This window comes from Oncorhynchus clarkii, chromosome 30 (assembly GCF_045791955.1).
Source record: "Oncorhynchus clarkii lewisi isolate Uvic-CL-2024 chromosome 30, UVic_Ocla_1.0, whole genome shotgun sequence".
Taxonomy (NCBI): domain Eukaryota; kingdom Metazoa; phylum Chordata; class Actinopteri; order Salmoniformes; family Salmonidae; genus Oncorhynchus; species Oncorhynchus clarkii.
Window position 1 is genome coordinate 35,550,347 of NC_092176.1, and position 72,089 is coordinate 35,622,435.

Below are 72,089 nucleotides of genomic sequence, written 5' to 3' on the forward strand. Positions count from 1 at the left end.
AGGGCCATTCCCCCCAGAAATGTCTGGGAACTTACACGTGCCTTGGTGGAAGAGTGGGGTAACATCTCACAGCAAGAACTGGCAAATCTGGTGCAGTCCATGAGGAGGAGATGCACTGCAGTACTTAATGCAGCTTGGTGGCCACACCAGATACTGACTGTTACTTCTGATTTTGTTCAGGGACACATTATTCTATTTCCGTTAGTCACATGTCTATGAAACTTGTTAATGTTATGTCTCAATTGTTGAATTATGTTCATACAAATATTTACACATGTTAAGTTTGCTGAAAATAAACGCAGTTGACAGTGAGAGGATGTTTCTTTTTTTGCTGAGTTTGGTTTTCCATTAAATGGTCAAAAAGGAATAAGAAAATAATAATCTCGCTCAGGCGGAGCAGGGAAGGGGACCAGAGCAGTGCATTTACCACATATCACGTTTAGGTAAGACCCAGATGCAGACACTGTAGAAGTAGCAATAGTTTATTACAACCACAGGGGCAGGCAAACGACAGGTCAAGGCAGGCAGGGGTCAGTAATCCAGAAAGGGTGTAAATGGTCCAGAAGGGCAGGCAGTCTCAGGGAAGGCAGGGGTCAGTAATCCAGAACGGTGGGGTAAGGTACAAAACGGCAGGCTGTCTCAGGGTCAGGGCAGGCAGAATGGTCAAAACCTGGAGGGACTAGAAAACAGGAGCAGGAAACCAGGCAGGAGCAGGTAAACAAACACTGGTAGGTTTTTACAAACAAAACCAACTGGCAATAGAACACAGGTATAAATACACAGGGCATCATAGGGAAGATGGGCGACACCTGGAGAGGGGTGGAGACAATCACAAAGACAGGTGAAGCAGATCAGGGTGAGAACACAGAATTGGAGCGGGGAAGAGGACCTGAGCAGTGCATTACCATAGAAGTGAAGCAGGGAAGCTTAATGGTAGGAATATGTAACTTGAAAGCTAGCGGTTATTGGCATAGACGTTAGTTAGAGTCTTCATTATTTTTGCCTGGTGATGTCCTGAAGCAATCCACAGCTCCAGCCAAGCAGAACCAGCTGAATTTAAGGTTCTGTGTTGATTTTCAACCATCAACTATTGGGGAAATAACACTGATCTCGTTTCACATGTACAGTGTTTGTTTCATCAGCTGTTGTACACATTTCATACAAAACAAAAGGAAAAACAGAATTTTGGCTACACCGAGCTTTTAATATGAATGGCAAAACAAATACAGTAAAAGTAGTCATTCATTACTGTATTCATATTGTTTTTATATTAAATATGAATAACATTTACAGTGTTTACTACCTACAGCTCCAGTTCTTGAAGGGAACATCCCCATTTGATTCTTCTTTTTGAGGTGTTCATATCAATCGCATGACAAATTGAACACGTACATTTTGTGTGCAAATTGAACACAAATGTCCAGTTTATAAAAAAGGCCACCACGTAGCTAAGAGACCAAAAGTGGCAAGTTTAAACACAAACCCATATAGTGTACAGTTAAATAGGCCATTAAGCAACCTAAAAACAACCTACAGTACACAAATGCATACATTTGTAGTATACAATGACCATCTATAGCATAGCCAACGGTATAGTATCCAGCATCAGAATGAAACTGACAGACGTCAGTCAGCCTGCGATCTGTTGTGTGTGAGGATGCAGGGAGGAAGTCATGAGATGTGACTGATTAGGGAGGCAGTGACTGCGTCCCAAATGGCACCCTATTCCCAATTTAGTGAACTACTCGGGTTCTGGTCAAAAGTAGTTCACTAGAGAATAGAGTGCCATTTGGGACACAACCTTTCACTGTCTGGGAAGTGCCTGTACCACTTCCCGTGGTTCTGCTTCACTCTATAACCACACCCACCATCACCGCTGTGCATCAGCTCAGTCAGGAGGAGACGCTCCTTCAATTTTGACTCGTTCGACCAGGCTACCTTCAACCAGGGATGTTGTCATAAACAAAATGATGAGCAAAATCCCTGAGCTTCGTGGGTAATTAGATCCCTAACCCTAATCTGGGTTTACTTGAGTTTACCGTCCACTACCTCATTGACCTCAATGTATCTGCCATGTGTGGGGCATAAGGGAATAATTGAGGCGCCATAGACAAGGAGCAGTAGGGACAAAATAGCTTAAAGAGAGTGAACTGAGTAGCTTAAATATGAATTCAAAATTTGATAACTGTAAGAGCAAACCAATGAATGTGATTCAAGACTGTTTCAGGACCGTGTTCTGGACTGTTTCAAAAATAATAACAAAAAATAAATTAAAAAATAGATATAAAATATATACTGTGCAGCAATCAAACTCTTCCCTTTCACATTTATATTATTGGCGGTTGGCCTTTGTCCCGATTGTTCAGTTACATGAAATACCTGATTATTTTTGAATAAATATCCTAAAATCACCCTTGGTTGACAAACAACCACTTTGTATAATCCTCACACAGTATTATCCTTAAAGCCAGCAACTTCCTGTAACACCATGGCCAGAAATTCCTTGTGCCCGTTTAGCACAGCCCAGCCATAGAGCTTTTTCTCATAGTCATCACAGAGCACGTCTTGGGGCTTAGTGGACGTAGTAGTGGGTGTGTTTGGGTCCAGAATCTGCAGGAGCACCTCTACGCGGCCAGAGAGTTTCTTGAGACGGTCCCTGGAATCGCTCAGGAGACCCAGAAGAATCTGAGTGTCATTATCTGAGTCCTCCAACATGTTAGTCATGTATTTGGTTACCATGTCAATGTGCCAGTGGAAGATCATGGCTTTGTTGGAGATGTTCCGAAGCTTCTCTTTAGGGGTGGAGCCAGCGATGGTTGCTGAGGGAACACCATCCATGCTGGGGGCCTGCTGGTCGTTCAGGAAGCCATTTGTTTTCATCTGCAAACACGATGGGGGGAATTCAAATCAGTTCACTGACATTCTCCTTGTGCAATTGACCTGTTTTCTAGTATAGTTCAGAACTATGCTGAGCAGTGTAAAAAGGTACCGTCATAGCCTTTGATCTGAATCGGTGGTTGTTACACTGTAGTTACAGCTTTCCCATGAATAATACAGTTCTGAGAAAGGCATATGAAATCATGTGGGTTAAGTCATCACTGTCTAACCCTGTGGAATATTGGCAGAAAGTTGAGCTTCAAACAATAATTGCTGTGACACTGCGACGGGCAGTTCTGAGAAAACCCACGTGATCTCATATGGTTAAGTCATCACTTCGAATCATGGCAAATTTGGGAAATGCATTTGCCAGAAGAGGCCGTCACTAAGGTGACCCCCGGTTCCCTACAGTCCCTCAATACTTGGTTAGCCCACTGAGATAAAGCCCAGTCATTAACCTGGGGAGCTAATGCAATTAATCAGGTCTCGGGCAAAAATATTGACCGAACCACCTCCATTCCATCTTGTTACTTACGTAACTAGTCAGGAGGATGCCAGCTTCATGATCTGACAGTTTGGAAAGCTCTATGGTTTGTTCTAAAGCCTTCTGATACTTGTCCACATTTCCAGAGTGGGGTGCTGCACGTGCTGTCTCCAACATGATCACTAGAAAGACACTGAGTAAAACTGGTGAAGGGCAACATGGTTATTACAATGTTTGCTACACAGTGTGTATGTATACTTAACACACACTTTACACATGCACACAAAAACTTGACAATCACCAACAATAGTAGGTTATTCTTTTAACAATCCAAGTATGTCACAAATGGTTAACTGTTGTTGTAAGAGTACAGTAAACATATTTACCAAACATATTGTAAGTCTGTTAGAGTTCTTCTGTGCTGGTGTGCGAAGGAGACACTTATGATGACTTGATCAACTCTAATATACAAGTGGTGTCTCAACCACAACCAATAAAGGAAATGTCACATTTTCTTAGAATTTCTATAAAAATATCATGTTTTAGTGTGGAACTTTCTCCTCCCATTTAAATGCACACCCACTCATCTAATATAGATTACAAGTCTACTCAACAAGACTGAAGAAACACAACGGTTGTCATGAAGACATTGCATAACTTAGTTTGACAAAGCATGTGTAATGCCTCAAACCCATATCTAAGCTATTTTAGTGTAAATTCATCCATACAAAAGTAAATTAACAATCAAATGTTAACTGGGAAAAAATGAGGTGACAACGTATCCATAATGAAGTCCAGAACCAATACATTATTTAATAATAAATGTCTTAATTGTGCAAATTGAAAAAGAAAATTGAAGAATAAGACAATAAAGTACAGAAATGTTGACCCTTAAAAAAAATATTGATATTGAAACTGCATCAGGGAATAAAGCTACTCTTTAACCTGGATAATCATGGGATGTTATTTTTTCCCCTAGTATTGCCTGCGTATGTTTTTCCAAGAAAATATCATTCTGATATGTTTAACAATTAACACTAATTTCCACCAATACACCTCAAACTTTACCTTGTCTTTTTTTCTCTAATGTGATTGTCCAAAATAAGACTTGTGCTGACATCACTGAGCGGCTTCAGTTATTGGGGTGCGATTAGCCCATTTATGTGCCTTACTATTTGTGAAGATATGGCGAAAAAAGAAAACGAAAAGCACCAATGGAGAATAGTGTTTTACCAATGCATAAGTTGTGCTTCACATAATTCACTCAACCATGAAATAACTTGACCTTTGACACAAAGGGTGGCGTTCTGACACAGCATTACGATATGAACACCACTGGAAGACAGTCGTGTTGTTTATAGTACTAGTAACACGTTTGTGCCCTGCGGCAAGCAGGTAAGTAGCATAAGAAAATCCATCACGGTTACATTTTATAAACTGCGGGTATTATGCATTATTACATGTTATAAACATGTACAATCCTTTATAATGCGTTATTACAAGGCATGGGCTATGACTCGATGGCTGTTATTTAGTCAGGATCTTTATGAGACGATAACAAGACATGAGGGGGTTATATATGCCTATAACAAGTCTTCTAATGAAAACACAACCGCATCATAATGCATTATACCTGCAGGCCTTAAGTACAGTGTTACCATCATCACAACAGTACTTCTGTTCACCAATCCCCTTGTCCCATTGGTCAGGGGTCCTGGCAGCGTCCAAACAATGCGTCTCCCAGGGAATTCTGGGAAGACAAGAGGCTCTCTTCAGACACCCCTTCCTTGAAGCGCTTTTGGTGGTCATGGCAACAAAGTTTATGGTTAATACTGCTCACGCTGCAGTGCTAGTCTAGGCACGGAGTTCGCATCTCTCTTCAGACCTGTACTGCCCCAGGACACGGAGAGGGGTGTAGTATGGACCAAGACGCCAGGTCGCCATCAGCAGGCTGGCTCTTTCCTGTGCTGCCGGAGCATCTCAGTCACACTCACTATGTCCTCTTCAGGTACCTACAGTAGAACAGGAGAAGAGAACATAATGGAATATGGGTCCAATTCCTACTCCATCAGCATCTTAAATCAGATGTTATTGCGGGTGTAGCAAAATGCTTGTGTTCCTAGCTCCAACAGTGCAGTAATATCTAACATTATACAACAGGTCTAATCCTGAATGCTGATAGATTAAAACCCCATGCCAACTGTTGTCTATTCCACAATTTACCACCGGCTAAATCTATGATGTTGAAATGCCTATTTACTCTGTTCCATCTGACTGCGCAATCCACAGTCTCATCACCCCAGCCAGGCAATTTATAAACTTGATCTCCACTATAAAAAGCATCTAGACATTATCTCACATTTCTTTTAGACTGACATTTAGTTTTCAACATAAACCTTGCTGTCTGTCTCTCCGACATGAATCATGAATCAGCTGCCATAATTTATGGCTATGTACAAAGAAATGTCATTTAAAAAAAGGTCAAACGAAATGAAATGCAGCTAGTTTGCAGTCTTTCCAGTTTTAGTTTGAAGTGATTGTGTTAGCTGTGTTTTTGGTTAGCTCCTCTGAACGACAGTGTCCAGACGAGTGAACACATTTTCTATGCCAGGCGAAATCTTGCCTCATTAGCTCTAGTATTTATGTAACCTTTATTTAACTAGTTAAGAGGAGGTGCTCTTGTTCTCCATGGACTTCAGTGTCCCAGAACTTTTTGGAGTTAGAGCTACAGGATGCAAATTTCTGTCTGAAAAAGCTAGCCTTTGCTTTCCTGACTGGCTGCGTGTATTGGTTCCTGACTTCCCTGAACAGTTGCATATCGCGGGGACTATTCGATGCTATTGCAGTCCGCCACAGGATGTTTTTGTGCTGGTCGAGGGCAGTCAGGTCTGGAGTGAACCAAGGGCTATATCTGTTCTTAGTTCTGCATTTTTTGAACGGAGCATGCTTATCTAAAATGGGGAGGAAGTTACTTTTAAGGAATGACCAGGCATCCTCAACTGACGGGATGAGGTCAATGTCCTTCCAGGATACCCGGGCCAGGTCGATTAGAAAGGCCTGCTCACAGAAGTGTTTTAGGGAGTGTTTAACAGTGATGAGGGGTGGTCGTTTGACTGCGGATCCGTAGCGGATACAGGCAATGAGGCAGTGATCGCTGAGATCCTGGTTGAAGACAGCGGAGGTGTATTTGGAGGGCCAGTTGGTCAGGATGACGTCTATGAGGGTGCCCTTGTTTACAGATTTAGGGATGGTGTGTGTGTGTGTGTGTGTGTGTGTGTGTGTGTGTGTGTGTACAGTCAACTTAGTGTATTTAAACTTCTGAGCCACTGGAATTGTGATACAGTTCATTATAAAGTGAAATAATCTGTCTAAACAATTGTTGGAAAAATTACCTGTGTCATGCACAAAGTAGATGTCCTAACTGACTTGCCAAAACTATAGTTTGTTAACAAGACATTTGTGGAGTGGTTAAAAAACGAGTTAATGACTCCAACCTAAGTGCATGTAAACTTCCGACTTCAACTGTACATGTGAAATGGGAAAAACAGTATGTAACCATTATTAAAGTGAGCAGTGTTCCATTATTAAAGTGAGCAGTGTTTCATGTCTATGTACATAGGCAGTAGCCTCTAAGGTGCAGAGTTGAGTAACCAGGCGGTAGCCTGTTAGTGACAGTGACTAAGTTCAGGGCAGGGTACTGGGTGGAGGCTGGCTAGTGATGACTATTTAAGCTGGAAGCTGTTTTTCCTTCTCTCGGTCCCAGCTTTGATGCAGCTGTACTGACCTCTCCTTCTGGATGATAGTGGGGTGAACAGACTGTGGCTCGGGTGGCTGAGGTCTTGATGATCTTCTTGGCCTTCCTGTGACACCGGGTGCTGTAGATGTCCTGGAGGGCAGGCATGTTACCCCCGCAGGAGAGCCCTGCGGTTACAATGGTGCAGTACCAGGCGGTGATACCGTCAAACAGGACACTCTCAATGGTGCATCTGTAAAGAGAGTCTTAGGGGCCAAGACAAATTTCTTCAGCCTCCTGAGGTTGAAGAGGTGCTGTTGCGCTTTCTTCACCACGCGGTCAGCGTGGGTGGACCATTTTAGATTGTCAGCGATGTGTACGACAAGGAACTTGAAGCTTTTCCCCTTCTCTACTGTGGCCCTTCAATTTGGATGGAGGCGAGTTCCCTCTGCTGTCTCCTGAAGTCCAAGATCAGCTCCTCATTTTGTTGACGTTGAGGGAGAGGTTATTTTCCTGGCACCACTCTGCCAAAGCTCTCACCTCCTCCCTGTAGTCTCGTCGTTGTTGGTAATCAGGCCTACCGCTGTTGTGTTGTCTGCAAACTTGATGGTTGAGTTGGAGGCGTGTGTGGCCACGCAGTCATGGATGAACAGGGAGTACAGGAGGGGGCTGAGCACACATCCTTGTGGGGCCCCTGTGTTGAGGGGGGTGGCCTGGGGGGTGGCCCATCAGGAAGACCCAGTTGCACAGGACAGGGTTCAGACTGGGGGTCCCGAGCTTAATGATGAGCTTGGAGGGTACTATGGTGCTGAAGTGGGGCTGTTACGGTGACAGTATTACCGCCACACCGGAGGTCACCAGTCATGACCGCAGTCAAATTCCACGTGACCGTTTAGTCATGGTAACTAGGCTTCTTCAAGCTCTGATGCTGCTGATGGTCATTAGTTAATTGCATTTTTCAATATTTGCGCTTATAGCCAACTGCTATGTGCACATTGCTGCGCTGATAAATATAAAGAAATAGCCTAATAGTTTATCAACATTTTAAGCTAAACGTGTTGCATCAGCCTCATTACTTTTAAAAGTGTTTTATTTAATGCGTGTGGTTGTATTAATTTGGGATCTATCACATCCCACAACTGTCCCAGACTATATTTGGAATATTTGTTAATTGCACAGAAGGACACCTTTTAGAGTAGGTCAACTTTTGTACTAATGGAGGAGAATGGATTGACATATGCTAGTGCTTTTGATGTTCGTTAGGCCTACTCATCTTGTTGAAGGTTAAATGTGGACAGTTCTTCTAACATTTTCAATAACAAGGACGTGCGCAGATGCGTCCCGATCTATCGGTACTCACTTGTAGCCTACTTTTTTAGATGAGATGCCTGTGAGAAGGACCCGATCACGTGACGGACATTGGCTAATAAGAATTTAGATATCTGAGCGAGCCATGTGAGGGAGAGGTGCTTCAGAGCACGGCAGCTGGGAGAAGGGAATTAAAATATTCAGCCCCAGGGCACAACAGCCACTTTGGCTACAAAAGGCATGGATTTATTAGATGGCATTACGCTGGAAGCCTGGTTAGAAGATTATCAAGTGCTTGTCAAATTGTGCATGAGAGACTGATGAAGTGTGTGCAGCCTGCACAAAAAACTAAGCAGAGTTCATGCCTTTCATGCAACTTTTTTCAAAATCATCATTAGTTGCATTATGCAGCCTTAGAATGTATAAAACTTTTTAACATATAGCTCAACATTTGCATCACAACTAAAGTTGCAAACACAACTCTAGATTTTGCAGATTCCTGTTTCTTTGTTCACCGCTCAACACAGAATAGCGGCATGTGCGCACTCTCTCAAACCGTTTGGAGAAAATATCCTTTCTATTTTATTCAGTTCAATTGTATTGTTCATACTATCAAATAATGCCACATAATTTTAGGCATATCTTCTCTGCTAAATTAACTAGTGTAGCCCATAGCCATATTGGGGCCTGACATACTGACATCTCAGAGTATGCTATTCTGGCCTTCTGGATATTCTGTCCCTTCATATCATGTTTCTATGAGCCAAAATAAATAATGGATGTATTGTGATGGCGTATATTAAATTGATTTATTATACTTTTTAAAATGTAGATGTTCCAAAGGTCTGCATCTGTGGCTTGTAGGCTAAATGTGTTCACGTAATTAACAGTCAATTACCTTGAGACCGGCAGTTATTTGCTTGACAATCCCGACTGACAAAATGTAATGACCGCCACAGCCCTATGTTGAAGGCTGAGCTGTAGTCAATGAACAGCATTCTTACATAGGTATTCCTCGTCCAGATAGGATATGACAGTGTGCAGTGTGATGGCATCATCCGTGGATGTATTGGGGGGGATATGGAAATTGCAGTGGGTGACAGCTAAGGTGATATGATCCTTACCTAGCCTCTCAAAGCACTTCATGACAGAAGTGACGGAGCGATAGTCATTTAGGTCAGTTACTTTTGCTTTCTTGGGTACAGAAACAATGGTGGACATCTTGAACCAAGTGTGGAGAGCAGACTGTGATAGGGAGAGATTGAATATGTCCGTAAACACTCCAGCCAGCAGGTCTGCACATGCTCTGAGGACGCGGCTAGGGATGCCATCTGGGCAGGCAGCCTTGAGGGGGTTAACACGCTTAAACGTCTTACTCACGTCGGCCATGGAGAACTAGAGCTTACAGCGGGAGCGGCCCGCGTCGGTGGCACTGTGTTATCCTCAAAGTGGGCGAAGAATGTGTTTGTTTAGCTTGTCCGGAAGCAATATGTCAGGTTCCGCAATGTGGATGGTTTTCCATTTATAATCTGATTGTCTTCAGCATGAGAAGTATTCTGACTGACAGCTTATCTCTCAGTCAGGTATCTCACGTCAAACTATCAGTGTCATTCAGGTGTCAACTATGCAGATAGTGCAGAAGACACGTCAGACCAACAAAAGCTGGAAAGTCCACAGGAAGCGGTTGATTTAGCATCCTCTGACAAATCAAACGTTCATTCTGTCATCTGATAGCGCTGCTGACATTCTTGTGATGTTTATAAGCCCTGTTGCAAACACCTGCTACTGTATTCTTGGATAAAATAACTATCACAGTCATTATACTACACGCTACCCTTTATCCAGGGGTGAAGAGTGCCCTCTGTTGGTCAGAATCAGAACATACCCTCTTCTAAAGTTCTGTACTCCATGTTCTGTAGTGTAAAGCTGGGTGCCAGTGGCTGTCACATCAGCAGCTAAAGGCTTGCTCACCAGGGCATGGTCGAAGCTGAAGGTGCTGATATAATAGGCTGAGATGTCGTTGTCGGCTAAGGGCTGGGATATCTGGGCAACAATGCCACACTCGTCTGGAGAAGAGAAGAGAGATGGAGAGATCAACAATGAAGTATTTGTAGTATCAGTGTCAGCCTACCCACGTTAGAGTTGGGCATGATTAAAAGGTAGTTTACCGAAACCCAGAGGCTGTCCCCCAATGCGCACCATCCTCCACAGCTCCCTGGAGGAACTCGTGAAGAGAAGATCAGCAGGGAACCTAGAACACACACACACACATACACAGTGTTGGTCAAGCAGGGAACCTAGAATACACACACACACACACACACACACACACACACACACACACACACACACACACACACACACACACACACACACACACACACACACAGTTGGTCAAGCAGGGAACCTAGAACACACACACACACACACACACACATACACATACACACATACACAGTGTTGGTCATTGCTGCTACCATGTATCACAGGCCAGAATTCAGGAGGAGCAACAGCACCACCATCTGGCTATCGCCTACCATTGAACACCTGACTAACGTCTGTGTGACGCCTGACTCTTAAAAAAATAGCCTGGAGCCATAGTGCTATTATAATACCGTAAAGTCTCAACTGCGGGAGGGTCTACATATTTCTTTATTCTATTTTCTTTATTTTAGGCTCAAAAGAAGTGTCCTCTTTCATCAGGGGTTTCAAACTCATTCAATGGAGGGCCTAGTGTCTGCTGGTTTTTGTTTTTTCCTTTCAATTCAGACCCAGACAACCAGGTGAGGAGAGTTCCTTACTAACCAGTGACCTTAATTCCTCAATGAAGTACAAAGGAGGAGCGTAAACCCACAGACACTCGGCCCTCTGTGAGTTTGGCATGTCTTATATGGCACTGCAGGCACATTTTTAATAACAATAGTAATATATACAACATGCATCAATCCACTGTCTCGAAGGTATCCATCAACTTTGCTACTTTGCTTATAGTCCTTGGGGCCCGTGCGTCATGTCTTCAACTGTGTAGGCCTATCATTACCCGTTGCACTGTTTTCCTCTAAGTCTCAAACTAACCATCGTCAAATCCTTTCAAATAAAGGAAGGTGCATAGAGTCAAATAAGCACTAGGCCACAAGTTATTTTTTGTATTACATTGTTATTGATTACTACATTGTTATGTTTAGTGCTTGCAAGAAAGGCATTTCACTGTACTTGTGCATGTGACAACTTGAAACATTTCATTTCTATTGTTCTTTTGATATGTTTCTGCTGATAATTTATGCCATTTGGTAGGCTATTTGTTAGTCAACAAAAATTGGATACATGAAGCTTCTCGTCATTAGCCTACTTGTTACTCTAGAATACGAATTGAAGCCTTACTCACCATAATGTTATAAATGAAAAATCTAGTTGACATCGGTAGGCTAAAGTTCTCTTTCATGTCTGCTTCTCTCACAAAGCGAGGACTTTTAGGACCGGAGGCGAGGACTTTTAGGACCGGAGGCGAGGACTTTTAGGACCGGAGGCGAGGACTTTTAGGACCGGAGGCGAGGACTTTTAGGACCGGAGGCGAGGACTTTTAGGACTGGAGGCGAGGACTTTTAGGAAGATCAAAACAGTGTGGACTAGAAGGCAGGACAGGAGATCATGAGGTGGGCTTTGCGCTGTATAGTGTGTTCGCTCACTTCTTAGTTCAGTAGGGAGAGTTTTGGAGAAGGGAAGCCAATCCGTTTAGATGTTGTGAAGAATATATGAGTATAGGTTACTCCATTGGCATGTACACGGTCTGCTCTGCCATTGCGCTCCTTCACACCAGGGTGAAGGAGAGTTTTTAAGATGGAAATCGTAAAACTGGACCAGTAAGAATACAAAATAAAAATGAAATAGGTCCCCAATAGCGTGTGAATGTTTAATGTTGCCTTTTGGTGACCGGAGACCTTTCGAAAATACAGTTTAATGTCAGGTTATTTCTAGTTCACAAAAGCTTATGGAAATAAACTCAGCAAAAAAAGAAACGTCCCCTTTTCAGGACCCTGTCTTTCAAAGATATTTGGTATTTTACTAATTAACTTCACAGATCATCATTGTAAAGAGTTTAAACACTGTTTCTCATGCTTGTTCATTGAACTATAAACAATTAATGAACGCGCACCTGTGGAACGGTCGTTAAGACACTAACAGCTTACAGATGGTAGGCAATTAAAGGTCACAGTTATGAAAACTTAGGACACTAAAAAGGCCTTTCTACGGACTCTGAAAAACACCAAAAGAAAGATGCCCATGGTCCCTGCTCATCTGTGTGAATGTGCCTTAGGCATGCTGCCTGCATCAATTTGGAGGTGGAGGGTCCGTCATGGTATGGGGAGTTGTGTCACAGCATCATCGGACTGAGCTCGTTGTCATTGCAGGCAATCTCAACGCTGTGCGTTACAGATAAGACATCCTCCTCCCTCATGTGGTACCCTTCCTGCAGGCTCATCCTGACATGACCCTCCAGCATGACAATGCCACCAGCCATACTGCTCGTTCTGTGTGTGATTTCCTGCAAGACAGGAATGTCAATGTTCTGCCATGGCCAGCGAAGAGCCCGGATCTCAATCCCATTGAGCACGTCTGGGACCTGTTGGATCAGAGGGTGAGGGCTAGGGCCATTCCCCCCAGAAATGTCCAGAAACTTGCAGGTGCCTAGGTGGAAGAGTAGGGTAACATCTCACAGCAAGAACTGGCAAATCTGGTGCAGTCCACGAGGTGGAGATGCACTACAGTACTTAATGCAGCTGGTGGCCACACCAGATACTGACTGTTAGTTTTAGTTTTTAGTTTTGATTTTGACCCCCCCCCCCCCCCCCTTTTGTTCAGGGACACATTATTCAATTTCCGTTAGTTCAGTTTGTGTCTCAGTTGTTGAATCTTGTTATGTTCATACAAATATTTACACATGTTAAGTTTGCTGAAAATAAACACAGTTGACAGTGAGAGGACGTTTCATTTTTTGCCGAGTTTAGGAGTACGCCATCTCAATGTCTGGAAGGAATGTAAATCTTTTCCCAGTCACATGCAGAAAGTTCATTCAGGAAAGCCTGTTCACAAAACTGCTCGACATTCCCTTTATTACCTGAGGGGGTAATTTGGGGATTTTATTGTGCCTTGCACACGCACATTGTTTAGGCAGATACAGATGTCTGGGTACTTACGCAGGTTATTAGTTAGGATAATATCAATTAGCGTTGATTTAGAGAGGTCTTTAGGGTTCAGCCTTGTACCTGCCTTTATCAGCTGGGTGAAATTCAACGTATTGCATAGCCCTTATATGGCGTTGGAGTTTGGCGATAACCAGTCCCAGTTTAAAATTGCCCATGAGAACCATTTAATTTTTCCCCCAGATACGTAAGAGCTCAGCAAGGGAATCTAGAGACTCGACCCTATCACATAGGAGCTCAGCAAGGGAATCTAGAGACTCGACCCTATCACATAGGAGCTCAGCAAGGGAATCTAGAGACTCGACCCTATCACATAGGAATTCAGAAGCTGACAGTTGCAATTTCATAAAACACTAGATACGGTGGAATACAGACAAAACCCACTGGAAAAGAAAAGCTGCTGCACTGTCAGGTAAACTGGAGAAAAGCTGCTGCGCTGTCAGGTAAACTGGAGAAAAGCTGCGGCGCTGTCAGGTAAACTGGAGAAAAGCTGCGGCGCTGTCAGGTAAACTGGAGAAAAGCTGCGGCGCTGTCAGGTAAACTGGAGAAAAGCTGCTGCACTGTCAGGTAAACTGGAGAAAAGCTGCTGCGCTGTCAGGTAAACTGGAGAAAAGCTGCTGCGCTGTCAGGTAAACTGGAGAAAAGCTGCGGCGCTGTCAGGTAAACTGGAGAAAATCTGCTGCGCTGTCAGGTAAACTGGAGAAAAGCTGCTGCGCTGTCAGGTAAACTGGAGAAAAGCTGCTGCACTGTCAGGTAAACTGGAGAAAAGCTGCTGCACTGTCAGGTACACTGGAGAAAAGCTGCTGCACTGTCAGGTAAACTGGAGAAAAGCTGCTGCACTGTCAGGTAAACTGGAGAAAAGCTGCTGCGCTGTCAGGTAAACTGGAGAAAAGCTGCTGCACTGTCAGGTAAACTGGAGAAAAGCTGCTGCGCTGTCAGGTAAACTGGAGAAAAGCTGCTGTGCTGTCAGGTAAACTGGAGAAAAGCTGCTGCGCTGTCAGGTAAACTGGAGAAAAGCTGCTGCGCTGTCAGGTAAACTGGAGAAAAGCTGCTGCGCTGTCAGGTAAACTGGAGAAAAGCTGCTGCACTGTCAGGTAAACTGGAGAAAAGCTGCTGCACTGTCAGGTACACTGGAGAAAAGCTGCTGCGCTGCTGCACTGTCAGGTAAACTGGAGAAAAGCTGCTGCGCTGTCAGGTAAACTGGAGAAAAGCTGCTGCGCTGTCAGGTAAACTGGAGAAAAGCTGCTGCACTGTCAGGTAAACTGGAGAAAAGCTGCTGCACTGTCAGGTAAACTGGAGAAAAGCTGCTGCACTGTCAGATAAACTGGAGAAAAGCTGCTGCACTGTCAGGTACACTGGAGAAAAGCTGCTGCACTGTCAGGTAAACTGGAGAAAAGCTGCTGCACTGTCAGGTAACCTGGAGAAAAGCTGCTGCACTGTCAGGTAAACTGGAGAAAAGCTGCTGCACTGTCAGGTAAACTGGAGAAAAGCTGCTGCACTGTCAGGTACACTGGAGAAAAGCTGCTGCACTGTCAGGTAAACTGGAGAAAAGCTGCTGCACTGTCAGGTAAACTGGAGAAAAGCTGCTGTGCTGTCAGGTAAACTGGAGAAAAGCTGCTGCACTGTCAGGTAAACTGGAGAAAAGCTGCTGCACTGTCAGGTACACTGGAGAAAAGCTGCTGCACTGTCAGGTAAACTGGAGAAAAGCTGCTGCACTGTCAGGTAAACTGGAGAAAAGCTGCTGCACAGTCAGGTAAACTGGGGTTACGGGGGGACATTTGAAAAGATCTGGGGAGACTCCCTATTGGAGGAAATAACGACCAATATAGCATAATTGGGTCTGTCAAACAGGTAAGACTACCCTACTTAAAAATGGCTCCAACAAAGCTTTTAGTAAATTGGCCTAATCAACTTTCCGCACTGGGCACTGTCCATTTTTATTTTTGAAATACAGTGTATTTGGAAAGTATTCAGACCCCTTCCCTTTTCCCATATTGTTACATTACAGCATGTTCCTCAATTATTATATATTTTTTTAAGTAATCCATTTTAGAATGAGGCTGTAATGTAACAAAATGTGGAATAATAACAAAAAAAGGGTCTGCATACTTTGCGATGGCACTTTAGGCCTAGATCCAGGAGTGCCGGCTGCATATTAACTAGCCTAATCTTTTTTTTTATATACCATAAAATAAGTTGTTACTGTTCTTTGTGATATGCCTATTTTAGCTAAATGTACTATTTTACAGTCATGCTAAGCATAGTCTTATAAGATTTTTTCATTGTATAAGATGGACATTTCATGTTCATTGTCTGATATGAAATAATAAACTGACACATAACAAGTGTCACGTGTAAACAACGTCTAAATGATGTTAGCAATGTATTACTATCCTTCAATAAAACAAACTCCAAAGCAAATCAGGGGGAGAAAAATAGGTTTATTCAGAGAGGACAAATCAAGATGTTATGCTGGGAGTCAGATGTTCAGTCTCCCCCTGTCCTCAGCATTTCCCCCCAGAACAAAGGACAGGATGCCACTTATAACCCCCCACCCTAGCCTGGGGTTGACCAATCAGAAGTCCTTGCAGGACAACTTGGCCAATGGCCAAATAACAAGTATCCCACTCCAGACTCAATGTACAGACCAATGAAAACGTGGCCCACGTAGAACACGTTGCTCTGAGTTCAGGAGTGACATTCCACAGATGTTGAACTGAAACCCAAATTCTACTTACAATTAGCTATTGACCATTGGTACTCTAATTTTTTGTCCTCTCAAACTCTGCGTTGTGTATTCATCTTCCAAATACTATTGCAATGACGTGTGCATGTCACATGACGTGAACACGTCGGCAGTTTGACTGCTAAGAAAAAAATATTAAAAATAATAATTAGGTGGGTGCTTATATGTCCTATTTCTTGTGTGTATTATACGCATGTGTGAAATTGAGATAGGGGGAGTTTGGTTTTGCATATCTTAAGACCCTCAGAGAGTGGGGTCACGGCCAGGGTCAGCCATTATCAATGGGGACCCTGGAGCAATTAGGGTTAAGTGCTTTGCTGAAGGGCACAGAGATTTTTTACCGTCTTGGCTCAAGGATTCTAATTAGCAACCTTTTGGTTACTGGCCCAACGCTCTAACCGATAGGCCACCCACAAAGTGAAACTTTAAGTCAGCTCAGATGTAAGAGAGGTGAGAGGAGATGAGTCTTACTGTCTTTGTGCCTCTGTGTCCATGACCAGAGAGACGTAGCCATCGATCAGAGAGAAGGAAAAGAACTTGATACAGTCCAGGTCCTGGCTGGGAAGAGCACCCTCTTTAGGACTGAGGAAGAAAATCATTTTACACCACAGACTCAGAATAAGACCACTTATGTGCCATCTTAAAACAACTTGTTTTTTTTTACAAAAATATGGCAGAACCATTACCCCAAGTAAGGATTTCACACGGCAGCCATCTTGACTTGAACTGGTAAGGCAACAAAAGGGACAAGGGTTTTGCGCGGAGCAGAGCTCACCTGTTGGAGTAGAAGAGAACGTCGATGAGTGTTGTTGCGATGGCAGGCAGAGTGTCTGGGTCCAGACTCATCACACAGAACTGGTTCTGAGGTATCAGCAAAGGGTGCACTGTCAGCTGGGGGGCTGGATATGAAACAGAAGGGGAATAATAGTATAGAACCTGAACCCAACCTGAAATAACCTATAGCACTGGGACAGTGAGAAGTAGTGTTATAGAGTACAAGCATGTCTTCACTTTATCATGTGGGGGGATTTTATTGTAAAACATGGCTATTCTGTTACCCATAGTTCCCTTCAAAAAAAGAGCACAGACTGATAATATCGTTTCTCTATGTCTGTCCCTTTCTGTGACTCCCTCCAATACATTCAGTCTCACCCCCCCTCCCCTCCCCTCTCTCTGCTGCGACGTACCTTCTTTGCCGTTCTTCTGGAAGCCATTGTGGACATCTTGGCTGAGAACAGCAGAGTACTCTCCCCCCACCTCTCTGTAGATGTTGAACTCTTCCTCCAGAGTGTTAATAACGACAGCCAGGTCCTTCTCCCTCACCTACAGTAAGACACTATTAATAACGACAGCCAGGTTCTTCTCCCTCACCTACAGTAAGACAGTATTAATAACAACAGCCAGGTCTTTCTCCCTCACCTACAGTAAGACAGTATTAATAACTACAACCAGGTCCTTCTCCCTCACCTACAGTAAGACAGTATTAATAACTACAACCAGGTCCTTCTCCCTCACCTACAGTAAGACAGTATTAATAACTACAGCCAGGTCCTTCTCCCTCACCTACAGTAAGACAGTATTAATAACTACAACCAGGTCCTTCTCCCTCACCTACAGTAAGACAGTATTAATAACTACAACCAGGTCCTTCTCCCTCACCTACAGTAAGACAGTATTAATAACTACAACCAGGTCCTTCTCCCTCACCTACAGTAAGACAGTATTAATAACAACAGCCAGGTCCTTCTCCCTCACCTACAGTAAGACATTATTAATAACTACAACCAGGTCCTTCTCCCTCACCTACAGTAAGACAGTATTAATAACTACAACCAGGTCCTTCTCCCTCACCTACAGTAAGACAGTATTAATAACTACAACCAGGTCCTTCTCCCTCACCTACAGTAAGACATTATTAATAACTACAACCAGGTCCTTCTCCTTCACCTACAGTAAGACAGTATTAATAACTACAACCAGGTCCTTCTCCCTCACCTAAAGTAAGCGGACAACATACAGTCAGTGACATTGAGAGAGAGAATTTTTAAAAAGCTACATTGTAGTCACTTCTATTACTTCAAATGGACTAGTGGCCTATTTGTACTTATAACATTTATCTTACGTTTGGAGTGGGACAAATGCAACTGCTTTGCAAAGCTATACCTACTTCATCACAACTTATCATCGGCGTCTTCCGTAACATGCAACACTTTGACCCACTGCTCCCACCATTGTGGGAAATGCTCTTTTTTGACAAGGATTTGAGGGGACACAAAGTAAGTGAGGATGGCAGATTTGAGTTTGAGAACTTAGCATTTTTTCAAACACCTGAAACAGCTTATTCCTGCAATAGAATTAAGCATAATGATTATGGCTCTATGTAAAAAGTCTGTTTATTTTTCTGCATATTTAAGCATACCTCTCGAGCTGTCTGTATCCTCCTGACTGATGGTTATTTTTTAAAGGAACCAAATATGCTTATCTGCATCTCTGCTAAAATCTGGGTAAAATATTGAAAGGAATGCGAGTCTTATTCAGTATATAGTTATTGCTTGGCTTTTCTAAAGTCTAGCAATCTTGTCAGCAGGCATGCCAGCTAAGATAATTAGACAAGCTACTCAAACTTGATTAATAGCCTAAAATGGCTTGGTAGCTAGTTATGAGGTATTAGAGAGAACCAATAAAAAATCAAAAATAAATGATTTACTCATCAAGAAGGCACGTTTAGGGGGGAGTAACGTTACAGAATGTTCAGAGAGAAATGTAGACCTATTACGTTGAAAAACAATGATAAAGAATCACATCAGACAACCCAATAAGCCCCAGCAGGTAATAACTGGAGGGGTCACAGAGACAGGGGACTCACCAGGATGAAGTCCGTCTGATAGGTCGAGAGCATGAAGACTGACACGTGCTGCTGGGCCAATGGGGCGATGACAGACTTAGCGATTTTGGTCACGCCCACTGCCTGCGAGCTGCTGGAAGAGTTGCCGTTGGAGACCACGTTGAGTGGCAGCCACACGGAACTTTCGACCAGTAGATGCTCCGAGGGCTGCAGCTCTGCAGGGGGGAGAGGGGGGGTTAGGTAATGTCAGAACACACACACACCACTTCACTCCAACAAAGACTATCCACTAGTGATCTATACTGTATTGAACAGAAAACCCACAGTAAAGTTAGGCCTTCTTTCTAAAAGCAATCGTACATACAGGCCCAATGCAAAGTTGTTACTTTCCTGCTTTTTAAATTATATGAACATAAAATATTCAATTTTATTTGGAACGGCAAGCCAGATTAAATTAAAAGGGCCTAATTATATAACAAATATGAATTCAGAGGGCAGAAATGATTAAATATTAAAGCATTAGACCTCTCACTAAAGGCATCGGTCATACAAAAGTTAAACTTAAATCCAAACTGGTTTTCTAGTAAATTGGTACGAATGTCTCATTCTATGTTCAAGAATGGCCTTTTCCCCTTTATTCAGATTACACCGGCCCACTTTCGGTTGTTTGAAAAGGAAATAATCTCCAAAATATCTTTCTTTTTTAAACAGGCCTTAGCAAGTTGGTTGCAATTTCAGTTTAAATCCACCTGAAAAGACAGAACAAATAATACAACAAATATTGTGGTTAAATTCAAATATACTAATTGATTAAAAAAACTATTTTTCAAAGAAATGTTTAAAAAAGGTATAATTTTAGTGAATTATATCATAAATAGGACTGGTGGAGTTATGTCACACATGCAGCTAACACAGACATCTGTCTGCTCTAGCCAAAATTACAACCAATTAATTGCAGCACTAGTTAATTAATTGCAGCACTAGTTAATTAATTACAGCACTAGTTAATTAATTGCAGCACTAGTTAATTGCAGCACTAGTTAATTATTGCAGCACTAGTTAATTAATTGCAGCACAAAAAAAGTAAAGAACTTGTATGTCGGCTCTGTATTAAAGAACATAAATGGTTAAAGAAAAGTGTGATAAATAAAAACATCTCCCAATTTAATTTAAGGACCAAAAAACTGACAGCTGTGCCATATAAATTGCAAAATAGTTGGGAAGAATTGAATTGATACGCAAAACAACGCCGGATGCAAAACTTCAAATTTTTCAATTTAAATTACTATACAAAATTCTTGCAACCAATAGAATGTTATATACAGTGCCTTGCGAAAGTATTCGGCCCCTTAAACTTTGCGACCTTTTGCCACATTTCAGGCTTCAAACATAAAGATATAAAACTATTTTTTTGTGAAGAATCAACAACAAGTGGGACACAATCATGAATGTGGAACGACATTTATTTTATATTTCAAACTTTTTTAACAATTCAAAAACTGAAAGATTAGGCGTGCAAAATTATTCAGCCCCTTTACTTTCAGTGCAGCAAACTCTCTCCAGAAGTTCAGTGAGGATCTCTGAATGATCCAATGTTGACCTAAAAGACTAATGATGATAAATACAATCCACCTGTGTGTAATCAAGTCTCCGTATAAATGCACCTGCACTGTGATAGTCTCAGAGGTCCGTTAAAAGCGCAGAGAGCATCATGAAGAACAAGGAACACACCAGGCAGGTCCGAGATACTGTTGTGAAGAAGTTTAAAGCCGGATTTGGATACAAAAAGATTTCCCAAGCTTTCAACATCCCAAGGAGCACTGTGCAAGCGATAATATTGAAATGGAAGGAGTATCAGACCACTGCAAATCTACCAAGACCTTACCGTCCCTCTAAACTTTCAGCTCATACAAGGAGAAGACTGATCAGAGATGCAGCCAAGAGGCCCATGATCACTCTGGATGAACTGCAGAGATCTACATCTGAGGTGGGAGACTCTGTCCATAGGACAACAATCAGTCGTATATTGCACAAATCTGGCCTTTATGGAAGAGTGGCAAGAAGAAAGCCATTTCTTAAAGATATCCATAAAAAGTGTTGTTTAAAGTTTGCCACAAGCCACCTGGGAGACACACCAAACATGTGGAAGAAGGTGCTCTGGTCAGATGAAACCAAAATTGAACTTTTTGGCAACAATGCAAAACGTTATGTTTGGCGTAAAAGCAACACAGCTCATCACCCTGAACACACCATCCCCACTGTCAAACATGGTGGTGGAAGCATCATGGTTTGGGCCTGCTTTTCTTCAGCAGGGACAGGGAAGATGGGTAAAATTGATGGGAAGATGGATGGAGCCAAATACAGGACCATTCTGGAAGAAAACCTGATGGAGTCTGCAAAAGACCAGAGACTGGGACGGAGATTTGTCTTCCAACAAGACAATGATCCAAAACATAAAGCAAAATCTACAATGGAATGGTTCAAAAATAAACATATCCAGGTGTTAGAATGGCCAAGTCAAAGTCCAGACCTGAATCCAATCGAGAATCTGTGGAAAGAACTGAAAACTGCTGTTCACAAATGCTCTCCATCCAACCTCACTGAGCTCGAGCTGTTTTGCAAGGAGGAATGGGAAAAAATTTCAGTCTCTCGATGTGCAAAACTGATAGAGACATACCCCAAGCGACTTACAGCTGTAATCGCAGCAAAAGGTGGCGCTACAAAGTATTAACTTAAGGGGGCTGAATAATTTTGCACGCCCAATTTTTCAGTTTTTGATTTGTTAAAAAAGTTTGAAATATCAAATAAATGTTGTTCCACTTCATGATTGTGTCCCACTTGTTGTTGATTCTCCACAAAAAAATACAGTTTTATATCTTTATGTTTGAAGCCTGAAATGTGGCAAAAGGTTGCAAAGTTCAAGGGGGCCGAATACTTTCACAAGGCACTGTATATATGGGGGATACAATCTTCCCAGCTCTGCAGATTCTACTGTGAGGAAGCAGAGTCATTAGATCATTTATTTGGTACTGTCCATATGTAGCTCATTTTTGGTCACAGGTCCAGGAATGGCTGAAGAATTGTAACATTTGACTAGAACTAACGATGCAGATAGCAATACTGGGTGATTTGAAAAATCATAGTCAATCAATCATTAATATTATAATTATTTGAGCAAAAATTTGTATTTTTAATTTACAATTGGTAGAAGCTATGAGAATAGAAAGGTTCAATTCGTTTGTGAAGCATCACAGCACAGTTGAAAAATATATGGCAAATAGAAATCCAAAATGGATGATGTTGAGAGACAGATGGGAGGGGTTGAAGGGAACAGAAGGGTGGGACTAATAGCAAGATAAACCATGTAAAACATACGGGGTCTGTAAAATGTATACAGGTTCAGAACTTTTGTGAAATATCACAGTTACAAATAGAAATCAAACTGGATGGACATCAGAAATAGAGGAAGGACTAAAAAACAAACAAGAGAGAACTATTGTAAAATAGACTGTATCTGTAAAATGTGTATAAGATGTATAAATTGAATGTAAAAGCCGAAGTGTTTATTAGTTTACTCCAATTGGGGGATCGGCGGTAGGGTTTGCGGGGAATAATAATAAAGGTATATTCTTTTAAAAAGTATGTATGTCTATATAGGTATGTGTATGTATATATGTGTAGATGTATGCATGCGTGTATGTATATATACATATTTACCAAAGAAATATATGGGGGATTGGAAACGATGCAGACAATTACATTGATGGAACCGATATTCTTTCCGCGATATTAAGCTGATCCACCCCTTAAATGTTTGAATTATTTAAAGTTGCTACTTTCCAAACCTGACCTTATGTCTACACAGCGATTTTAAGTAATTTCCTCTGATTGGACCCCACCCCCACTGCCATCCACTTCCTTCGGGGGGGAGGGGGGGGGGTAAATAATGGCATCATCCACTCTCCACCATCCCCACTATGGTCCCTACAGTATGTTGGGAGTAGGATGAAGTGCCCCCAGAGACTGATCTAAAGTCAGTCTAAGATTTGGGGAGAGTAAGCCACTTCTTAACAGCGTGTGTGTGTTTATTTATTTATTTATTATTATTATTTTTTTTAAATTTTACCCCTTTTTTCTCCCCAATTTCGTAGTATCCAATTGTTGTAGTAGCTACTATCTTGTCTCATCGCTACAACTCCCGTACGGGCTCGGGAGAGACGAAGGTTGAAAGTCATGCGTCCTCCAATACACAACCAACCAAGCCGCTGCTTCTTTAACACAGCACACATCCAACCCGGAAGCCAGCCGCACCAATGCGCCGGAGGAAACACCGTGCACCTGGCCACCTTGGCTAGCGTACACTGCGCCCAGCCCGCCACAGGAGTCGCTGGTGCGCGATGAGACAAGGACACCCCTACCGACCAAGCCCTCCCTAACCCGGGCGACGCTAGGCCAATTGTGCGTCGCCCCACGGACCTCCCGGTCGCGGCCGGTTACGACAGAGCCTGGGCGCAAACCCAGGACTCTGATGGCACAGCTGGCGCTGCAGTACAGCGCCCTTAACCACTGCGCCACCCGGGAGGCCCCGCGTGTGTGTGTTTATGGTCTGAGAAGGGGTCAAGGAGGGTTCAACCAGGTCCTATTCCCTACAGGGTCTAGAGGGCCATAACTGACCCAGACAGGACACTGATCAGTCCTCACCCCTTCCCCAAACAGGCCATCAACAACAGATAGCCCAGCAGCTACTTGGGAAGCAGGTGTGAGCTCTCAAACTTTTCATGTAATATTTGATTTATACAGGAAGTATAGGAACTGGGAAGAAAGTGCACTCGGATATTGGGTTGTATACTGAGATGTGTATTTCACTGTATTTCAAAAGGTGATTGTGCACTAGCAGATGCATTGTACTGGATTTAACAAATCATTGTTTGCCGAAATAAATTGAAATAAACGCAACATGGAACAATTTCAAAAATGTTACTGAGTTACAGTTCATATAAGGAGATCAGTCAATTTAAATACATTCATTAAGCCCTAATCTATGGATTTCACATGACTGGGAATACAGATATGCATCAGTTGGTCACAGATACCAAAAAAAAGTAGGGATAGGAGTCAGTATCTGGTGTGACCAACATTTGCCTCATGCAGCATGACAAATCTCCGTTTGCTTAGAGTTGATCAGGCGGTTGATGGTGGCCTGTGGAATGTTGTGCCACTCCTCTTCAATGGCTGTGCGAAGTTGCTGGATATTGTCGGGAACTGGAACACGCTGTCGTACATGTCGATCCAGAGCATCCCAAACAAGCTCAATTGGTGACATGTCTGGTGAGTAAGCAGGCCGCGGAAGAACTGGGACATTTTCAGCTTCCAGGAATTGTGTACTGATCTTTATACGTTACACCTGTCAGATAGATGGATTATCTTGGCAAAGGAGAAATGCTCACTAACAGGGATGTAAACACATTTGTGCACACAATGACAGAATTAAGCTTTTTGTGTGTTTGGAACATTTCTGGTATAATTTATTTCAGCTCATGAAATATGGAACCAACACTTTGTTCAGTGTATTTTGTTGCTATGTTATTTAATCTTATATAGCAATGTGTTTTTATATTAGTTGCTATAGAGCCTATTTCATTCCACATAAGAAGAGCACTGTCATGCAACAATTCAGTGTTCTCAGGGATGCGCCTGGTTTGAATAAAAAATGTGTGAAGTGAACTTCAATTACTTCAGGGGATGAAGAAAAACAACACTTCCAGGCTGGGAAACTAATGGTATTCATTCACAGCAGTGAATGACAGTAAACATTACACTTCCAAAAGATCCAAAAGCATAACGACATTTCAAATGACATGTCTACATAGTGTTGTAATGATGTGCAAATAGTTAAGTAGTTATCTTTTTGTTTTCTCATGATTTGGTTGGGTCTAATTGTGTTGCAAGGCTCTGCTTCTCTCGATCTATTCCCCTTCAGAAGGGGAACTGTTCTGGTTGGAATCATTTGTCAGAAGCAGCCCCTTGTGGATTCTCTGCACCAGCTTTCACCTCTTAAAATAGACAGAAAGATAGAGAAGGCCTGGAGGCAATATGTGCCTGTGATGTCAACTACATCTGTGAGATACAGACATTGGGAATAAAATGCCTCAAAAGAAAATCGGCCATAAAAAAACATGTGACGTTGAAGTTGTTGACTTCAGGATGTTAAGGGAGTGTGACTGAGAATAGGCTGGGGGTGGAGGTTTGTTAAGTGGTGCCTCTCTGGTTGATACCAAGGAGGAGTCATTTACCTTTAAATCCCTCTTCATCCAGGACAACCGTGTAGTTCTCTGGGGTCTCTGTCAGACTGAAGAACTTGCATCTGAGAGAAAGGGAGAGAGAAGATTAGATCACCATTTTCAGAACAAACTAAAACATGTTGCCACTATGAGTGTTACTGTGTAGTATGGCGATGGTGTGTGTGTTAGGGATGATTTAAACCTAGTGCCCTCTGGCCAAGCACCAAACTCTAGTCTTCACTGTGCCAATATTCCCCCAGCATGCCTGGTCTGCTCACAATGTGTGCACCCAATCGAACAAGGCTCTGCTTTGCTTCAATCACCCACTGTGTTTTTTAATCCTAGAGAGAGCAGAGCCAAACCCGGCCGTTCTGAGATGGGACGGCAGGATGGTCCTTCTTTCGAGGGCCCCATTCATTAGGCCCAAGGCTGTGCTGCCTAGCAGTGGGGAACACTGGGTACATTGGGGTAAGCGGGGGACTCCGACAGGCTTCATTATTTCAGGCCTGAACCCAAAATACTTTGGTCTCAGAGAGAGACAGAGGAGTTTGAGAGACACTCTGTCCACAATGTTGTCTTTGTGGCAGACTGCCCCCTGGCCAGCAGAAGAGAGTGGTTCACAAGGACTATTCATAATACAAAGTAGAAGTTTTGCAGGAGAGGAGTGAAAGAACAGGAAGTCCATTCAGCATAAACATACAGTATGTGGCTCATTCAAGACCACGCCTCTCTCCCTTGCAAGGTTGCTGCAAAACCAAAGAGGAAATAGCCTGGCCCCAGATCAGTTGGTTCTGTAGACTTGTATAGTCAACTCCTATGGTCGTTGTCACGGATGCAGAGTTAGAGTCAGACCAATCTTCTGGATGATTAAACAGTGCAACACCTTCCCCTTCACTGTTATTCTGCCTCAGCAACAGACAGCAACATCCCTCTCTGCTGTCATTAGTAAATGTCCCCCCCCATGGCTATCCCTCCCATCTGTATAACACTAGAATCCTGTACGGGGTCCTACTCAGCAAAACGTAATCCGCTGGTTTCATGAGACAGGGCAATCAATCCAGAGAGAGGCGTGCATCCGAAATGGCACCCTATTCCCTACAGAGTAGTGTACTGCACATCATACAGTAGGGAATAGGGAGCCATTTCGGACGCAACAATTGAGAAGGGACAAAATACATAGCTCCACCCAGCCGTCTGTAGAGCAAGCAAGGCAGCGAGCTAACTCAGCAGACCATTGTCTACTGTCACCTCACAGTCAGCCCTTCCTGTTGACCTCTCACCCTGTCCGGCTCTACAGCAACATACTGCTAGGTAGCCCAGCGCCCGTCAGAGCACGAACGAGGCCAGTGAAAGTTTGCTTCATTCTCAACCTCGGAATTTACTGCTAGATTTCCGACTTGTTATTGTAAAGCCTGCTAGAAGAAGGGGGAGAGGATGGTGCTAACAGGTAGCAACCCTCAGTCTGCTTTGTTAAGGCTGCAAACATTTAAAAGCTTATTAATGATCATATTTTTTTTTACCAAAGGGAGAGTGTAGCCTAATTGATGCAGGCACATTCTTAAAATGGTTTGGAGCTGGGTATTTAACTTCCTATCCACGTGACGCTGTTGCTGGGTTAGGATAGTTTCCTGTTTCTGTGCTAGTCATTCTAGATTTTCTAAAAAAAGCTTCTACATTAACATTCTAATTCTTTATTCCAGCCTTAGATAATAAAAGTCAACATCCAATCCATTCTCATGTGTCTCCATGATGCAACAAAGGCACAGTCAGCACATTTATGATTGGTGACAAACAATTTATTTATTTTGTGGTGTGAGGGCAAGAGAGCAAGTGAAAGAGAGAGACTTGAAAAAAATGGCACTCAAAATGATGTTCTTTACCAATACAGAGGAGAGAACTGGCGTTCCATCAGAGGAAAGGTGAGGGTTGTGAGCCGTGATGGCGTTCTGTGTTATGAACCATCTCCCACCAACTCTGGATGAACATGGTGTATGTGTCTAAACTTGCGATTGGCTAGAGGCTGACCTAATGGGCGTTCCACTTTCACAGAGTGTCTTTGAATGAACAATGGATGAAGTTTACCCAGCTCTCCCCCTGTTGCTAACCAAGGGCCCTTGACTGCCTACTGTAGAAGGCAAATGGAGAAGAAAATAAATCCACATTAGTTTTGGCTCAGAGTTGCGACCCATGCTCTCTCATCAGCAAGCTGCAGAGGTCAGGGGGCAGGCAGCAACATAGGCTACTGACTAACATTATACAGTATTAGTGTGCATCCCTGACCACCACCACAGCCTTACAGATTAACACTGTAGCAGACACTAAATTCAGCTGGGAGAGAGATAATCCTTCTCCTTAACCTTTCCTTCAAACCCTTATCATGAAGGCTGACGGTGCTTATTTCAGCAGAAGAATAACACTGCCAAGAAGAAACAGAAACTTGGTGAGAGAGAGCGATGATCAATAAAGTTACCATTACCAGCTGGTTATTGCTGAACACTAGAGTAGGCTACTTAAGATTCAATAACACACTCACACAGATATTCTACAATAGATTGTTGCGGAGTGAGAATTGTGCTACTGAAGAAACTGTCAGACAGAGCTGTAAACAAGAAAAAACAGCTTACAAGATCTGCTTGCTACTATACTGTGCTGACTGGTTAGGTAGCCTATCCTGAAAATTCCTTCTATGGTTGTTTGCTTTTGAGTGATTTTGTGCCCTATACTCTAATTTATTGCAGAGCCCTACAAGAGGGAGATCTGTAGTCTAAAACCAATTATATTGTGAAGCGGTCTAAAAAAATAAAAAATAAATAAACATTGTTTATATTAGGGTTGTTGTTGTTATGTTCTCCAAATGCATTCATGGTAACTCAAAACAATTCAGTCTAAACCATTATTTTTCCACATGGCCTGATCCTTACTCCAAAACAGGAAAACAACCAGGACACAACAGAATATGACATAACTACAAAGCAACAACAAAGGGAGACAAAACCCATGTAGGTTAACAGCCTAAGTCCCTAAGCTGTTACTGCATGACAGGGCAATTCTACTTCATTCTGACTTTTCTTTGGATTCAACCCTAGTAGCTGACCTGTCATGAAGTGTATCCATAGGCCAGCAGGTACAATGAATAACCTACTAATGACTCACTGGAGGGATAAGCTGAGGAACTCTTTGGGTGAATAACACCTTTAGAAGCTATCATTGAGCAATATATCCAGTGTGTACATGTCTCTACACATCTAAAGGAAGTGTCGGGGGTGGGGGGGTGCGGGGTCAAGGCCAACTCTATCATCAGTGACGCTTGTCAGACGAGTATGGCGCCTGAGCTGGTAGACTGATGTTACTGGATTGATCTGTGAAACCTTTATGATAAGCAAGTCCTTGAAGACTGCCAGTAGAGCTGCTTAGACTTCGCAGAACACAAAGTGGGGTCTAGGCTATAAAAATCACCTTTTAAAAACAGCCTTCTCCAACTTGGCATGGATGGCATTTCTTCCCAAACTATGTAGGCCTACTGTGTATGTTGAGCCTCCTTTCCACCTCTGAATTCATAGGCCTACAATTATATAGGCTACTACTATACAATATACTGCTAGCCTGTATAGTTACTGCTAGATGTTTAATCCTTTCTTCCGGCTGATGCATATGCAGGACAGGCGAGTCATAAACAATTACATAACAAAGGCAGGATTTCCAGGGATTAACTAAAAATTGCCACAGCAGCCACCATCCGTTCCAGACACTTTAAAAGCTTTATATTCAGGCTCTTTAAAGATGAATTTCCAGAGAGCTGCCTTTGCCATGACAAGTCTTGGGGAAGTGATTAGGTCCCATTGAAAGGAAAGTGCTTTCATCATCATAATATCATGTAAGAACAGACACGTACCTGAATAGAAAACAGTGAAAGTGAGGTGGGGTTGACTAGACAATTGCTCTGCCCAAAGACCACCTGTATCTGAACACTGAATACGTGTTTTGTTTGTTGGCATAGTTACCAATAGGCCTATAACCACTAAACATACTTTAGGTTTTCTAATGATCACTCTTCAAAATACTAGCTAAACATTTACTGAGCTACTGTTTCAGCAAATGAAAGACTGATATTAGTATAGAAAAATTAAACACTACTACATTTTGGACTGGTGTGCTCATTCATTGACGGCAAGTACAATAAACAGTGCACCACATTAAATTGTCTGGTTACCTTTGGTCCACGTTTTAATCATTGTTTAGGGGTGCAGCTGGCTACATCGACATAGCATGACATGCACAATTACGGCCTTAATTGAACGGGATAGCGTCGCTAACTACAGTATATCATGACATTTACATAGCAGATGAATGTGAGACAGGATTAACAAACTAGCAAACGTTAGCTAGCAAGCATGTCTGCTATCAGCGAGTGCGAACTGCTTTTTTGTTGTTGTTGTTGCTGGTTTTAGGATCGCTGACTGTTTTAAATTAGCTAAAATAATCTCGTCATGCAAACAACCTTACCTTGCTCTGTTCCGCATGAAAATTAGTTTGATGAGGGGGTGAGTGAAATTGACCAGCCCATCTTTGCAAATGCTGGTCACTCGCAGTCTGTGATCCAGTATGTGCAAATCCATGGTTCTGAATAGCGCAATCCCCTAGTTGGTTTGAATGAATGCTTGACTATTTACAGGAACGATCCAATAAAAGGTTCCTTGAGTGTGTTATGTTCATTCCTGAGGACTAGACGTTTGCTGCTTAGTTATTTAACTGTATGTCTTGCATTAGTCAGTCACAGATAAAGAGAAAAACATCAGACGCAATCTGACTCCACTACTGTATATTCAAATAAAAGGCATCATATAATAACACGCCCCCTGCTCTTAAAGCTACACACGTGAATTTGTCCAAATTAAAAGTTTTAGCTTCACTGTCCAAATAAATACGAAGGGGAGTGTATAATAACATATTCTGATTTAACAATATCTGATACCCATAGCCTAATTATCACACCTATACAGAAAAATATGAACAATTCTAGAACAGTGTTTGTAACTTGGGGTCTGCAATACCACCACTGCAAAAATATATTTCCATACACTTAATACATTTCCAGGTCAAATCATATTAAATTCAATAGATTAACATGACACTATCACACAAGAAGATAAAACACAATCAATGAGACATAGAAAAAGATCACATAGCATTTAATAATCCAGTGTTCATGTCTCTCATTTCAAAGATGCATCTACTTATGTCTATTGATTTACTTCTGGTTGATGGTTGACAAAGGAAGAGACTCACATTAGCTCACATTGACCTATAGGTTTCTTATACCTGAGATATGGCATATGCTTCTACATATCCACTGAGTAGGCATTTCTTACTCCTGTATGTTCACACACTCAAGATGCATAATGACAGTAGCAACTAGTTCATTTCCCTATCATAGCTATTAATTCACAGTTTCATAGCTACTTCATACCTTATTGAAGTTATTGAAGATTTCCTTTCCCTTGTTTGGCACATGATTCATCCGAAATATAATTTATCTATCAATTTAGGTGAAATAAAATCTCTCCCCTATTCACCATGGTAGCAAAAATGGAAACTGGATTCTATTTTGAATGCAGTCTTCAAACTGAGGGCTTGCCAGTGCATCAAAACATTTGTTTTCATCAAAAGGTTCCATCTACCACAGTTCATAGATTCAAGCTTTACATGTAGGCCTAAGTTATCTGCACCTACAACAAAAGAGAAAAAGACAGAGAGACACGATGGAAAAATGCCCATAATCTGTTCTCGCTTTGGTCTTCCAGAACGGGATCTTGACTGAATCTGGTTATTGCAGAGGTGAACTCTTTGTAGGAATCATAATCCTAGACTCCATGCTCCTGATCAAAGGCACTAGGAGAGGAGATGTGACAGAGAGAGAGGTTAGAGCTCAACATCAAACATCTAAAACCGTTTTTCTCAACTCCAATCCGTGAGTACCCTCAACTGTACACATTTTTATTGTAGCCCCAGACAAGCACACCTGATTCAACTTGTCAACTAATCATCATGCCCTGGATGAGTTTGTCCAGGGTACTATTGGGGGTAACCGAGGAACGTGTTGTTTCAGTGTTGGGAAACACTGAAAAAAAGACAGCAGCCTATATTTTGTGTCAAGACGGAGTAATACAGGGTTTTCATTAAATGATTTGAAATGATCAGAATTCACGGATGTACTTCAGTGAGTCTGATCCGACAGCCCACAAGACAATTCATTTAGAATTACAAACATAGTGAAATACTGAGTTTGATGCAATTGAAAAACATGATTATTCTGAAGCTTCTCTCACAGTAGAAGACAAAAAGCACAATGCTTTGCCAGAGAGGTTTTGATTGATGTCTATGTGTTTGTTTTGTGTGTATTCTTTCCTACCTGTATAATAGACACTAGAATCCCATCCCTCCTTCTGCCAGGCAGAGTTTCTTGTCTCTTCTCTGGATTGAAGGTCTTTATAGGCTGTAGATGGAACAAATGATTTAGTATGCATGTATTCATAATATACAAATAGGTGGCAGGTACAAGAGACATTGACATACAGAACAAACAATAATCCAACGTGTTGCACCATAGTGTGTATATTGATAATAGTAAACTGTCTGTCACAAACACACAGCATTGTTTGGCTTCATTTGATAAAATAGTGTCAATGTTTTGCATACGGGTATCATCAGCCGACTCACCCCACAGATGATGAACTTCATACAGGTCTCCTATCTGAGAGAAGAACCCTCCAACTGCCTCATTGTTCTCCTGTCGATGTTTGATCGCCCTCGCCCTATCAAGATAGGTAATGAATACAGTCAATATTGGACATATTTGACATTCTACTGAAACATTTACTGATATTACTTATTACCAGCTTTATTTCTGCATTAATTATTTACAAAAAATGACATGCAACTTAGATGCATATGGTACATGCACATTTCTTTCAAACAATGTACATATTGCAGTCTCATGAGAAGTCTTACCAATGATTCCCCCATTCAATCATCGTTCCAGGCTAAAAGTTGGTTGAGAAAAAGAAAACAATGTCTTTAACCACATTTCCATCCAGTTGTTATGCAAGTAAAGTCATATCGTATAAAAAAAAAAGATCACGCCTCTCTCACGACATCAATGCATAAATGTCGACAGATAATGTGTTAGTTCGACATGGTGGGATCTTTTTGTGTCGTTACAATTAATTACCGGAGAAATGGCTGTGGAAACGTTTTGATCCACAAATATTTACATAATAACCATCATATTGAAGTAAACTTGGAGTCAAGCAATGATATAATGTGTGGTCCTCCCACCATGACTTGGAAAAACCGTTTATTAGGCTACAGATGAAATAAGTAATGATGAACTTCACATGGTGGTGAAAGTGTACGGCGATGAGCTTGACACTGCTTTCTAACAAATATCAAGGGTCTTACTTTGGTGACATGATGATCGATGTTTGACTGCCTTTTGACAAATACAAATATTCTCGCAATTTTCCATAATAATCTCATCATGTAGACCACAGGATGTTGGTGGCATCTTAATTGGGGAGGACGGGCACATGTTAATGTCTAAAGCGGAATAAGTGGAATTCTATCACATACATCAAACACATGGTTTCCATTTTTACGCTGCAGCTACTCTGTTTATTATCCATGCATATTCACTTTACCTCTACCTACATATACAGTCGTGGCCAAAAGTTTTGAGAATGACACAAATATCAATTTTCACAAAGTCTGCTGCCTCAGTTTGTATAATAGCAATTTGCATATTCTCCAGAATGTTATGAAGAGTGATCCATGCCATGCAAATTAACTTTGCCATGCAAATTAACTGAATCCCCCCCCCAAAAAAGTTCCACTGCATTTCAGCCCTGCCACAAAAGGACCAGCTGACATCATGTCAGTGATTCTCTCGTTAACACAAGTGTGAGTATTGACGAGGACAAGCCTGGAGATCACTCTGTCATGCTGATTGAGTTCGAATAACAGACTGGAAGCTTCAAAAGGAGGTTGGTGCTTGGAATAATTGTTCTTCCTCTGTCAACCATGGTTACTTGCAAGGAAACACGTGCCGTCATCATTGCTTTGCACAAAAAGGGCTTCACAGGCAAGGATATTGCTGCCAGTAAGATTGCAACCATTTATTGGATCATCAAGAACTTCAAGGAGAGCGGTTGTATTGTTGTGAAGAAGGCTTCAGGGCGCCCAAGAAAGTCCGGCAAGCGCCAGGACCGTCTCCTAAAGTTGATTCTGCTGCGGGATCGGGGCACCACCAGTACAGAGCTTGCTCAGGATTGGCAGCAGGCAGGTGTGAGTGCATCTGCACGCACAGTGAGTCGAATACTTTTGGAGGATGGCCTGGTGTCAAGAAGGGCAGCAAAGAAGCCACTTCTCTCCAGGAAAAACATAAGAGACAGACTGATATTCGCAAAAGGTAAAGGGGTTGGACTGCTGAGGACTGGGGTAAAGTCATTTTCTCTGATGAATCCGCTTTCCGATTGTTTGGGGCATCCGGAAAAAAGCTTGTCCGGAGAAGACAAGGTGAGCGCTACCATCAGTCCTGTGTCATGCCAACAGTAAAGCATCCTGAAACCATTCATGTGTGAGGTTGCTTCTCAGCCAAGGGAGTGGGCAAACTCACAATTTTGCCTAAGAACACAGCCATGAATAAAGAATGGTACCAACACATCCTCCGAGAGCAACTTCTCCCAACCATCCAGGAACAGTTTGGTGACGAACAATAACATTTCCAGCATGATGGAGCACCTTGCCATAAGGCAAAAGTGACAACTAAGTGGCTCAGGGAACAAAAACATTGATATTTTGGGTCCATGGCCAGGAAACTCCCCAGACCTTAATCCCATTGAGAACTTGTGGTCAATCCTCAAGAGGCGGGTGGACAAACAAAACCCCACAAATTCTGACAAACTCCAAGCATTGATTATGCAAGAATGGGCTGCCTTCAGTCAAGATGTGGCCCAGAGGTTAATTGACAGCATGCCATGGCGGATTGAAGAAGTCTTGAAAAAGAAGGGTCAACACTGCAAATATTGACTCTTTGCATCAACTTCATGTAATTGTCAATAAAATACTTTGAAACTTATGAAATGCTTGTAATTATACTTCAGTATTCCATAGTAACATCTGACAAAAATATCTAAAGACACTGAAGCAGAAAACTTTGTGGAAATTAATATTTGTGTCATTCTCAAAACTTTAGGCTACGACTGTAAGTAAGCATAGGCTTTGTTGTACCCTCTTCAACACCTGTCTTAGTGTGTTTGGACCATTCTAGTTTGTTGTTGATGTGGACACCAAGGAAGTTGAAGCTCTCAACCTGCTCCACTACAGCCCCGTTGATGAGAATGGGGGCGTGCCCTCCTTCTCCTGTAGTCCACAATCATCTCCTTTGTCTTGATCACATTGAGGGAGAGGTTGTTTTCCTTGCAACACATGGTCAGGTCCCTCACCTCCTCCCTATAGGCTGTCTCATCGTTGTTGGTGATCAGGCCTACCATTGTTGTGTCATCTGCAAACTTAATGATGGTGTTAGAGTTGTGCCTGGCCGTGCAGTCATGAGTTAACAGGGAGTACAGGAGGGGACTGAGCACACACCCCTGAGGGGCCCCCGCGTTGAGGATCAGCGTGGCGGATGTGTTGTTACCTACCCTTACCACCTAGGGACGGCCCGTCAGGAAGTCCAGGATCCAGTTGCAGAGGAAGGTGTTTAGTCCCAGGGTCCTTAGCTTAGTGATGAGTTTTGAAGGCACTATGGTGTTGAACGTTGAGCTGTAGTTAATGAATAGTAGACATGAGGAGTTGCTTCACGTTCTGATGGAAGGGTTCCAGGACGTTGCCGAATGTCACGACCTAGCATTGGACGCATTGCGGGAGCAATTCCGTGGGTTGCCTACCAGGCAGCCTACCACGACGGTAACCTCCCAGCCAGTCAGTAACCTGGCTGGTAGCAGTGCAATCACCCCGGTTTCCCAGGAACCCCGCTTACCTCCCCGAAGCGCTACGATGGAGATACCAGAACCCTCCGGGCTTTTCTCTCCCAATGCTCCCTCGTTTTCGAGCTGCAGCCTTCTTCGTTACCCTCAGACCACTCAAAGATAGTGTACATTATTACGCTAATGTTCGGGAGGGCACTCGCCTGGGCCACGGCAGTGTGGGAGCAACAATCCGCCTTCTGCCTCAGTCTGGAGGTATTCGTGGCGGAGGTGAGAAAAGTTTGAGGCTTGGTGTCCGGGAGAGAGGCTGCCTGGAAGTTACTCAAGCTTCGGCAGGACACCCTCAGTTTGGCAGACTATGCGGTGGAGTTCCGCACGCTAGCAGCGGAGGGTACATGGAACCCGGAAGCGCTGTTCGACACATTCCTGCACGGATTATCGGAGAAGGTAAAGGATGAGCTGGCAGCCCGAGAACTACCAACAGATCTCGACTCACTCATCGCTTTAACCATCCGGACCGATGATCGGCTTTGGGAACGTAGGATGGAGAAGAGGTCTGATTACAGTCCCAATCGCTCACTCAAGGATTCCACCTTGTATCTGATGAACTCCGGCGTCTATGTCCCCAAGAGGATCCGAGCTTACCCGAGTCCCCCCAAGAGCCTCCCGAGACTGCCGATTCATCTCTTCCCGAGCCAATGCAGCTCGGCAGGGCTAGGCCGTCTCCAGCCAAACGGGTATGCAGATTTGAGACCCAGAGTTGTAAGTATTGCGATACTGCCGGTCATTATGTGTCTACCTGTCCCTTCAAAAGACCTAGCTCATTTGTTGGAGCGAGTACACTGGTGGGCCTTAAAGATCATTTTCCGTCTCCCCTTGCTCGCACCCCTCTCCGTGCCAACCTGCGGTGGGGTGACCAGTCTAAGTCTCTCCAGGTACTCATCGACTCAGGGGGCCGATGTGAGTCTCATGGATGTTACCCTGGCGTCCGAGCTGGGCATCCCCACACAACCCCTCTCGATTCCCATGGGTGTTAGAGCGCTGGACAGTTGCTCTATAGGCCGGGTCACCCACCCGACCACCCACGTCAACCTACGAGTGTCGGGGAAACCACAGCGAGACGATCCAATTTCTGCTGGTTGAGTCTCCGCAGGTTCCGTGGTATTGGGATTCTCTTGGCTCCAACGACACAATCCCTCCATTGACTGGGCTACTGGTGCCATCGTGGGCTGGAGCCTGTCCTGCCACACTCATTGCCTGAAATCAGCTCTGCCTGCCCCAGGATGTCTTCCTGGGGCTTGGAAATTGCCCCGGACCTCTCCGCCAGCTACGCAGAGTACCAGGACCTCCGGGAGGGGTTCAGTAAGGCTCTGGCAACTTCGCTTCCACAGCACCGACTGGTATCCAAGAAGGTCAGGCCTGAGGCACTGGTACGTCGCAATATTGCTGCGGCTACATCCCCGGAAGCCGAGACCGAGAAGCTGTGATTTTCTGGATTTTTTTCTAATTTTGTTTGTCATAGTTGAAGTGTACCTATGATGAAAATTACAGGCCTCTCTCATCTTTTTAAGTGGGAGAACTTGCACAATTGGTGGCTGACTAAATACTTTTTTGCCCCACTGTACCTCAATTACCTTGGCTAACTGGTGCCCCTGCACATTAACTCTGTACCGGAATCCCATGTGTATAGCCTCGCTACTGTTGCTAGTTAATTATTTGTAATATTGATATTGTAAAAAAAAAAATCTTATATAATTATAATATATATTTTTTAGTCTTTATCTGTATTTTCATCTTTTTTTTCTTCTTAAAACTGCACTGTTGGTTATGTAAGTAAGCATTTCACTGTAAGGTCTACTACACCTGTTGTATTCAGCACATGTGACAAATAACATTTGATTTGCTCCATTCCAGCCATTATTATGAGCCTTCCGCCCCTCCGCTGCCTCCACTGATTGTAGACTAGACAACCCACACAGCCTACATGCACTATATCTAAGAGCTGTTAGCTATTGCGCAGGTTGCAAGACCAGAGTAGGCACATTTGCTATTTAATGCAACCGTTTCTGTGATAAAACTAATCGGTAGAGTTGAAAATGCAATGGAAACACATTGAACACATAGATTTTTATTCGGTACAGTGGTTAGAGCGTTGGACTAGTAACCGGAAGGTTGCAAGATCGAATCCCCGAGCTGACAAGGTAAAAATATGACTTTCTGCCCCTGAACAAGGCAATTAACCCTCTGTTCCTAGGCCATCATTGAAAATAAGAATTTGCTCTTAACTGACTTGCCTAGTTAAATAAAGGTAAAATAAAACAAAACATGAAAACATAAGCGAAAAAGTACATTTTGTGTGCACTACATCATCACATACTGATTGTTACACTCAACAAGTCTACTTGCTGGAAACATGCCATTGGTGGAAAAATGCACATACTTTCTTTATGCAGATTCTAGAATATTCACATGAAAATCTTTCGCTAATTAGATGGAAATCTAGCTACTGGAGATAATTACACTGAAGTATGAAGACAGGAAACGTTTAACTTCATAACCACCCGTGTCCTTCACCTACAGAATGCAACAGCATCCCATTTACATACCATATTCCTAGAGATGCAGGTGCTGCAATCAAAACATACAGTTCTGTACACAATGCAGCGTGACGTAGGCCTACATACTGATTAGATACAGTCGAGCCAGACATGTTGGTTGTGTTTGAGATTAGACGTTTATCTTAGGTACATGATGTCCATTGTGTTCTGTAGGGCCACTGTTTGTATATCTCTGGGTGTCCTCACAGCAGTATCTTACCTTGAGTTTCTATGAGCGCAATTTGTATGTCTAGGTCATTGCAAGACTTATCTTAAAGGGATAGTTCAGGATTTTGGCAATGAAGCCCTTTATCTACCTCCCCAGCGTCAGATTAGCTTGTGGGTACCTATTTTTTGTATCTGCGTCCAGTACGAAGGAAGTTAAGAGGTAGTTTTGCGAACAAATGCTAACTAGCATTAGAGCAATGACTGGAAGTCTGCATGCTAGCTGTTCCCATAGACGTCCAGTCATTGCGTTACCGCTAGTTGGCAATTGCGCTAACGTAAGTTGACGACTTCCTTAAAACTGAATGGAGATATATAAAAATGGTATCCACAAGGTCATTAGACTCTGGGGCAGTAGATAACGGGCCTCATTGCTAAAATCCTGAAGTATCCCTTTAAGTTTGTATGACCACAGTTTGCATGTTTCTAGTCCCAATCAGTGTCTTACCTTGAGTTTGTATGAGCGCATCTCGTAAATGTTGGGTCCATTTCTGGGTGTTGGCTCGTTCCAGAAACTGAACTCTAGAAGAAGCTGGTTCCGCCGTGAGACCAGCATTTTACTCCTTTCCATCCTGAAGTGCAGATACTCCTTTAAAACAGTTTCATGTTGTTTGAAATTCATGAATTAGTAAACTAAAGAAGAATAGTTGTTTCACGTCAGCGAGTAGTAGAGCCATGCTTTCCCCCCAAAACAATGAGGATACTATGATATTTATACAGTTGAAGTCAGAAGTTTACATACACCTTAGCCAAATACATTTAAACTCAGTTTTCACAACTCCTGACATTTAATCCTAGTAAAAATTCCCTGTCTTAGGTCAGTTAGGATCACCACTTTATTATAAGAATGTGAAATGTCAGAATAATAGTAGAGAGAATTATTTTTTTCTGCTTTTATTTTTTTCATCACATTCCCAGTGGACAAGAAGTTTACATACTCAATTCATATTTGGTAGCATTGCCTTTAAATTGTTTAACCTGGGTCAAATGTTTCGGGTAGTCTTCCACAAGCCTCCCACAATAAGTTGGGTGAATTGTGGCCCATTCCTCCTGACAGAGCTGGTGTAACTGAGTCAGGTTTGTAGGCTTCCTTGCTCGCACACACTTTTTTAGGTCTGCCCACAAATTCTCTATAGAATTGAGGTCAGGGCTTTGTGATGGCCACTCCAATATCTTGACTTTGTTGTCCTTAAGCCATTTTGCCACAACTTTGTAAGTATGCTGGGGGTCATTGTCCATTTGGAAGACCCATTTGCAACCAAGCCTTAACTTCCTGACTGATGTCTTGAGATGTTGCTTCAATATATCCACATAATTTCCCTCCTCATGATGCCATCCTTTTTCTGAAGTGCACCAGTCCCTCCTGCAGCAAAGCACCCCCACAACATGATGCTGCCACCGCCGTGCTTCACGGTTGGGATGGTGTTCTTCGGCTTGCAAGCCTCCCCTTTTCCTCCAAACATAACGATGGTCATTATGGCCAAACATTTTCATTTTTGTTTCATCAGACCAGAGGACATTTCTCCAAAAAAGTACAATCTTTGTCCCCATGTGCAGTTACAAACTGTAGCCTGGCTTTTTTTATGGCGGTTTTGGAGCAGTGGCTTCTTCCTTGCTGAGCGGCCTTTCAGGTTATGTCGATATAGGACTCGTTTTATAGATACTTCTGTACCTGTTTCCTCCAGCATCTTCACAAGGTCCTATGCTGTTGTTCTGGAATTGATTTGCACTTTTCGCGCCAAAGTACGTTCATCTCTAGCAGACAGAATGCGTTTCCTTCCTGAGCGGTATGACTGTTATGTGGTCCCATGGTGTTTATCCTTGCGTACTATTGTTTGTACAGATGGATGTGGTACCTTCAGGCGTTTGGAAATTGCTCCCAATGATGAACTAGACTCGTGGAGGTCGACAATTTATTTTCTGAGGTCTTGGCTGATTTATTTAGATTTTCCCATGATGTCAAGCAAAGAGGCACTGAGTTTGAAGGTAGGCCTTGAAATACATCCACAGGTACACCTCCAATTGACTCAAATTATGTCAATTAGAATAGCAAAAGTTTCTAAAGCCATGACATCATTTTCTGGATTTTTCCAAGCAGTTTAAAGGCACAGTCAACTTAGTGTATGTAAACTTCTGACCCACTGGAATTGTGATACAGTTAATTATAAGTGAAATAATCTGCCTGTAAACAATTGTTGGAAAAATTACTTGTGTCATGCACAAAGTAGATGTCCTAACCGACTTGCCAAAACTATAGTTTGTTAACAAGAAATGTGTGGAGTGGTTGAAAATCGAGTTTTAATGACTCCAACCTAAGCGCATGTAAACTTCCGACTTCAACTGTATATAACAATATCAGATTTACAAATATTTGACATAACTTGATATACATTTTGAATGATCTGTTGTGGTACTGATTTGTCCAGAACATCATTTCTAATTGCTTTTAAAATGCTAAAAACATATAGTTTACACAGCCTACCTTATTGTTGTTCAATTTGGTCAAGCATTCAGTCAATGCTGGGTAGCCTCCTGTATACCGCCAAAGGTGCACTGCAACAAACAGACAGCAGAGGTCAGTGATGTATTGGCCAAACTGTTTACCTCGATCAGCTAGATGCTTCTGGTGAGTGACGTCATTGTACAAGAGGCCTATCTTCAGGAAAAGGTATGTGATAACGTTAGATCAGGGTTAACAGAGAACATAAGAATACATCAACAGATCATATTAGATAACAGTCGATTAGGGTTTTGTGACACTGTTGTTATGCACCGCTGTCTATGCCACTTACCTGCTTGGTCTTGGTCGCCATACCAAGTATTCCAGCTCCCCACAACATCACAGGGATAGTCCTGGTCTAAGTGGAGTTTGTGCTGCACCTCAGCCCTGAATTCATGGAAACGTATAAAGACACGATATCACAGATACTGTATCTGTCTGCATTTTCATCGATTGTGCAGTCCTACTCACAGATATCTAGTAAACATCTACTGTGAATGACCAAAAGAGGAGACTGTCAGTTAGTATTTACAGCACATGTGAGCAAAACTAAAAAATAAAGATGAACTCACTCTAGATTGTTGTACGCCTCCAGACACTCTGGCTTGACATTGTGAACTGAGAGAGAAAGGGACAGAATAAGCTAGTCTGAATATCGGTGGGTGGACATTAGGCTAAAAAAAGGGAAATATCATATAACATACTGAGCAGCATCAGTCATATTATTAGACTAATGCGTTATTCCTTCTGCAAATAAACTATTTTTGGATCATCGTCCTCCTACCCAATTTCCCTGCTGGTTTTAATGGTCTTTCTAACCCAATTTCCCTGCTGGTTGTAATGGTGTTTCTAACCCAATTTCCCTGCTGATTATAATGGTCAGGCTAAAGTTATAGACAAGACAAAGGACAAACTATCCAAAGTTAAAGTATGTGATGAGAACTAGACATTTCTAATTAAATTTTTGTCACAACAAAACACATAATGGCATTGTTATGATACCATGTAATTACACATTCTCACTTCATTTAGCCACAGATCTGCATCCATCTTCCTGTAGGTCCCTTGGTGCAATAATATGCCTTAAATTATGATGATCCTTTCACTGTTTTCCAAAGAGACGGAGTGATAAAATCGATAAAAACAAAGCAAATTAATCCAATTCAACATCATTTTCTGCATTTGTCTCACATTTAGTTTATTATTGCACCTCAACCCCTCCTGCAGAAGATAATATAGACGTGTTGATGCAGCTAGGATATAATATATTATTACATACACTGAATTTTGTAGAGGTCGCTGGTCTCACTCTTCGACAGCAGGTTGGAGTGGGCATCTTTCCTGGCCTCCACTTCGTGCACAAACATAGACTGGAACCATCCTTTGTCTGAAAACCTCCTACACAAGAATCAAATTTAAAGAATCTAAATAATTTAGAGTTTTTGCAGGATCAGGCAACTTGGCATTGATATACAATAGAAACATGTCTGATCAGTATAGGCCATGAAATCTAAATGAGTCCACTGGTGGCACTGCAGTTATCACGCTATGATGAGTAGCCTACACCCTGGGTATGAGTGTGATCAATAGCCATTTATGTTAGTCTGGTCAGTTGAATGAGAACAGCATTACTCATGTGTTATTTACAAGAACCTGCCTTGGATATTGCATAGAAGATTTCCAATATTACTTGTGAAGATGTGTTACCATTTTAAATCCAAGAGTGTCATGTATTTGTCCATTAGTAGTGGCTCAGAAGAACTTGGTTGAATCAAGTTATTGACCAAGCAGTCTGACAGGCCTACAGATCATCTGCTCTGGTGTCACTGACTCAAATCAGATGGATTGAATGGAAATGCAAAAGCTGGCAAAGCAGTTAAAAGCTGAGTGTAGGCTAGCAGTAGATCACTTTAAAAGTGGGATTATAAACTGGGTGATTCAAGCCCTGAATGCTGATTGGCTGACAGCAGTGGTATATTTAAGCAATAAAGCCAGAAGTGGAGTGGTATATGGCCAATATTTATTTATTTATCAGTTATTTTACCAGGTAAGTTGACTGAGAACATGTTCTCATTTGCAACAACAACCTGGGGATTAGTTACAGGGGAGAAAATGAGCAAATTGTAAACTGAGGATTATTAGGTGATCGTGATGGTTTGAGGACCAGATTGGGAATTTAGCCAGGACACCGGGGTTAACACCCCTACTCTTACAATAAGTGTCATGGGATCTTTAATGACCTCAGAGAGTCAGGACACCTGTTTAACGTCTCATCCGAAAGACGGCACCCTACACAGGGCAGTGTCCCCAATCACTGCCCTGGGGCATTGGGATATTTTTTTAGACCAGAGGAAAGAGTGCCTCCTACACCACTTCCAGCAGCATCTGGTCTCCCATCCAGGAACTGACCAGGCCCAACCCTGCCTAGCTTCAGAAGCAAGCCAGCAGTGGTATGCAGGGTGGTATGCTGCTGGCAATAATAAATATAGCATTTATAACAGACATTATAACAAGACATTATAAACTGGGTGGTTCAAGCCCTGAATATTGATTGGCTGACAGCTGTGATATATCAGACCATATACCACGGGTATGACAAAACACTTTTACTGCTCTAATTACATTGGTAAACAGTTTATAATTGCAATAAGGCACCTCAGGGGTTGTGATATATGGCCAATATGCTACAGCTAAGGGCTGTATCCAGGCACTCCATGTTGAGTCGTGCGGGGAACAGCCCTTAGCCATGGTATATTGGCCATATACCACACTTTATCGGGCATTATTGCTTAAAATATAGAATATGGAATTTTGCATGCTGACTTGAATTTGCAGTCAGAGGAAAGGATAGAGTAGTTGTTTTTTGTTTTATTCAGTTGCCATGTTGTCATAGGGTTTAGTTACATTGTGTCAGCATTGGAAAAGTGATAACACCACAGTTGATCCCATTTGAAATGGGTCAAAGTTCAGGTGCCCAGCAAATTATTAAAGTAGGCTAGTAGACTCAGTTAGTGCAACTTTTTCATCATTAATCAGGATGTTTCCTCCTTTCAATCGTTTAACCTTCATAATTTGACCAACATTTGCAGATAACGCACACATTTAGCAGGCAGACATTGTTGGATATATCGTCCCTTATATAATTACTCTACGATTCAAAGCGACCTAGTTCACATAATTAGGGTTCACATTCTCAAAGTATTTAATTGCGCTGTGTAAGATTAAGATTAAGCACGTTCTCTGTTGATCAAAGATGCGAGTAAATGTTAGCAATTAAAACTTCCAACGTTTTCACTTTACCTTGCGACCTGCAGCTTGACAGCATTCCTGTACAGTAGTTGGCCCTTGGGCAATATTGAACACGTCGCCGCCATCTTCCCCAGACACTGAATGGAAACCTTTCCCTCGTTTGTGTGAAGCTTTATATGTACGGCCTGTGTAGTGCCGTTATGACGAAAGCTAAACAGAATCAGTAGTTTAATATTTAACCAAGGATAAGTATCTGACTGTTAACTGTAGTCAGAGAGGAAAAGGCGAAGCGAGAGGTTTTACTCTGCCCAAAATCTGTCCACGAAAATAAATCCACGAAGTGAGGATTTTTTGTATGGAAGTCAATGAGTATCGAATTTGGTCAACAAAAAATGTAATTGTTAGTTTGCTACGTGAGGCTAATTTGATTGAATAGAAGTTTCGTAATGGTTAGGTTGTTACGAATCAAATGATATATGTGGAATAGCGACAACTTGGTAAAAAGAAACTACTTTATATCAGAGTTGTGCCTGTTGTCATAAATTAGCTGACAACTTCATAAAACGATGCGCACACTTCAATGTGGCAGAAGTCTGTGAGTTATGATTCTGGATGGCCAGATAGCTACCAACTATGACAAGAAACTGCCATGTGAGGAATCGTAAGTGACTCGTTTAATCTTGTTCTTGTGTGGGCTTTATGGCAGACTACAAACCAAAAAAAAACTGTATTGCCCCCACCAACTGGACAGGGTTGAAAAAACAAGGTAAAAATTCAATTCATATGTGATAGGGAAAACAAACTTAATCCACCCAAATAAAAATAGTACATTGACAAAAACAAAACTCCCACTAATTTCTTCTTTCAAATCTCCATATCAAGAGCCTGAGAGGGTGGTATGGCTTGTGACAATACTCCATGCAACTCCTCTGCGAAGAAGTCTTTCAGACCCAGCCAGGAGCCGCTTACACAATATCTATTTTCCTGGACTTCCTCTCCACTTTGGCAGTGCCACTAATCACCATAGCTATAAAGGCCACAAAGTCCACCTTCTTAACCTTTAACATATTTATTAAATGTTGTATTTAACCTTTATAACATATCTGGGTCCTGCTGGTGAAAGGCAGCAGGACAACCCTGCGTTTGGCCACCTCATTCTTTTTCAGCCTTGTCGGGCATTCCAAAGATGTGTCTTCATGGTTCCCACCACAATTACAACATGTCACATATTCATCACTTATAACACATGAAATTATCTTTTCCACAACTTGGCTTCAACTTTCTGCAAACACTTGAAACATGTCCAAAAGCTTTACAGTGATCACACTGCATTGGTCTTGGGATAAATGCTCTGACTCTGTAGTTAATATACCCCAACTGCACTTGAGTAGTTGAGTATGCCCTTCACTTTTTCTTCATTCACCACACAATTCATGCGATGTGCATCAATCACTCCATTAATATTTTTCATCTCTGCAACATCCACTTCCCACGAGACGCCAGATATTACCCCCTTGGGGGGTGTCACGTTCCAAAGAGACACAACCGACACGTCAAACTTCTCAAATCGGATAAGACGCAACACACATTCCTTCTGATCCTCAGAAGTACAAAAAAAATCTAAACAAGCCCTCCTCTCGTGATCCTCACAGCCTTCACTTTACCCAGTACTCTCTCCACCAGTTTGGATATCTCAAATGGATTCTTCAACCAATCAGCTGCTCTTCATTAACAAACCGTTACTCCTAAAAGATAAGAAAGAACATTCTCAGCACTGTACGCTACTTTGCTCCGTTTTTTCATTATTTTGGACAATAGTCAACCAGCTGTGATTGGGAGTCCAATAGGGCGGCACACAATTGGTTTAGGGTTTGGCCAGGGTAGGCCGTCATTGTAAATAATAATTTGTTCTTAACTGACTTGCCTAGTTAAATAAAGGTTTCATTCTTTTTTAGGTGTTTTGACTGATTTCATGTCAATGTTAATATGTCTCAAATTCGCTAGCTAGCTAACAAACAACTCTAACAATGGATTTGAGAGACTAGTACCCATTGTGAAAATGTTTTTATGTTTTCAATAAACATTGGAGACAAAATATAGTTTACATGTTGTCAACAATCTATGCCAACTCCGTCTGTTTTGCCTTATAGATAGATACGCGAGGCAGGGCTTAACGTGATCACGCCCCCGAGTAGGGTACAGGCATAGGGTACTCTCGTTACTTCTATTTAAATTGTCTACTTTACTCATAACCCGACAATGGATGTATTAGTATTATAATAAAATGTATCATTCTATAAACATTTTGTATATGCTTGGTAGGTCGTTTTTAACATACTTCCACGTCATCTGAATCAACAAACTACAACATACCTAAAAAATAAAAAAAAAATGACCTTTTTTTTTTAGCATTAACAGATGTTGTGTGGAATTTACAGTGCGTTTGGAAAGTAATCATACCTGTCATGTCTACTCCTGGTCCTCCCCTCCAGCATTCGATGTCACCGGTAAACTAACCACCGGTCCTGGCATCAATCATTACGCGCAGCTGCACGTCATCATCAAACACACCTGGACTCCATTACATCACTTATTACCTCCCCTATAACTGGCACTCCCTTAGGTTCTTTCCCCAGTCAGTATTGTTTATGTGTTTCATGTCTTTATGCTAATCGTGTTTGTTATATTGTTTGACGTTCCGTTTATTATTAAACTCACCGCCTGCACTTGCTTTCCGACTTGCTTTCCGTTACAAGACCCCTTCACTTTTTGAAATTTCGCTCCAGCCCCGCTCTGGAATAGGTTGTCATCAAGGATCTCTCTGTACTTTGTTCTGTTCATCTTCCCCTCGATCCTGACTAGTCTCCCAGTCCCTGTCTCTGAAAAACATTCTCACAGCATGATGCCGCCACCACCATGCTTCACCAAAGTGATTGTGGCAGGTGGAGTGCTGCAGAGATGGTTATCCTTCTGGAAGCTTCTCCCATCTCCAAAGAGGAACTCTGGAGCTCTGTCAGAGGGACCTTCGGGTTCTTGGTCACCTCCCTGACCACAGCCCTTCTCCCACGTTTGCTCCGTTTGGACGGGTGACATTTTTTGGTACCCTACCCCAGATCTTTTCCTCAACACAGTCCTGTCTAAGGAGCTCAACGGACAATGCCTTTGACCTCATGGCTTGGTTTTTGCTTTGACATGCATTGTCAACTGTGGGACCTTATAGAGACAGCTGTGTGCCTTTCCCAATCATGTCCATTCAATTGAATTTGTAGAAACATCTTAAGCATGATGAATGGAAAAAAGGATGCACCTGAGCTCAATTTCGAGTCTCATAGCAAACGGACTGAAAACTTATGTGAATGTGATTTCTAAAATCCTGTTTACAGTTCCCGGCACCCCAGTGCGCATGTGCATTTCCTATTAGGTGTAGTAACGTAACACTGCCGTAATGCATTACTGCTTAGTAACAGCACAGTAACTAAAATAAACAGATGTAGTTCCCAGATACTACACTCCTCCCCCATAGTGTTTAACTCCCAGAGAACAAGGTAAATATGTTAGGTAACTACTAATGCAATATCTGAACAATGCATTCTTAAACATTTTTCAACTACTGGGTTGAAGCAGACTTTTCAGAGCCCAGCACAAATCCAGGGGATTATTCTGCCCCGAAGATGGAGTTTGTGTCCTAATAACTAACCCAGGTAATGTCCTTTTCCTTTCCTTTTATCTAGGACATAATAAAGTGTTTGTTTGTTTTACTGTCTGTTACCTCCTTAACCAGCTCAACTCACAGGTCAAGCTTTTGAGGTGCCCTTCGCTGTCGAATAGGATATCTTCGCTCCTCCTGGGCTTCCTGTGGTGGGCCAGGTTCGGGTGGAAGGTCAGGCTCTGTCTCTCCCGTACGTCCATAGTCAGGAGAATAGTCCTGGGGGTCGTTATTGTTCTTGTTCTCTCGGCATGTCTCTGCTGGGGCGTTGAACCGTAGCAGATGATCCACATGAACGTTGACCTGGCATGACCAATTTGGACTTGGTAAGTCAAAGGTCCTCTGCGTTGCAAGATCACACCTGAGTTCCACAGGCGCTTGGGGTGTCTGAAATCACGTACCATCACCCTCTCTTCCTCTTTGAATTCTCTGACAGTCTTTGAGTGTCTGTCATGAGCTTTCTTCTGCTGTAGCTGGTGCTTTGCCACAGTGCTTGACAAGTCTGGTTTCAACAATGTCAGGTGGGTACGTGGTTGGCGTTTCAGAAACAGTTCAGCTGGTGTACATTCCGTTACTGTGTGTGGTGTGTTATGGTAAGTAAACAGGAACCGGGGAAGCCTTTGGTGGGTGGGCACAGACTGAACCTCGAGTCTAGTCCAGGCCTTCTTAAAGGTTTGCACGGCTCTCTCCGCTGCTCCGTTTGATGCCAGATGGTAAGGTGGTGACAGGATGTGCCTTACTCCGTTGTTCTTGAGAAACATTTCAAAATCGTTTGAAGTGAACGGAGGGCCATTGTCCGATACGAGCTCCTTGACTAGTCCAAAGGATGCAAACAGGTGTCCGAGAAGATTGATGGTCTTCTCAGCTGTGGTCAGTTGAGTAGGGAACACTTCCATCCACTTGGAATGGACATCGACGACAACAAGGAAATGTTGCTTGTCAATTTCGGCTAATCCACATGGATGCGTTCCCAAGGTGTAGCAGCCCAGGACCATGGATGAAGAGGTGCAGCAGCAGGCTTGTTGCGAACAGCTTCACAAGGTGAGCAGTGGCCTACATGCTGTTGAATGTCCTGATCCAGTCCAGGCCACCACAGATAACTGCGAGCGAGTGCTTTCATTCGAGTGATCCCTGGATGTCCCTCATGCAAGTCAGATAACAGACTCCTCTGGAATTTGTGAGGTACCACCACCCTTGATCCCCACAGAACACACCCTTGATCAGTGGACAACTGGTCTTTCTTGTCGATGAATGGACGAAGGTTATCGTCATTTACGAAGGTTGGCCAACCGCCTAATGTTAAGTCCAAGACTTTGGAAAGCAAAGGGTCTTTCCTTGTTTCCTCTGCTATGTCTGAAGCAGATAGGAAAGACCTAGTAGGAGAAAAAGAACAGCAAATTAAGATTCATCAACTGCCCAAGAACCAGTTTGGAAGAACCTCATGATTTCAGGCTATTATGCCGCGATGATGATGGAAAGCTGTGGGCTCCGGTTGCTTGATACATTTATCTGTGTTCGAAGCACTTCATCACCAGTATGTCGCTAACTCTTGTTTGTATCTAGCTAGCTATGTGTATTTCATAAAACTTGCTAGTTAGCTTGTAGTTAGGACTAGTGTATCTGTCCAAATACCAGCTGTAATATTCTTCTGCATTTGGATATTCATGCAAACCTGGAGATTCCTCAAAGTACAGTTGAAGTTGGAAGTTTACATACACTTAGGTTGGAGTCATTAAAACTTGTTTTTCAAACACTCCACAAATTTCTCGTTAACAAATTATAGTTTTGACAAGTCAGTTAGGACATCTACTTTGACACACGTCATTTTTCCAACAATTGTTTACAGACAGATTATTTTACTTAAAATTCACTGTATCACAATTCCAGTGGGTCAGAAGTTTACATACACTAAGTTGACTGTGCCTTTAAAAAGCTTGGAAAATTCCAGAAAATTATGTCATGGCTTTAGAAGCTTCTGATAGGCTAAATGACATAATTTGAGTCAATTTGAGGTGTACCTGTGGATGTATTTCAAGTCCTACCTTCAAACTCACTTCCTTTTTGCTTGACATCATGGGAAAATCAAAATATATCAGCCAAGACCTCAGAAAATAAATTGTAGACTTCCACAAGTCTGGTTCATCCTTGGGAGCAATTTCCAAACACCTGAAGGTACCACGTTCATCTGTACAAACAATAGTATGCAAGTATAAACACCATGGGACCACGCAGCAGTCATACCGCTCAGGAAGGAGACGCATTCTGTCTCCTAGAGATGAACGTGCTTTGGTGCGAAAAGTGCAAATCAATCCCAGAACAACAGCAAAGGACCCTGTGAAGATGCTGGAGGAAACAAGTACAGAAGTATCTATATCCACAGTATAACAAGTCCTATATCGACATAACCTGAAAGACCGCTCAGCAAGGAAGAAGCCACTGCTCCAAAACCGCCATAAAGTCAGACTATGGTTTGCAACTGCACTTGGGGACAAAGATCGTACTATTTGGAGAAATGTCCTCTGGTCTGATGAAACAAAAATGGAACTGTTTGGCCATAATGACCATTGTTATGTTTGGAGGAAAAAGGGGGAGGCTTGCAAGCCGAAGAACACCATGGGGATGGCAGCATTATGTAGGGGTGCTTTGTATTGGGTGGTATTGTTGGTATTGTCGGGGTGCAATGTAAATGTCTGATGGGGTTTCTGTCCTGAAGCAAGCACCAGTTAGGCTAGAGCTAGCCTCGAGCTAGGCCCTTCTCCCGGCTAGCCGAAGAAATCCCTCAGATAATTCCTGGGCTTCAATACCTCTTCTGCCAGTTGGCCTGGACCTTTTGCTGCCAAGAGCAGGAGCCCCGCTGATCCATCACAACTGGTCTGACGACATAACCGTCCAAGGGGGATTCAACAGACTCTCCCATTGCGACGTTCCCCTGAGGCCCATCTACTAGCCTGCTGCTAGCCGCGGCCTGCTAGCTGTCTGAATTGCCGTGCCTCCAGCTCGCCTAGCTACTCACTGGACCCTATGATCACTCGGCTACACATGTCTCTCCCTAATGTCAAAATGCCTTGTCTATTGCTGTTTTGGTTAGTAATTCCTGTCTTATTTCACTGTAGAGCCTCCAGCCCTGCTCAATATGCCTTAGCTAGCCCTTATGTTCGACCCCCCACACATGCGGTGACCGCACCTGGCTTAAATGGTGCCTCTAGAGACAAAACCTCTCTCATCGTCACTGAATGCTTAGGCTTACCTCCACTATACTCACATCCTACCATAACCTTGTCTGTACATTATGCCTTGACTCTATTCTTCCGCGGCCAGGAACCTGCTCTTTTTACTCTCTGTTCCGAATGCACTAGACGACCAGTTCTTTTAGCCTTTAGCCGTACTCTTATCCTACTCCTCCTTTGTTCCTCTGGTGATGTAGAGGTCAACCCAGGCCCTGCAGCCCCCAGCATCACTCCCATTCCACAGGCGCTTTCATTTGTTGACTTCCGTAACCGTAAAAGCATTGGTTTCATGCATGCAGTTATGCATTAGGGGGCGCTATTAAAATGTTGGGATGAAAAACGTTCCCGTTTTAAACAAGATATTTTGTCACGAAAAGATGCTTGACTATGCATATAATTGACAGCTTTGGAAAGAAAACACTCTGACGTTTCCAAAACTGCAAAGATATTGTCTGTGAGTGCCACAGAACTGATGTTACAGGCGAAACCCAGATAAAAATTCAACCAGGAAGTGCTGCATTTTTTGAAACCACCTCATGCCAATGACTCCTTATATGGCTGTGAATGAGCTACGAATGAGTTTTCCCCAAGGTGTCTACAGCATTGTGACGTCCTTTTAGGCATTTTAATTGAAGAATGGCTGTAAGGGACCATATATAGCATGTGGTCACATGGTGTCTCCCGCAGAAAATCTCGCGTAAAATACTGAGGTAGCCATTTTTCCAATCGCTTCTTATGAGAAACCAATTGCCTCAACGGATATATTATCAAATATATATGGTACAAACACCTTGAGGATGGATCCTAAACAACGTTTGTCGTGTTTCTGTCGATATTATGGAGCAAATTTTGAAAAAAGTTTGGCGTTATAGTTGCAGCATTTTCCGGTCGATTTCTCATCCAAGCATGATGAAGAAACGGGAGCTATTTCGCCTACAAAAATAATATTTTTGGAAAAAAAGGAACATTTGCTATCTAACTGGGAGTCTCCTGAGTGAAAGCATCTGAAGTTCTTCAAAGGTAAATTATTTAATTTGGTTGCTTTTCTTATTTTCGTGAAAATGTTGCCTGCTGCCAGCAGAGCCTAGCATAGCATTATGCCATGATAAACTTACACAAATGCTTGTCTAGCGTTGGCTGTAACGCATATTTTGAAAATCTGAGATGACAGTGTTGTTAACAAAAGGCTAAGCTTGTGTTTGAATATATTTATTTCATTTCATTTGCGATTTTTTGCGTATTTATGTCCGCTGCGTTATGCTAATGCGTTTGAGGCTATGATTACGCTCCCGGATACGGGTTTGCTCGTCGCAATAGGTTAACATTAGAAGCCTAAGTTTGTTTTAATCACTGCTTTAGCACACTCTGCCAACCCGGATGTCCTAGCCGTGTCTGAATCATGGCTTAGGAAGGCCACCAAAAATCCTGAAATTTCCATCTCTAACTATAACATTTTCCAACAAGATAAAGCTGCCAATGGGGGCGAAGTTGCAATCTACTGCAGAGAAAGCCTGCAGAGTTCTGTCATACTATCCAGGTCTGTGCCCAAACAATTTGAGCATCTACTTTTAAAAATTCACCTTTCCAGAAACAAGTTTCTCACCGTTGCCGCTTGTTATAGACCCCACTCGGCCCCCAGTTGTGCCCTGGACACCATATGTGAATTGATCGCCCCCCCATCTATCTTCAGAGTTCGTACTGTTAGGTGACCTGAACTGGGACATGCTTAACACCCCGGCCATCCTACAATCTAAGCTAGATTCCAGAGAGACATAAGAGACTGTAACGTTCTTTGCTTCACGGAAACATGGCTCACTCGAGAGGCGCTATCGGAGTTCGTGCAGCCAGCGGGTTTCTTCACGCATCGCGCCGACAGAAACAAGCATCTTTCTGGTAAGAAGAGGGGCGGGGTGGGGGCGTATGCCTAATGATTAACAAGATGTGGTGTGATCATAACAACATACAGGAACTCAAGTCTTTCTGTTCACCTGACTTAGAATTCCTCACAATCAAATGTCGACCGCATTATCTACCAAGGGAATTCTCTTCGATTATAATCACAGCCGTATATATTCCCCCCCAAGCAGACACATCGATGGACCTGAACAAACTTTATTTGACTCTATGTAAACTGGAAACCACATATCCCGAGGCTGCATTCATTGTAGCTGGGGATTTTAACAAGGCTAATCTGAAAACAAGACTCCTTAAATTCTATCAGCATATCGAATGCGCAACCAGGGCTAGTAAAACCCTGGATCATTGTTATTCTAACTTCCGCGATGCATATAAGGCCCTCCCCCGCCCTCCTTTCGGAAAAGCTGACCACGACTCCATTTTGTTGCTTCCAGCCTACAGACAGAGACTAAAACAAGAAGCTCCCGCGCTCAGGTCTGTTCAACGCTGGTCCGACCAATCTGATTCCACGCTTCAAGACTGCTTCGATCACGTGGATTGGGATATGTTCCGCATTGCGTCCAACAACAACATTGACGAATACGCTGATTCGGTGAACGAGCTCATTAGAAAGTGCATCAGCAATGTTATACCCACAGCAACGATTAAAACATCCCCAAACCAGAACCCGTGGATTGATGGCAGCATTCGTGTGAAACTGAAAGCGCAAACCACTGCTTTTAACCAGGGCAAGGTGACAGGAAACGTGACTGAATACAAACAGTGTAGTTATTCCCTCCGCAAGGCAATCAAACAAGCTAAGTGTCTGTATAGAGACAAGGTAGAGTCGCAATTCAACGGCTCAGACACAAGAGGTATGTGGCAGGGTCTACAGTCAATCATGGATTACAAAAAGAAAACTAGCCTCGTCGCAGACCAGGATGTCTTGCTCCCAGACAGACTAAATAACTTCTTTGCTCGCTTTGAGGACAATACAGTGTCACTGACACGGCCCGCTACCAAAACCTGCGGACTCTCCTTCACTGCAGCCGACGTGAGTAAAACATTTAAACGTGTTAACCCTCGCAAGGCTGCAGGCCCAGACGGCATCCTCAGGCCGTCCTCAGAGCATGCTCAGACCAGCTGGCTGGTGTGTTTAAGGACATATTCAATCAATCCTTATCCCAGTCTGTTGTTCCCACATGCTTCAAGAGGGCCACCATTGTTCCTGTTCCCAAGAAAGTGAAGGTAACTGAGCTAAACGACTACTAGCACTCACTTCCGTCATCATGAGGTGCTTTGAAAGACTAGTCAAGGACCATATCACCTCCACCCTACCTGACACCCTAGACCCACTCCAATTTGCTTACCACCCCAAAAGGTCCACAGACAACGCAATTGCAACCACACTGCACACTGCCCTAACCCATCTGGACAAGAGGAATACCTATGTGAGAATGCTGTTCATTGACTACAGCTCAGCATTTAACACCATAGTACCCTCCAAAATCGTCATCAAGCTCGAGACACTGGGTCTCGACCCCGCCCTGTGCAACTGGGTACTGGACTTCCTGAAGGGCCGCCCCAGGTGGTGAGGGTAGGTAACAACATCTCCACCCCGCTGATCCTCAACACTGGGGCCCCACAGGGTGCGTTCTGAGCCCTTTCCTGTACTCCCTGTTCACCCACGACTGCGTGGCCATGCACGCCTCCAACTAAATCATCAAGTTTGAGGAACGACACTACAGTGGTAGGCTTGATTACCAACAACGACGAGACGGCCTACAGGGAGGAGGTGAGGGCCCTCGGAGTGTGGTGTCAGGAGAATAACTTCACACTCAACGTCAACAAAACTAAGGAGATGATTGTGGACTTCAGGAAACAGCAGAGGGAGCACCCCCCTATCCACACCGACGGGACAGTACTGGAGAGGGTAGTATGTTTTATGTTCCTCTGCGTACACATCACGGACAAACTGAATTGGTCCACCCACACAGTCAGCGTTGTGAAGAAGGCACAGCAGCGCCTCTTCAACCGCAGGAGGCTAAAGAAATTTGTCTCGGCACCAAAAGCACTCACAAACTTCTACAGATGCACAATCGAGAGCATCCTGTCGGGCTGTATCACCGCTCTGCCCACAACCGTAAGGTTTTCCAGAGGGTAGTGAGGTCTGCACAACGCATCACCGGGGACAAACTACCTGCCCTTCAGGACACCTACACCACCCGATGTCACAGGAAGGCCATAAAGATCATCAAGGACAACAACCACCCGAGCCACTGCCTGTTCACCACACTATCATCCAGAATGCGAGGTCAGTACAGGTGCATCAAAGCAGGGACCGAGAGACTGAAAAACAGCTTCTATCTCAAGGCCATACTGACTCAACTCCAGCCACTTTAATAATGGAAATTGATGCAAACAATGTATCACTAGCCACTTTAAACAATGCCACTTAATATAATGTTTACATACCCTACATTACTCATCTCATATGTATATGTATATACTGTACTCTATATCATCTACTGCATCTTGTCATCTTTATGTAATACATGTATCACTAGCCACTTTAAACTATGCCACTTTTATGTTTACATACCCTACAATACTCATCTCATATGTATATACTGTACTCTATACCATCTACTGCATCTTGCCTATGCCATTCTGTACCATCACTCATTCATATATCTTTATGTACATATTCTTTATCCCTTTACACTTGTGTGTATAAGGTAGTAGTTGTGGAATTGTTAGTTAGATTACTCGTTGGTTAGTACTGCATTATCGGAACTAGAAGCACAAGCATTTCTCTACAATCGTATTAACATCTGCTAACCATGTGTATGTGACAAATAACATTTGATTTGATTTGAGATGCCCTCAATCTCACACAAATCATCAAGAAACCTACCAGGTACAACCTTAAATCCGTAACCATGGGCACCCTCTTAGATATCATTCTGACCAACCTGCCCTCTAAATACACCTCTGCTGTCTTCAACCAGGATCTCAGTGATCACTGCCTCATTGCCTGTGTGCGTACTGGGTCCGCGGTCAAACAACCACCCCTCATCACTGTCAAACACTCCCTACAACACTTCCGCAAGCAGGCCTTTCTAATCGACCTGGCCCGGGTATCCTGGAAGGATATTGACCTCATCCCGTCAGTAGAGGATGCCTGGTTGTTCTTCAAAAGTGCTTTCCTTAAATAAGCATGCCCCATTCAAAAAATGGAGAACTAAGAACAGATATAGACCTTGGTTCACCACAGAATTGACTGCCCGTTCTGCATTAGCATTGAATAGCCCCCGCGATATGCAACTTTTCAGGGAAGTCAGGAACCAATATACTCAGTCAGTTAGGAAAGCTAAGGCCAGCTGTAGCACTAATTTCCAAATGTTTTGGGACACTGTAAAGTCCATGGAGAATAAGAGCACCTCCTCCCAGCTGCCCACTGCACTGAGGATAGGAAACACTGACACCACCGATAAATCTACGATAATCAATCATTCCATTAAGCATTTTTCCATGGCTGGTCATGCTTTCCACCTGGCTACCCCTACGCTGGCCAGAATCTCAGCACCCCCTGCAGCAACTTGACCCCCCCCCCCCCATGCTTCTCCTTAACCCAAATCCAGACAGCTGATGTTCTGAAAGAACTGCAAAATCTGGATCCCTACAAATCAGCTGGGCTAGACAATCTAGACCCTCTTTCTAAAATGATCAACTGAAATTGCTGCAACCAATTACTAAACTCTTTTTCGTATCGTCTGAGATCCCTAAAGATTGGAAAGCTGCCGCGGTCATCTCCCTCTTCAAAGGGCGAGACACTCTAGACCCAAACTGTTATAGACCTATATCCATCCTGCCCAGCCTTTCTAAAATCTTAGAAAGTCAAGTTAACAAACAGATCACCGACCATATCGAATCCCACCGTACCTTCTCCATTATGCAATCTGGTTTCCGAGATGGTCATGGGTGCACCTCAGCCACGCTCAAGGTCCTAAACGATATCATAACCGGCATCGATAGAAGACAGTACTGTGCAGCCGTCTTCATTGACCTGGCCAAGGCTTTCAACTCTGTCAATCACCGCATTCTTATCGGCAGACTCAATAGCCTTGGCTTCTAGAATGACTGCCTCGCCTGGTTCACCAACTACTTCTCGGATAGAGTTCAGTGTGTCAAATCGGAGGGCCTGATGTCCGGACCTCTGGCAGTCTCTATGGGGTTGCCACAGGGTTCAATACCAGCAGGTATATTGCGCGGGTCATCCCCAAAGCCAACTCTTCCTTTGGCTGTCTTTCCTTCCAGTTCTCTGCTGCCAATGACTGGAACGAATTTCAAAAATCTTTGAAGCTGGAGTCTTATGTCTCCCTCTCTAACTTTAAGCATCAGCTGTCTGAGAAGCTTACCGATCACTGTACCTGTACACAGCCAATCTGTAAATAGCACACCCGTCTACATCATCCCCATATTGTTACTTACCCTCTTGCTCTTTTGCACCCCAGTATCTTTACTTGCACATCTATCACTCCAGTACTAATGCTAAATTGGAATTATTTTCACCTCTAGGGCCTACTTATTGCCCAGCTCCCTACTCTTCTACATTTGCACACACTGTACCTAGATTTTTCTATTTTTCTTTTCTTTTGTGTTTTTGACTGTACGTTTGTTTTTGTGTAACTCTGTGTTGTTGTTTTTGTTGCACTGCTTTGCTTTATCTTGGCCAGGTCGCAGTTGTAAATTAAAACTTGTTCTCAAGTGGCCTACCTGGTTAAATAAAGGTGAAATAAATGAAATAAAAATTAAACACATGTGCATCTGTTGGTCACAGGTACCTTAAAATAAAGTTAGGGGCATGGATCAGAAAACTAGTCAGAATTTCCTTCACCATTTCCTTCATGCAGCGTGACACATCTCCTTCGCATAGAATTGATTAGGCTGCTGATTGTGGCTTGTGGGATGTTGTCCCACTCCTCTTTAATGGCTATGCGAAGTTGCTAAATATTGGCAGGTACTGGAACATGCTGTCGTACAGGTCACTCCAGAGCATCCCAAACATGCTCCAAGTGTGACATGTCTGGTGAGTATGCAGGCCATGGAAGAACTGGGACATTTTCAGCTTCCAGGAATTATGTACAGATCCTTGCAACATGAGACCGACCCGACCGTACGTTATCATGCTGAAACATGAGGTGATGGAGGCTGATGACTGGCATGACATTGGCCTCCAGGATCTTGTCACTGTACCTATGTGCATTAAAATTGCCATCGATAAAATGCAATTGTGCTCATTGTCCTGCCTATACCATAACCCCACCGTAACCAATGTTGACATCAGCAAATCTGCCTCATACAGTTGAAACCGAGATTCATCTGTGAAGAGCACACTTCTCCAGTGTGCCAGTGGCCATCGAAGGTGAGCATTTGTCCACTGAAGTCAGTTACGACGCTTAACTGCAGTCAGGTCAAGACCCTGGTGAGGACGACAAGCATGGAGTTGAGCTTCCCTGAGACGGTTTCTGACAATTTGTGCAGAAATTCTTTGGTTGTGCAAACCCTCAGCTGTCCGGGTGGCTGGTCTCAGATGATCCCGCTGATCACGAAGCCGGAGGTCCTGGGCATGTTGTCTGCGGCAGGTTGGACATACTGCAAAATTCTCAAAAACAACGTTGGAGGCGGCTTATGGTAGAGAAAGTAACATGTAATTATTTGACAACCGCTCTGGTGGACATTCCTGCAGTCAGCATGCCAATTGCTTGCTCCTTCAAAACTTGAGATATCTGTGGCATTGTGTTGTGTGACACAACTGCACATTTTACAGTGGCCTTTTATTGTCCCCAGCATTGTGCACCTGTGTAATGATCATGCTATTTAATCAGCTTCTTTTTCTTTTTCCACCTGTCAGGTGGATGGATTATTTGGGTAAAGGAGAAATGCCCACTAACAGAGATGTAAACACATTTGTGCACAACATTTGAGAGAAATAAGCTTTTATGTGTATGAAACATTTCTTGGATCTTTTATTTCAGTTCATGAAACATGAATTTCTGGGATCTTCTATTTCAGAACATGAAACATGGGATCAGCACTTTACATGTTGTGTTTATATTTTTGTTCAGTGTACAGTAGTTATGTGGCATATCTTAGACCAGCGAAATAGATCGAGATTAACTTCTCTCGCTAGCCAGCCAGCGTACCGGTACAAAAACTAGGGGTAAACAAACAGTGACGTAAGTATAATGCAACAGCTTTACTAGCTTTGCTGTCAGTGTTAGCAAGTTGGGTAAATTAGAGTGGCAGAATAAGTATCATGCAAACCATTTGATGTTTTGACAACCAAGTAATGCCTAGAGTGTGCAAAGCCATCATCAAGGAAAATGGTGGCTACTTTGAAGAATCTCAAATATTAAATATATTTTGATTTGTTTAACACTTTTTTGGTTACTACATGATTCCATGTGTTATTTCATCATTTTGATGTCTTAACTATTATTCTACAATGTAGAAAGTAGTACAAATAAAGAAAAACCCTTGAATGAGTAGGTGTGTCCAAACTTTTGACTGGTACTGTATATACTAGGCGGTGTCAGAGGAATACCCAAAAAAAGACTCCAGTCACCCAAGTAATAGACTGTTCTCTCTGCTACCACACGGTAAGTGGTACCGGAACGCCAAGTCTAGGTCCAAAAGGCTCCTTAACAGCTTTTACCCCCAAGCCATAAGACTGCAGAACAATTCATCAAATGGCCACCCAGACTATTTACATTGACACTCCCCCTCCTTTGTTTTTACACTGCTGCTTCTCGCTGTTTATTATCTATGCATAGTCACTTTACCCCTACCTACATGTACATCTTACCCCAACTAACCTGTACCCCTGCACATTGACTCGGTACCGGTACCCCCTGTTTATAGCCTCGTTATTGTTATTTTATTGTGTTACTTTTTATTTTATTTTTTAGCGGATCGCACCTTCAGGGGTTACCCGATTGTTACTGTGGGGGAGAGACAATAATACGTGTTTAGGGTTTGAGGCAAGCAAAATAAAAGCAAAATAAAACTGTTGCCTTTCAAATAATGTTCTTACATTCTGAAGTGATGGCATAGGTCTTTTAAAGTTTTGCAACAAAATTTCTGCAAATAAAGTCATGAGTTTAAATCCAAACCTTTCTGTTTTACTATGCTGTCTTTATTAGGAGCATCTGTTTAATAACTCTGAATGTTAGTTGAGAAAAGTGTATAAGCATAACAGGCAAAAAACCTTATATTGATGTCATCTTGAGTGTTGTTTTCTCATAGAGCCTCTCCTAAAGCTCCATCCTTCCCCAGACCATTATGAGACCGATTTAGATCACCTAATCAATCATTTAAACAAGATCAGAGAAATCAATATAAATGGGTTAACAATTATCATTGTGCTTTCCTTGGCCTCTGGCGTTCAAACGGTGAGGACTAGGTGCACTGGCGTAACACAGTTTCTCTGGCCCCCATTCCTAAGAAAGAATGAAATAAATTGAATATGTCAACCAGACAGCCACTCACAGCTGTCCAAGGTGTTGAAATGTGTATGCGGCTGCCTATCGAATCGAGGATATACTTTCTGTGGTGCCAGGGGATGTAGCCTATAGCTTTTCTTTAGCTAATGGATAAATGTTCATTGGAATGCCTATTTGGTCATAATTTTCTCATGTTAAGCCAAACATTTCATGAAGCTATACACAGTGTCGCAATGCTGTCATTTAGACTGCTGGTTGGCGACAATAATATAATTACTTGTTTAGTAATTAAAGTTCGACATTTAAATAATGCAGATTGTAAAATACATTTTTGATGCAATAGCATACTAATCAGCTACCAATTTATTTGAAAACAATTTACAACTGTCCTGTATAGCCTACCTGAACATGCATGACATGAGAAGTCCTCGCATACTCTCCCAGCTTGGATAGAAAGTTGTTTTGCGTTAAACCAGTCTATTAATGTCAAGTAATACAGTCAGTCAACCTTGGCGGCAGGTAGCCTAGTGGTTAGAGCATTGGGCCAGTAACCGAAAGGTTGCTAGATCAAATCCCCGAGCTGACAAGGTCGTTCTGCCCCTGAACATGGCAGTTAACCCACTAGGCCGTCATTGTAAGTAACAATTTGTTCTTAACTGACTTGCCTAGTTAAATAAAACAAATAAAAAAATAACACTAGCTCACTGGAGGTTGTTTCATTGTGCAGTGTAGCTATATTGTGCAGTGTAGCTATATTTAGCTGCTATTTACTATAGACTTTTTATAAAAAATTATACATTGTGCAGTTCTCCTGAAGTATTCGCTCTCTTTTGTTCTATGTGGAGGCCCATAGTAGCTACAGTATGTGACTGGCCCATAGTAGTAGCTACAGTATGTGACTGGCCCATAGTAGCTACAGTATGTGACTGGCCCATAGTAGCTACAGTATGTGACTGGCCCATAGTAGCTACCCAGACATTCTTTTCTGAGACATTGTGCATTATGTCCATTGCGCTGCACACAATTTAAACTTAGTCTTGAATGATGCATGTCAAGATATACCAGAGATATACCGACTGTTGATTTTGCTACCACACATCTCAAATGTCGGTTCACTAGTATGAACGAAATCGCAAACTGATTTTTTTGTTTGAGCCCTCAAGTACTGTTGTCCGCTAAAGGTAATAATCTGTTTGCATCTGCCAATTTACTGGCTGTCCAGTATCCAGACGACCTGTCCCCCAGAGCTTTCTTTCTGTAATGTGCTGAGGCCAGCAATTAAGGAGAATGAGAGGCTCAATTAAAGATGTTGCAGAATTGCTGTATTTGAATCACCACTGCCTTCTGCCCAGTTTCCCTGATGTTGCTATGGCAATCAAGCTGTGTTTAACCATCCCTGTAACTGTCTCTTCTGCGGAAAGATTGTTTTCTAAACTAAAACTGTCACGCCCCGATCTGTTTCACCTGTCCTTGTGCTTGTCTCCGACCCCACTCCAGGTGTCGCCCATCTTTCCCACTTATCCCCAGGGTATTTATACCTGTGTTTTCTGTCTGTCTGTGCCAGTTTGTCTTGTTCAAGTCAACCAGCGTTTTGGGTTTGACCAGTCCAATTCCAATTTGCAGACGAGGAGAGGGAGCCACTGTAGACTAATTGAGATGAAACGCAAGAGAGAGCAATACCCTCAGTGAAGACATTTCCATCACTATGATCAGAACTCCTTCCAAAACATGGTATTAACCGTTATAGATAAAGATGGCTCTCGATTTACCTAATGTGGCATTGAAGAAAGGTAATAACAGTGAATGTAAACCAATAAAATGTCAGTATATCTTGATTGACACAGTTAATCATTAGGGCGGAGAATTGCCAGGGACCTCACGATAAGATACTTAGGTACCGATACGATATGTATTGCAATTCTCACGATTTGGTTCTGTGGTTTTATTGTGATACGATGTTCCAAACACATTGCTCACCATCTGTCTGCTGCAGAGGGGCGAGAAAGAGCCATAATAAAACACCTTTTTTGCTCCCTATTTAGAACAAAGATGGAGAACAAGCTATGAAGGAAAAATACTGGAGTTTTGGTGCAGGTACAACCAACAAGCTCAAATATAACATTACCATGGAGATGGTTCCTTTCCCCCTACTTAAATGAAGCAATTGTCTCTGTTTCAATTATGGGATCTTGTCTGAAGCTGCACCATCTGGTTTGTCATTCACTCTCATCAGCACCAGAGGGTTTATGTCACAAATCTCATCCACGTCCTAATTGAGTAGACTTTTAATGAAGGAGATTTCTTGACCTTTGAATGCCACAATCTACTACAGAATCTGTGGTCTGTGGCTGCCTGCTCTGCATCAAAATGTCACTACTAGTGTGTGTGTGTGTGTGTGTGTGTGTGTGTGTGTGTGTGTGTGTGTGTGTGCGTGTGTTTTATACACTCAATGATCATCACTGACTGCAGTCTTTTCAGTTGTCTGCAACAGATATTATTAATGCTGAGAAACACGCTCACATTGAGGGATTGATTAGGAAATAGAGACCTTGAAATTTAAGAGATTCACTTTTGTTGTGCAGTTAGGGCGAGTTATAACAGATGACATCTGTTCATTTAACAGCCAAAGTGCTGGGAACTATGGTGGCTTGCGAAAGTATTTACCCTCCTTGGCATTTTTCCTTTTTTGTTGCCTTAAAACCTGGAATTAAAATGTATTTTTGGGGGGTTTGTGTCATTGTAAGGACTGTGGGTTGAAGAAGGTGAGGACCAAGGTGCAGCGTGATACGTGTTCATCTTTATTTATGAATTGAACACTGAATGAAAAAACAACAAAAAGAGAATGAACGAAACCGAAACAGTTCTGTCTGGTACAGAATACAAAAACAGAAAACAACTACCTACAAACACAGGTAGGAACAGAGTACCTAAGTATGGTTCTCAATCAGAGACAACGATTGACAACTGCCTCTGATTGGGAACCATACCAGGCCAAACACATAGAAATACAACACACAGAACAAAACATAGAATGAAAAACATAGAATGCCCACCCCAACTCACGCCCTGACCAAACCAAAATAGAGACATAAAAAAGGAACTAAGGTCAGGACGTGACAGTCATTTGATTTACACAACATGCCTACCACTTTGAAGATGCCAAATATTTTCATTGTGAAACAAACAAGAAATAAGACAAAAAACAGAGAACTTGAGCGTGCATAACTATTCACCCCCCCCAAAGTCAATACTTTGTAGAGCCACCTTTTGCAGCAATTACAGCTGCAAGTCTCTTGGGGTATGTCTCTATAAGCTTGGCACATCTAGCCACTGGGATTTTGCCCATTCTTCAAGAAAAAAAATCAAGTTGGATGGGTTCCACTGGTGTACAGAAATCTTTAAATCATACCACAGATTCTCAATTGGATTGAGGTCTGGGCTTTGACTAGGCCATTCAAAGACATTTAAATGTTTCCCCTTAAAGCACTTGAGTGTTGCTTTAGCAGTATGCTTAGGGTCATTGTCCTGCTGGAAGGCGGAAACAGGTTTCCCTCAATAATTTCCCTGTATTTAGCACCATCCATCATTCTTTCAATTCTGACCAGTTTCCCAGTACCTGCTGATGAAAAACATCCCCACAGCATGACGCTGCCACCACCATGCTTCACCGAAGTGATGGTGGCAGGTGGAGTACTGCAGAGATGGTTATCCTTCTGGAACGCCACCACCATGCTTCACTGTGGGGATGGTGTTCTCGGGGTGATGAGAGGTGTTGGGTTTGCGCCAGACATAGCGTTTTCCTTGATGGCCAAAAAGCTGCATTTTAAGTCTCATCTGACCAGAGTACTTTCTTTCAAATGTTTGGGGAGTCTCCCACATGCCTTTTGGCAAACACCAAATGTGTTTGCATATTTTTTTCCTTCAAGCAATGGCTTTTTTCTGGCCACCCTTCTGTAAAGCCCAGCTCGGTGGAGTGTACGGCTTAAAGTGGTCCTATGAACAGATACTCCAATATCCGCTGTGGAGCTTTGCAGCTCTTTCAGAGTTATCTTTGGTCTCTTTGTTGCCTCTCTGATTTAATGCCCTCCTTGCCTGGTCCTTGAGGTTTGGTGGCAGCCCTCTCTTGGCAAGTTTGTTGTGGTGCCATATTCTTTCCATTTTTTAATAATGGATTTAATGGTGCTTTGTGGGATGTTCAAAGTTTCAGATATTTTTTTATAACCCAACCCTGATCTGTACTTCTCCAGAACTTTGTCTCTGACCTGTTTGGAGTGCTCCTTGGTCTTCATGGTGCCGCTTGCTTGGTGGTGTTGCAGACTCTGGGGCCTTTCAGAACAGGTGTTATTTAACTAATTATGTGACTTCTGAAGGTAAATGTTATGTACTGAGATCATGTGACTCTTAGATTGCACACACGTGAACTTTATTTAACTAATTATGTGACTTCTGAAGGTAAATGTTTGCACCAGATCTTATTTAGGGGCTTCATAGCAAAGGGGGTAAATACATATGCACGCACCACTTTTCAATTAATTTTTAATTTGACATTTTTTGAAACAAGTTATTTTTTCCATTTCACTTCACCAATTTGGACTATGTTGTGTATGTCCATTACATGAAATCCAAATAAAAATTGATTTCAATTACAGGTTGTAATGCAACAAAATACGAAAAATACCAAGGGGGATGAATACTTTTGCAAGTGTAAACCAGAGGTGACTGTGGAGTGGAGACTGTAATCCAGTCTTCTTTATAACAGTCATTTCTTTATAACTGTGAGACTCGAACACATAATCTTGTTTTTTTACCCTTTTTTCTCCCCAATTGGTAATTACAGTCTTGTCTCATCGCTGCAACTCCCATACAATCTTGGGAGAGGCAAAGGTCGAGAGCCGTGCATCCTCTGAAACACAATCCAACCAAGCTGCACTGCTTCTTAACACAACACTTAACGAGACACACACACACACACACACACACACACACATACACACACACACACACACACACACACACACACACACACACACACACACACACACACACACACACACACACACACACACACACACACACACACACACACACACACACACAATGTATCCAAACCCTACCGGCTGCAACTCGTTAGTTGTGACTAAGAGCTAGTGTCTCCAGCTTGGGGTTGGAGGTCAGGTCTTGGGCCAGGTGCTGTGCATCCCTGTCAGGCAGCTGGTTCCTGGAGAGGCGAGACCAGGATGGTGTCCTCCAGAAGCATAATGGAAAGGGATCGGGTACTATGCTTCCCCAGTCTGTTCTCCCCCAGGTCAACCTCTGGCAGAGGAACACACTGAAGTCAAGCAAGGTGAGTTACAGTGGAGTTATAGCATTCTGTTTTGTCTGTTCCAGTCTTGATGTTTCTAGGGAAAATGGAGCTCCTTAATGCAATGGTAAAGACCTAACGTGATCTGAATTTAGCAGATATCTACGTGTATATCCCACAGTGGATCATTTTCTATCCTCTCCTTGTCAGCGGTTAACCTATTATTCTAATAGCAGTGTCATTAAGGCATTGGGCGTGACAGTTATTAGTTGTGCAATAAGGACAATTGGAATTGTGACGGTGAATATAATGATACACTCAGCGGTGGAACAATCTGACATATCGACTGCTGAGGGAATGAACGTCAGCAGGTAGACCCTTAAGGGCCAACCAGGGTCCTTTATGTAAAAATAACAACACTCGCTCTCCTCTCACTCCTCTCCCCTGGATCATGAACTGTGTGTGGCGCTAGCTAGACACTGACAATTTTAAATAGGGCCCTACTGTAGGTGTCGAGGCACAACCAGGGTGGCAGGGGGTGAGGGTGGCACACAGGTGTGTGTGGGTTGCACCCCCGCCCCCCTGAGCCCCCTGAGGCCCCGGAGCGGAGGTTGGAAGAGCACCCCCTGTGATGTAACAATTCTTCTTTAACATGGTGGCCCCGCCCACCCCTTCCATCCAATTATCTCTGAGGTTGAGCTTCAGCAGGGAAGCGTTGGTTACCAAGGGAACCACCGGCACTTTGGTGCCCTGTAGAACATATTTCACACAAAGTGAGATTATTTTGTTTGTTTTTCTATCTCTCTTTTTTCATGAAGAGAGAAGGATGTGCTCTCGAATGAAGCAAGTGGGCCGTGAGAGCAGGTGTCTGTCTGTCTGTTTTATTTCCTATTAGGAATGCACCTCACCCATCGTAAGGATGGCAGAATGACCTTGTTTTTATTGAAGGACCTCTTATTAGGCTTGAGCGGTATACCATATGGGTCTTTCTATAAATAATGGGGCCAATGTGTGACATAGGAATCAATGTTTGAAAATGGTTTGAAACAAAAATAAAAATGACTTTTATGCAGTTCCACATGTGTACTTAGAGGGGGAAAAAGTAAATATATGCAAATACAACATCGTAGGCCTAGGACTATGCATCCTTTAAGCAGAGTTCAACCAGACAACGGAAACTCAATGTTATACACTTGTATCATTTATATAATTGTACATATAGGGCCAAATGTGCAGAAAGGCCACTTTAGGAAAAAAATAATACATTTTAGGCCTTGCCAATGCACTGATATTCAAATTATTATAAAATATGTGAGAATAACGTGGACATTGCCTGAATAAATAGAGATGTTCTGTAGCCTGTGTAGCCGACGCAGGCACACATAATAAAGCCATGCAGGAAAATAACCTCACACTCAACATCAACAAAACGAAGGAGATGATTGTGGACTTTGGGAAACAGCAGAGGGAGCACCCCCCTATCCACATCGACGGGACAGTAGTGGAGAGGGTAGTAAGTTTTAAGTTCCTCTGCGTACACATCACGGACAAACTGAATTGGTCCACCCACACAGACAGCGTTGTGAAGAAGGCGCAGCAGCGCCACTTCAACCTCAGGAGGCTGAAGAAATTCGGCTTGTCACCAAAAGCACTCACAAACTTCTACAGATGCACAATCGAGAGCATCCTGTCGGGCTGTATCACCGCCTGGTACGGCAACTGCTCCGCCCACAACCATAAGGCTCTCCAGAAGGTAGTGAGGACTGCACAATGCATCGACCGCATTATCTACCAAGGGAATTCTCTTCGATTATAATCACAGCCGTATATATTCCCAGCCAAGCAGACACATCGATGGCCCTGAATGAACTTTATTTGACTCTATGTGAACTGGAAACCACATATCCTGAGGCTGCATTCATTGTAGATGGGGATTTTAACAAGGCTAATCTGAAAACAAGACTCCCTAAATTCTATCAGCATATCGATTGTGCAACCAGGGCTGGGAAAACTCTGCATCATTGTTATTCTAACTTCCCCCGCCTTCCTTTCGGAAAAGCTGAACACGACTCCATTTTGTTGCTTCCAGCCTACAGACAGAGACTAAAACAAGAAGCTTACGCACTCAGGTCTGTTCAACGCTGGTCTGGCCAATCTGATTCCACGCTTCAAGACTGCTTCGATCACGTGGATTGGGATATGTTCCTCATTGCGTCCAACAACAACATTGACAAATACGCTGATTCGGTGAGCGAGTTCATTAAAAAGTGCATCGGCGATGTTATACCCACAGTAACGATTAAAACATTCCCAAACCAGAAACCGTGGATTGATGGCAGCATTCGCGCGAAACTGAAAGCGCAAACCACTGCTTTTAACCAGGGCAAGGTGACCGGAAACATGACCGAATACAAACAGTGTAGTTATTCCCTCCGCAAGGCAATCAAACAAGCTAAGCGTCAGTATAGAGAGAAAGTAGAGTCGCAATTCAACTGCTCAGACAGAAGAGGTACGTATGTGGCAGGGTCTACAGTCAATCACGGATTACAAAAAGAAAACCAGCCCCGTCGCGGACCAGGATGTCTTGCTCCCAGACAGACTAAATAACTTCTTTGCTCGCTTTGAGGACAATACAGTGTCACTGACACGGCCCGCTACCAAAACCTGCGGACTCTCCTTCACTGCAGCCGACGTGAGTAAAACATTTAAACGTGTTAACCCTCACAACGCTGCAGACCCAGACGGCATCCCCAGCCGCGTCCTCAGAGCATGCTCAGACCAGCTGGCTGGTGTGTTTACAGACAAATTCAATCTCTCCCTATCCCAGTCTGCCCTCCCCACCTGCTTCAAGATGTCCACCATTGTTCCTGTACCCAAGAAAGCAAAGGTAACTGAACCAAATGACTAGTTCTGTTATCATGAAGTGCTTTGAGAGGCTAGTTAAGGATCATATCTCCTCTACCTTACCTGACACCCTAAACCCACTTCAATTTGCTTACCGCCCCAATAGATCCACAGACAATACAATCGCCATCGTACTGCACACTGCCCTATCCCATCTGGACATGAGAAATACCTACGTAAGAAGGCTGTTCATTGACTATAGCTCAGCATTCTCAGCATCTCATCATTAAGCTCGGGTTCCTGGATCTGAACCCCGCCCTGTGCAACTGGGTCCTGGTCTTACTGACGGGCCGCCAGGTGGTGAAGGTAGGTAACAACACCTCCATTTTGCTGATCCTCAACACAGGGACCCCACAAATGTGTGTGCTCAGCCCCCTCCTGTACTCACTGTTCACCCATGACTACGTGGCCATGCACGCCTCCAACTCAATCATCAAGTGTGCAGACGACACAACAGCAGTAGGCCTTATTACAAACAATGACGAGACAGTCTACATGGATTATGTGAGGGCCCTGGCAGAGTGGTGCCAGGAAAATAACCTCTCCCTCAACATCAACAAAATGAAGTATCTGATTGTGGACATCAGGAAACAGCAGAGGGAGCACCCCCCTATCCACGTTGACGGGACCGCAGTGGAGAAGGTGGAAAGCGTCAAGGTCCTCGGCGTACACATCACTGACAATCTGAAATTGTCCATCCACACAGACAGTGTGGTGAAGAAGGCGCAACAGTGCCTCTTCAACCTCAAGAGGCTGAAGAAATTCAGCTTGGCCCCCTAGACCCGCACAAACTTTTACAGATGCACAATTGAGAGCATCCTATAGGATGTATCACTGCCTGGTACAGAAACTGCACGGCCCGCAACCGCAGGGCTCTCCAGAGGGTTGTGCGGTCTGCCCAACGCATTAATAGGGGCACACTGCCTGGCCTACAGGACACCGACTGCACCAATGTTACAGGGAGGCCAAAAAGATCATCAAGGACAACAACCACCTGAGCCACTGCCTGTTCACCCTGCTATCATCCAGAAGGCGAGGTCAGTACAGGTGCATCAAAGCTGCAACCTAGAGACTGATAAACAGCTTCTATCTCAAGGCCATCAAACTGTTAAATAGCCATCACTAGCCGGCTACCACCCGGTTTGTATTATAGTCAGTGCCACTCCGACATTGCTCGTCTTTTAGATTTGTATGTATTGTTGTGAATTGTTAGATACTACTGCACTGTTGGAGTTCGGAACACAAGCATTTCACTACACCTGCAATAACATCTGCTAAATATGTGTATGTGACTAATAAGATTTGATTTGAAACTGTGTCTGAAGTCTTAATAGCTGTCAAATCCTTACTTTGCTTGTTTCCTCAATTCGTTGCTTCCCTCTCAAAGCTCATTCGAGGAGGAGACCCAAGGGAGCATGAGGGAGAGACCGTGGAAGGGAACATTTTTACATTATTCAAACAGGGCACTGGCCTGGTCTGGTCTTAGACCGTGGTGCATCATGGCCAGAAAATAGATTACAGGGACCACATTGAATATTCTACACGCCTCCCTGTACCCAGTCTGGCCCGTTGGGTCATATACCTCCCTCACATCTACAACAGAACCAAGCAGACTCAAGACCTGGGTTCAAATACTGTTTGAAATCCTTTAAAATACTTCAGCTGGACTTGATTGAACTTGGTTGATGCAATGGAACCAATAGAATAGGCCCAACACTGCAATTCCCATCCACTGGGCACTTCAGACAGGCTAAAGCAAACTCTCAAACTATTTGAACGATTTCAAATAGTAGTTGAACACAGGTCTGACCCGGCCACACTTGTTTCACCATCAGAGCCCCTCACTATCAAAACAGTGAGTAAAAGGACTTGGCATTTCTGCATATCCCTCTGAGATGGCCTAGCTGTCAATGTGACTTTGGTCATTAAAGTCCCTTGCAGTTCATTTCACCACGTCTGGGGACTTGGTAGTGGATACTGGGTAATAGCTCATTCATGTACCAGATGAACTTTACTTATGGTGAAAGAAGCCTTGATACAATGCCTACATAAAGTCATTAAGATGCACAACAGGAATCTGTTGAGAATGGCGCCGGAGGGGAAAACTGCCGTCTTATCGGCTCTTAACCAACCATGCTATTTTGTTTGTTTTATTGCGTTGCACGCAACTTGTTTTCTAAATAATGTTGCTGCTACCGTTTCTTATGACCGAAAATAACTTCTGGACATCAGAACTGCGATTGCTCAACTCAAACTGGACGAAGAGTTCTTCGTCATTGAGTCAGACGGGAGGGATATAATACGGACACCCGACCCGGCCCAGATCCCTGTTATTCGCTGGAGGAAACACAGATTTTTTCAGAAAGAGATCAGGGTGCCTTGAGAGGATCAGGCGACGAGTGGAAAATCTGCCAATGCCTTCAGTCCTGCTAGCTAACTTTCAGTCGCATGAAAATAAGTGGGACTAACTGAAAGCATGTTTATCCTACCAACGGGACATTAAAAACTGTAATATCTTATGTTTATGTAAACAACAGCTGGTGTACGATATCTAAGGAAGTCTCGAGGTTTTGCTCGCCTGAGGTAAAGTATCTCATGATAAGCTGTAGACAACACTATCTACCTAGAGAGTTTTCATTTGTATTTTTCATAGCTGTCTACATACCACCATAGACCTATGCTGGTGTGGAGTATACCAGGAGGTGTCAGAGGAATGGCCCTATAAATTGTCAAAGACTCCAGCCACCCTAGTCATAGACTGTTCTCTCTGTTACCGCATGGCAAGCGGTACCAGAGAGCCAAGTCTAGGTCCAAGAGGCTCCTAAATATCTTCTACCCCCAAGCCATAAGACTCCTGAACAGCTAATCAAATTGCTACCCAGACTATTGGCATGTACACCCCCCCCCCCCCCCCCCCCCCCCCCGAAATTCTGCTTTCGACTTTCTGTTATTATCTATGCAAAATCACTTTAATATCTCTACCTACATGTACATATTACCTCAATTACATTGACACCGTTGCCCCCACACATTGACTCTGTACCGGTACCCCCTGTATATAGCCCCGCTATTGTTATTTACTGCTGCTCTTTAATAATTTGTTATTCTTGTCTCTTACTTTTTTAGGTATTTTGCATTATCTGTTAAGGGCTTGTAAGTAATAATTTCACTGTTGTATTCGGTGCAGGTCACAAATAAAATTTGAGGAGTGTGTGTGGGTGTTTGTTTCTGCATTTTTATCAGGAGGAAAAGCAGAGAGGAAGAGGAGGGGGAGGAAGTGGGGAGGGGAGGAGAGGGAAGGGAAGGGAGAGAGAGAGAAGTGAAAGTGTTAATGATGATGCTTCCTAGAGAGAGAAAACAGAAAGAGCATGTGAATGTCAGAAGATCGATCTATCAGAGATGAAACGGTTAATGACAAACGCATGACTCACATCAGCCATTTATTTTCCCCAAGACGAGAGACCGAGAGTGACAAACCACACACTCTGCCCCTTAGCTCTCCGACTGATGCCCTTTA

The 72,089-nt window shown here is 43.0% G+C and overlaps 2 protein-coding genes and 1 pseudogene across 3 annotated transcripts; all 3 read right to left on the reverse strand.

The window, feature by feature from the left end:
- Positions 1-3,670: 3,670 nt before the first annotated feature.
- On the reverse strand, positions 3,671-30,296 carry LOC139389678 (cytosolic arginine sensor for mTORC1 subunit 1-like). 2 transcript variants are annotated; one of them, XR_011629418.1, is made up of 10 exons: positions 29,979-30,164; positions 25,488-25,558; positions 19,216-19,409; positions 17,537-17,672; positions 17,125-17,248; positions 16,821-16,931; positions 10,571-10,653; positions 10,374-10,468; positions 5,247-5,373; positions 4,986-5,111 (listed from the first exon to the last, which is right to left on the reverse strand). XR_011629418.1 is itself a non-coding variant. In XM_071136562.1 (9 exons), the coding sequence occupies exons 1-9, from the start codon at positions 30,089-30,091 to the stop codon at positions 5,305-5,307; spliced, it is 996 nt and encodes a 331-aa protein (XP_070992663.1). In that variant the 5' UTR covers positions 30,092-30,296; the 3' UTR covers positions 3,671-5,304. The 2 variants fall into 2 exon arrangements, 1 of the variants encoding a protein (XP_070992663.1); XM_071136562.1 differs by having other exon boundaries at positions 3,671-5,373; positions 29,979-30,296.
- On the reverse strand, positions 30,278-44,233 carry LOC139389680 (protein NipSnap homolog 1-like). Its single transcript, XM_071136563.1, has 10 exons — positions 44,081-44,233; positions 42,060-42,178; positions 41,353-41,398; positions 41,073-41,167; positions 40,763-40,833; positions 38,729-38,869; positions 32,484-32,515; positions 32,193-32,287; positions 31,885-31,968; positions 30,278-31,364 (listed from the first exon to the last, which is right to left on the reverse strand). The coding sequence occupies exons 1-10, from the start codon at positions 44,152-44,154 to the stop codon at positions 31,300-31,302; spliced, it is 822 nt and encodes a 273-aa protein (XP_070992664.1). The 5' UTR covers positions 44,155-44,233; the 3' UTR covers positions 30,278-31,299.
- A 21,260-nt stretch (positions 44,234-65,493) lies between these two features.
- The window catches only part of LOC139389536 (leucine-rich repeat-containing protein 74A-like), a 14,109-nt pseudogene continuing 7,513 nt past the window's right edge, over positions 65,494-72,089 (reverse strand).

Coding starts and splice junctions, on each gene's coding strand:
- LOC139389678 (XM_071136562.1), bottom strand. CDS start 30,091: ATGGATTTGCACATACTGGATCACAGACTGCGAGTGACCAGCATTTGC. Junction 25,559..29,978: donor TTCATGCGGAACAGAGCAAG/GTAAGGTTGTTT, acceptor CCTTTCTCTCAG/ATGCAAGTTCTTCAGTCTGA. Junction 10,654..16,820: donor GACACAGAGGCACAAAGACA/GTAAGACTCATC, acceptor TGTGTGTTCTAG/GTTCCCTGCTGATCTTCTCT.
- LOC139389680 (XM_071136563.1), bottom strand. CDS start 44,154: ATGGCGGCGACGTGTTCAATATTGCCCAAGGGCCAACTACTGTACAGG. Junction 41,399..42,059: donor CGACCTCTACAAAATTCAGT/GTATGTAATAAT, acceptor TTTCTCTCTCAG/TTCACAATGTCAAGCCAGAG. Junction 31,969..32,192: donor TGAAGTTCATCATCTGTGGG/GTGAGTCGGCTG, acceptor TTCCATCTACAG/CCTATAAAGACCTTCAATCC.